The 65,262-nt window shown below is 41.7% G+C and overlaps 1 protein-coding gene and 1 pseudogene across 1 annotated transcript; one reads left to right on the top strand and one right to left on the bottom strand.

Moving 5' to 3' along the window:
* Window positions 1-12,361: 12,361 nt before the first annotated feature.
* LOC118642093 lies at window positions 12,362-14,673 on the bottom strand (annotated as a pseudogene).
* A 17,109-nt stretch (window positions 14,674-31,782) lies between these two features.
* LOC118642092 (iron-sulfur cluster assembly 1 homolog, mitochondrial-like) lies at window positions 31,783-37,321 on the top strand. The gene is made up of 2 exons (XM_036279710.1): window positions 31,783-31,828; window positions 36,843-37,321. Exons 1-2 carry the CDS (start codon window positions 31,783-31,785, stop codon window positions 37,319-37,321), a joined length of 525 nt encoding a protein of 174 aa, XP_036135603.1.
* The last annotated feature ends 27,941 nt before the right edge of the window (window positions 37,322-65,262 follow it).

Genomic DNA, 65,262 nt, shown 5'->3' with positions numbered 1-65,262 from the left:
CAACAGAAAATGAGCATCCATGAAATGTTACAGAAAGTTGAATTAAAACCTTGTCTCCTCTTCTATGGAGGTTAGCCTTTAGAAAAGTACAAGTTCCAAATATTTTGTACAACTCCAACAAATCTTGTATGTAAAAAATAAACCCAGAGGATGAATGAAAGGACTTGTGCTGAAGGACAGCAGAGACATCTGGGCCAGGCCCACATGGGTATTTGGATCCTTCCTCTAGAAATTTGGTTCAGTTGTGTGTACTAACTGTTAAAACCCTAGGTACCCTTGGTTATACCCACCCCAGTTTCTTTCTTTCCCATGGCAACCATGGAAAATCAACCCATTTCTGCTTCTGAACTTTCAGCATGTTACATGAACCCTTAAGTGAGGCCAAGCAATTGAGTGAATGTGTTAGCAACATTGATCCCACTGAATGATCTGCTATAGTGTCTAAATTCACACGGTTCCATAAACTCAAAAGGCAGAGAGTAGGCTAGATAAATTTTTCTTTCCAGCTTCCTCTTCTGGGTAGAGAAATGCTGCTTTGGGTGCACATGAAAGGACTGACATTGCAGCCTATCATTTTTATTGCATTTACCCTGTGTTGCCATAAGAGTGCATTGTCCACTCTACAGCTACTGACTCCAGGCTGTACCAGTGTCTTCTAAGGCTACTGTTGTTTTGCTAGTGGTGACAGTATCTAGTAGAGGACTTACTGCCACAAAGACCACACAGTGTGACTTAGATGGTGTCCCTATCCCAAGGCTTGAAACAGATGAGATGCCTACTCTGCTGCCCTGTGGGCCCAGGCCAAAGGTATATGGGAGATATATTTTCCTATTCCATCCAGACTGCTACCTGGATGCCTCTCTTATGATCACAAGCTCACAATTCCACTATGCTGCTGCACTGTGAGATTAAAATAAGTGGCTGAGCAGTTATATTTAAAAACATATATACAATCCATGTCATAGAAGTATATACTTGTACAATGGACTCACATTCCTGATATTCTAGATGAGTGAGGTTATTTACACACCAAAACTTCTGAACAAAGAGCCCTTTTTTATCCTCCAGAAAAAACATGCCAGAAAGAGTTTTCTCTCACTAAAGAATCTAGTATTCTATTGAACACTATCTATTATATGAAATTAAACACTATCTATTAATTTTTAAATGTCTTTAGGCAGTAAACATGTTGCCACAAAACCGTGTTTATAACATTTTTTCATAGAATTGAAACAAAGTTTATATTTTCTATATTCATGTCATCATGATTCCTACTCTTAGTAAAAGTGAAATTGAAGTAGAGGTAAAATGGGACATAGAGGGGGCCTTCCTTACTCACATTTCTAAAATAACTCCTCTCCAAACCTGTTTTATAATGCCAGGAAATTACACTTGAAAGGAATTCCTCTGCTAGATGGATTGATTCATCCTCCTGTACTGTAACTTGGAAAAATATTTAAATCCAAATTGTTAGCAGAATTCATATTGGGGGAGTCTCTCTATAATGATGCGAACCCTCCCGAAAGACTTGAAGAAAAAGGTGAAAGAAAACAGGACAATTTCAAGATTTCTGCTAAGTTTCTTCTGCTCTAGAGATTTCTCATCTAGGGGCAATAGTTCTAACTATTACAGATGGGAACTGAGTCTTAGGAGAAGAATGTCAGGGGAGAGACACAGACTAGAGAAAAGAGCTAGTGGGAAGAAAAGAGGGGCAGTCTTCTGTCTCTTCTCAAGTCTATGGTGCACCTTGATGCATGGAGTCAATTATGTCAGGCAGGGGGAGGGAGTGGAGCAGGAACAAACATAGTGACACAAGGGCCAATCCTTGCACACATCTCTTGCAGCAGACACAGAACTCAGAAGGCAAGATAATGAGACAAAACCTCAGGCCACTTCCTTTTGCTCCAAGGACCCCTAGAACTGGAAAGAAGATGAGGACCCCCAAGCACAGAAGCCAGTTGTTTTTCATCTGCCTCTGCTGAATTCTGGTTAGTCTAGATCAACTCAAACTGGCATTCAGTCACAAAATCACTCCCAGGAGCTAATAATGTTACCAAAACCCTTGGGTTACAGAAGTTGGGAGTCAGGTGAACACAAGGTAGTTTTTCCTTCAATAGGTCAGGGTAAGATCAATAATAACCCCTTTGGTGTTTGTGCACCCAACACTTAAGCAACCACCCCTTTGTTAACTGTTGGATCTTGAAAATATATGAGGCAAAGGGGGCCTGATGAGCTCCCCAAGCCCAAGACTACAGAGGCCATGAGCCTGGACAGTAACTCACAGATAGAGGAGCACCAGGCTGGTAGCCAGGAGAACCCAGGTTTCTGCCGAAAAGCTTGGGATCAGGTCCATAGCCACTTTCCTTCCAAGATTTTCTCTTCTGAGTTTTTCTTGTAGCAGCGTGTGCTCTACTTAGCAGGCCTGTGCCTGGGGAGTTTCTCTTCCCACTCAGTGGCTCTTCAGTGAGACTGGATGTTTATGCACTGGGAGAGGGGGTGGGGCTTGAGCTTCAGCCAGTGGGAGGGCCATCTGTGCTCAAACTGCTTGTGACCTCTCTACCTTGATAGTTGGCAAAACATCATGGACACTCCCACTTTAATCTCCCTTGAGTTCATATTCTTTGGGAAATCAATAAACAACTCACTCAGTTTTATCAGTAAACCCAAAGGTTATAGAAATCCAAGTAAAGTCACTGGCATTAAATATTTCAACTGCCCTTGACTCCATGGCTGCCTACACTAAAAAATACTTGAGATGCTTCAAACAAGCTAGGTCTACAGATCTTTACCCATGCAGTTTTGTTCCTTCATGCCCCCTACAAGGCCCCTACTCATCCTTCAAAGCTCAGCTTAGACAAAGCCCTTCTGTTGCAGTCTTTCCTAACTAACCTCCTTGAATGGATATAACTGCTTCTCCTCTGGGCAACTTCTATTCTCAGCAGACAATTTTATCATTGTCCTTGTAATCCAAGCCACCACATTTTGAACATTACTTCTGTACTTTATGACTTGTAAATCCACATTTAGCTACAGATAAACAGCCTGTTTGCTTAAAGGAGTCTAGGAGGAAAAGAAGCAGAAACCAGCCTTCAGGCATTTTGTCTCCAGGAGATTTGTTCACCTTTGACCATAAAACCAGGATAACAAAAACAGACCATCACTTGACTGGCTCCTTGATGGTATTGAGCAGACTGTGCTGACTCAAACACAGCACACTCAACAGAGAGCCCTCAACTCCCTCCCTCCCTCCAGTTTCCTTTGTTCTGCCTTCCCCTTCCCCTGCTCATAAAAACACCTGCCTGCACTGAACTGTTAAGATGGTCTTTGCAACATTAGTCCATTGTCTTCTCAGGCTGCTGGCTGTTGAATAAACTGACTTTTCTTGCACCAGCCCTTGCTTCTTAATTATTGACTTTCAGGAGACAGAGAGCCAAACCTGGATTCAGTTTCATCCTCTCTACCACTCAGCAACAATCTTGGTCTCTACATCAAGTTCCCTTACCCAATAAGAGCTTCTCAAGGGCACAGTCTGGGTATTAGTCAACAGTATGTTCCTATTCCCCAGCAGAATACTTTATGCATAGTGGGTATTTAGAAAGGTTGGAGCAGTTGAGTTTGTAGAAGTGATATTGCTGGGTCCCCTGCATGTCTTTTCCCTGTGGCTCTTTGGTGATCACTCCATCTTCCTGGATTGTTAATACAAGAGGGCATGACTATGCCACAGTCATCAATGCTGCACGTTCAGGCTGATCAATCAGGATTTTGTTGACAAGGGGCCCCAGAAGGAGAGGCAGGACATCAACAAGATGGTCATGGCTACATCAAGCTTTTCAATTCATTCTGCTTCCTGTCCCATCTCTCAGAGGGTCCTGCAGTAGCTAGGGAGTTAGATAGATTCATGATCAAAAAATGGCTCCCTCTCTGGAAAGACCAAAAGTCCAAGGACGATGGGTGTGAAGAGGAGAACAGCAGCTGGATGACCATGTGAACCCTGAAAACCTTAGCCAGCACTGATACGGCAAATGGCACTCCCAGCAGCATGCATAGCACACAGGATTCCAGAAACATGACATGAGCTTTTTTCTGGGGCAAATGGGGTTAAATAAGATGGCTTTCTTCTTGTTATTATTATTTTTTTTACCAGTAGAGGATTTTCTAATGGGCTGAGAGGAGCTGGTAGGCAGAAGGCTGCAAACAGTCAGTGTCACCTGTGACCTTTCTGCCACATTCCTGATGGGAGAGATGCAAGTACTGAAGGTCTGGCAATTCCACCAACTCGATATGATCACTCAGACCCATGCTCTGTGTCTGCTTGACTGGCGTAACCATGGGTTATGTCAAAAATGAAACCGTAAATGTTCTTAAAACGCAACGAAACAGGAAGTGCAGTGTTTGTGCACTTTCTTCTCTCTTTATCCTTTTTCACTTTCAGCCCTTCTGCAAAACGTGATACTCACCCTTTGCCAATTCCTTAGGTCTCTCCAGCCAGAAATTATTCAGGGTTGCATGACATTGGACTGAGTAGGTGGGTGTCTCCTTGGTAAAATGCAGAAAGTCCCAACTATCTTACCCACTTCCTTTCATTTACTTGGAAGCTAGTCATGCAGCCTGAAATTTCTACCATCACAGTTTGTCGTATTTGGGTTAAGGTTTTCTTTAGGAGGCACCTGTTAAACTCCATAGTTGCCACTGGAAAGTGTAATACACAAATACATTTATTTATCTGTGCATTGATTCAAGGCCAAGTGTGTGATGATATGTGTAGATATCATGCAGGCTGTGGGCTACAAGCCATACAGTCTCTATCCTCAGAGTAGCCTCCCAGTGGAGAGAGACAAATAACTGTGCCCAGAATGTGGCATAGCTCTGAAAGACCTGGAGCCCTACAGAGAGGTGATTAAGAATGGGCTGCAGCCCTGGCCGGATTGGCTCAGCGGTTAGAGCGTCGGCCTGCGGTCCTGTGAGACCCGGATTCAGTTCCCGCTAAGGGCGCGTGCCTCGGTTGCAGTTTGTCCCCGGCCCTGGTCGGTTGTGCGGGTGGCAGCCACTCGATGTGTTCCTTTCACATCGATGTTTCTCTCTCTCTCTCTGTTCCTCTCTCTCCCTCCCACTCTACCTGAACAAAAAATGGAAAAAAGTCCTCGGGTGAGGATAAAAAAAAAAAAAAGAATGGGCTGCAAACTTGAATACCAACAAAAGACAGGCATGACAGTTAGAAGTTGATCCACAGGAAAAGTAGCATAGAAAGTCCCAGGAATTTCAATTAGTCTACCCTTTTTTGCAGCCCACCCCTGGGCAATGTTAAATAGGGTCATGCTACTATGCCCAGTTGATAGACACAAAAACTGAGGCCCAATAACTGCAAGTGGCTTTCCAAAAGCTATTGATCACAACAATATATTAAAAATAAGCTAATATGAATGAAAACGGAAAAGCCTGCTGCTGCTCCTAAACACCAATATTTAACTTTTGCTGTTCCCTAATGAGAATCACTATGGGAAATAGTGAGACCCAAGGCTGCAATGGCAATTGGTTAAAATTTTGGTTCTCCATGACAACCTCCACAGAAGCACCCCCATGGGTCTTCCAGAAGAAAGGACTCCAACTCATCTCAGTAGGAACAAAGACAGATGCAAGTCATAACTACTAAGGGTATTGTTGGTTAGTATCTTCACTCTATGCTCCCGTCCAGAGAAGTATACAGAATACGTCCAAACAAGGAAAGAGCAGGGTTCATCTGATAACTATTGACAACTTAATTCATTCACCTAAACACAAAGCCTTTATTATTCTTTTTGGAAACAAATCTTCTATAAAAACTAATATGATTTATTCTTCTTCTAAAATCACACTTAGCTGCCTTGATTTCATAACTAAGCCTAATATGACCACCCCTTGGCCCTATTCACCTTAGGGACTGGTCCAGCAGATTGAAATATATCCCAAGAGCCATAGGCTAGTCATTCCTTAGGACTAAAATGTAGCCAGTACCATGTCCCCAACAATGCAAATGGCCTTACTCCTCAAGGGGAAATAATAGAAGGCATGATCTTTGTGTCCCTTCATCCCACAGAAGGAAACACTAACAAGTAAAGACTTACATACTAAGACTTGTGCTAAAGTATAAAAATATACACTGTGCGTGCAGAGAACACCCCACACATCCTGTCTCTCATCTACTCATTCATGTGCTTATCATCTACTTTCAGAACTCTGCTCTAAATGCTTAGGGTACAAATATGACTAAGAGCCAGACAGGTTGATATAGAGAAACATTAACAGATAATTTTAGTACAAGCAAGTTAAAGTAATTATATAGGTATGAGAAACATAATGTCCTCATCAGCAGAGAACAGCTTATCTGTTTTCTCAGTCTCCTTAGCAAATTAAGTTGAATCTCAGATAACACTCAGGGAAGCATTAGGCTCAGACATCAGTATAATAGGGCAGGGTGTCAGGAACTCAGTGATGTGAGGAGCACCACTGTTCTGATACTCTTGTTCTTTTATAATGTTAGCCCAAGTGGCACACTCACTGGAAGAGAATTGCTCACAGTATGAGGAGGCAGAGTTATTCTGAAATGGTTTGTGCATTAGATTCAAATTTCACAGGTTACAGTCTTGAGTATGCAAAAAAATGAAAGCAAGATTATGTGTCTAACTCAACTCTCAAACTCCCATTTTTCTCAGTAGAGTAAAACTTGATCATGCTAATGCACAGTAACCAGGTGGTATCTAAGTTTTGGCGGCTGGGCCTCTGGTTGGTGGAGAAGTGGTGGAAATTGTGGGGGAGGAAACAGCCCAAGTATCCATCAGTAGATGAGTGGATGAACAAGCTGTAGTACATTTCAGCTGTAAGAAAGAAAGATCTCTTACCCTTTGAGATGACACAAAGGGACTTGGAGAGTATTATGCTAAGTAATAAGCCAATCAGAGAAAGATAAATATCACATGATTGCACTTATTTGTGGAATATAATGAACAAAATAAGCTGATGAACAAAATAGACCCAGAGACATGCAAGTAGGGATCAGACTGACAAACTTCAGAAAAAGAGGGTGGGAAGGGTGGGAAGAGATAAACCAAAGAACTTATATGCATAACCAATGGACACAGACAACAATGCTGTAAAGTGGATGGTATGGAAGCAGGGAGGAGGGAGTCAATGGGAGAAAAAGAAGACATATCTGTAGCAAAAATTAATTAATTAATTAATTAATTTTTTAAAAAGTGTGGAGGAAGTGGGCATGTTGATTAGGTTCAGTCCATGTTGATTGGGTTCTATGCCTCTTGTGTTGAGTCCATGTGCCAAGACTGAATATAAGAGTCAGAATCCTTGCCCTCAGGATGCGATGAGGGGTAAAGCCACTAAACAATTAAACACACAAATAAATATCAAATTGAAATCTGGACATATGCTATGAAGTTAGAGTATTTGGCACAGTGGACCTTTCTTTCTTTCCTTAAGCTCTCTTCTCCTTTGAAAGATATGAAGACAACAGAATCCATGGGACTTGATGCATTGGAAGTGCGTGGCCTGGGGCATGTCTGCACTTGTTTCTTCATCTGTCTGTAAGGGAAACTGACCAGAACTGACCTAAAAGGACCTTATCCTAATCACAAGTCCTCTTCACTATCTGTTTCTCTCAGGCTCTGTGTCCCTTTAGGATTTTCTAAACCCTCCCTTCTTTTATTCTTCCCCCTGTCATTTAGGGTCCCTAGGTCCCCCAGCCCAGTCAGGAACCAAGACTACCTGAGGACAAGTTGGAGAATAAAGATGAAAGAGGATGGACCTGGGAGAAGAAATGTCCTTTCAAGTCTGTGCTCTTAATTCTAGGCTGTTTCACAGCTGGGACTTCAGGGAAAGGGACAACACACACACACACACACACACACACACACACACACACACAGCAAAACCTAACTTTAGAAAACAATAGCTAACATTTATTGTTCTGAGTTCTTGGCTGCATTAACTGATTCACTGTACCCCCAAATTCTGTGACATAGGTATTGTTATGATCCCTATTTTATAAATAAGCCCACTGTGGAACAGAAAGTTTAAGTGACCATACAGGTCTCAGCACCAATTACTAGCAGAATTGGGATTCATATTCCAATTGCCTAGCTTTAGAGCCCAAGGTCTTAACTGTAACCAGGGTCAACCTTGCCCAACAATTAGTGGGGCAACTATCACTAGAGCCCAGGCCTTCTGAGAGCATTGTGACCAGCACTCTAACACAACAGAGATGAGGTAAGGAAGGGCAGGGATGGGGCAGGGGTATGTATTTTTTTAAAAAAGCTCACCTGAGGATATTATTTCCATTGATTTCAGAGAGAATGGGAGGGAGGAAAGGAATGAGGGAGGGAGGGAGGAGCACACACACACACAGATGTGAGAGAGAAACATTGATTGGTTGCCTCCCACACACACACTGATTGGGGTCAGGGATCAAACCTGCAACCCAGGTATATGCCCTGAATGGGAACTGAACCTGCAACCTTCAAGTATGTTGGTGGACAATCTAAACACTGAACCACACTGGCTGGGAAGTATATATCTTTTTGAGCCACATGTATTCTTCCTTGCCTCAAAGTAAAAGCACTTCCATAGATTCTACAGTAAAAGAAAGAGGAGGAAGAGGACTCCTCATGGCTGCTCACTTTCTATTTCATCCCAGAGTATCTTTTTCCTCGTTAACAAACCACTAACATCGCTACCTCAAAGTACAGTTAATGAAGCTCTTTCATGTCTCTTTTAATTAACCCTCATAAAAACCCTGTGAAATAAGCAGTATTGTGTTATTTTAATTCCCAATTTGCAGATGTGGAAACAGAAGCTCAGGATTGAGAAGAGTCTTTTCCAAGCAATTAAACCATTAATCCAGGGCATGGAGCCAGATTTTATGATTCCAAATTGTGCCAGCAGCATGCAGGCTTTGATTCTAAGGGGAATCCTGAAAGAACTTGGCAGATTGTCAGCCCCACATGGTATGACCTTTTCCATACCTCCCAGCACACTTCCACTGTAGTTGACAAATGTTATAGAGCTGGTTGTGACCCCAAAACAACATGCACGTCCTTCTACAAATTACTAAATCTTGTATTTACTAAACACGTGGTGTCAGCAGAAAGGGGATATTGCAAACATTCTGACATGTTACAACCAGAATAATTTAGGTTTCCAAGAAAACAGAAAGTACAAGGTGATGAAATCAACCAGTGAAAGAGGAAGCAGAGAATAGTGGGCAAATTGCAGAAGACATCCTGGAAGAAAATTAATAAAACAGGCAGGGTAAAATGAAGGAAAAGATAAGCACCTTATAGTGTATTGCAAAAGAGAGACAACACCTTCACTGTCTAACTTAATTGTTGGTGTAACCTCCTAACATGTTTTGTCTGACTGTAGCTGCCCGAGAATGTGCAGAGAATCCTCTATGGGGCCATCTGCTAAAACGGATCTTGTAACATTTCTCCATTTGTCAAATCCTCCAATAGCTCCCATCATCCACAGGATAAATGCCTTAGGGTACCAACACAAGACCCTTGTCTCCTCTCAGTCCACTTTACATGTTTTAAAAAAAATAGATTTGCCACTCCCCAAGAGCTCCAAATGAGACGCTTGTTCTTCTGCCTGGAATAGGCCAACCCATCTGACATCTGATGAATTCTTAGCCATTTCTTCAGGAGTCAACTAGTGCATCATTCCACTGCCTCACGCACAATCCATGTGCATGAGAGTTTTAAAAGATATGGACACCTGGGCCTATCTGAGAGTAGGAGAAAGGATCAGCATTACAAAACAAAATAACACCAAAATAAAAACCTTCTCCTCTAAGCCACACTAACATGCAGCCAGGGATGAGAGTTGCTAAAGGAGATAAGATATACAGCGCATGGGTTTTCTCCTTCAGAGCAAGAACTTTGACTTCTTGATTCCAAATCCCTGGCCCAGCACACTGCCTGGCACATCACAGACATTTAGTAAATGTTTGTTGAAAGAATAGAAGCCTGATCGATGAAGTTTAATGAGAGTGAGGAGGATAGCAAAGGACGGGCTGGACATCACAAATAAAAAACAGTAGCAAGTGAGACAGTGAGTATCTCCTAACCTGGTAACCAGCCAATAAACTAGTAACCAGGGAGACAAAGTTGGGAAACAGTCAAGTAATGAGAAAAATGACCAAGAAGAATCAGTCTGGTCACCTGGACCAGCCAACCAAGTCAAACACCATTTAGGGAAGCGGTTTATTTAAGGAGGGTGTTCGTTCCAGAAAAGGGAAAAACAAAACACTTTTTGATGTAAAAGACTTGTCTCCACTGTGCTCTGAGAGTTTCTGGAGACCTCTGTTGACACTGCTCTCCAGTAGACCAGATTCAAAGCAGGTATTGAACGTGGTGGGCATGACTGGTTCCAATCCCGGCCACATATCAGAGAAAAGCCAGCAGTTCTAAAGACTCATTAGGGCACAACTGCTTCTAGATGTCATGAGTCTATTTTCATGAAGTAATGATATTTTTCATTCTATTGTACCACCTATGAGATATACTGCTCAGGGGAAAACTTGTACTATATCACTTGGAATATAAAATTATATCTACCAGTACATATGTCTATAAGGAAAAAGGCCATTTCTCAGTTGTTCAGTTAATATTTACTTTGGCAAATACAAGCACTTTCTAGCAGTTAATGATTATTTGTCCTAGTTCTGTGAAATATGTCATTGGTATTTTGATAGGAATTGTATGGACATTTTAATGATGTTAATGCTGCTTATTCATGAACACATATGTGCTTCTATTTATTTGTATCTTCTTTGATTTCTTTCTTCCATGCCTTATAATTTTTCTAATACAGGTCTTTTAGATTCTTGGTTAATTTTATTTCCAAGTATTTTATTTCTCTGATGCAAATGTAAATGTGATTGTTTTCTTAGTTTCCCTTTCTGATAGTTTATTATTGGTGTATGAAAATGCAATCAATTTCTGAATATAAATTTTGTATTCTGCTACTTTAATGAATTTATATATCACATCTAGTAGTTTTAGGGGGGTCTTTAGAGTTCTCTATATATAGTATCATGTCTTCTGCAAATAATGACAGTTTTACCTTTTACTTTCCAATTGGATGCCTTTTATTTCTTCTTGTTGTCTGATTGCCACAGCTAGGATTTCCAGTACTATGTTGGATAGAGTAGTGAAAGCGGACCTCCCTGTCTAATTTCTGATATTAAAGGTAACATTTTAGTTTTTGCCCATTGAGTATGATGTTGGATATAGGCTTTTTGTATATGGCCTTTAATACACGAGGTATGTTCCTTGTATTTTCACCTTGCTTCTATGTTGGTTAAATAAATATTACAACTGTCATATCCTCTGTTTAAAGTGGTCCTTTTATCAATATGTAATGTCCTTCTTTATCTCTTACTGTAGCCTTTGTTGTAAAGTCTCTTTTGCCTGATAAAAGTATTACCACCCCAGCTTTTTTGTTTGTTTCCACTTGTATAAAATATTTCTTTTCATCCCTTTATTTTCAGTCTCTATGTTTCTTTTGTTCTGAGGTGGGTCTCTTGTAGACCACATGTACAAGGGTCTTGATCTCTTATCCATTCAGCTACATTATGTCTTTTGATTGGAGCATTTAATTCATTTACATTTAAAGTGATTATTGATAAGTATGTATTCATTGCTATTTTATTCTTTATAACTATGTTCTCTCTCTCTCCTTCTCCTCCTCCTCCTCCTCTTCCTCCTCCTCCTCCTCCTCCTTCTTCTTCTTCTTTTCTTCTTCAAGAAATGCCTTCACATTTCTTGTGATATTGGTTTGGTAGTAATGCACTTCTTTAGCTGTTTCTTGTCTGGGAAGCTCTTGATTTCACCTTCAAATTTAAATGGTAGCTTTACTAAATAGAGTAGTCTTAATTGTAGGTCCTTGCTTTTCATCACTTTGAATATTGCAAGCCAATCCCTTCTGACCCAAAATGTTTCTGTTGGAAAATAAGCTGAAGCATCATGGGAGCTCCCTTGTAGATAATCAGTTGTCTTTTTCTTGCTGCTTTTAAGATTCTCTTTTTGTCTTTACTCTTTGTCATTTAATTACCATGTATCTTGATGTGGGCCTCTTTAGGTTGATTTGATTTAGGACTCTCTGTGCCTCTAGGACATGTATGTCTTGTTTTTTTCTCTCTCTCTCATTAAACTTTGTTTTAATGGGTCTCAAAATTCTGTGATAGAGTTTTGGTCAAGTTGTTTTCATTTAAAAAAAATACTGATTTTTCAAAACTAATAACTAAAAAACTGCCACTCACACACACAAAAAGCACAAATCGGCCACAAATCATTCTCCTTTCCTTCTGAAGGTTTTACAATGCATTGTAATCATTAATCAGTTTTTTTACTATTAGACTTAAATGGCCAATTGGGACAAACAGTTCTGAGATGGTTCTTCCACTACTGATTAAGACTGGGGTGGCAGGCATTAGAGATAATATTAATTTAGCCTTCTGAGCATTCTGGGAAGACTTGGTGACTTTGCCAGCCCCAGCTGCCTTCTTGTCCACTGCTTTGATGGCACTCACAGCAACTGTCTGTCTTATGTCACTAGCAGCAAAACAGCCCAGAGGAGGGTAGTCAGAGTGCTCTCAACATACATGGGCTTGCTAGGAATCTTAGTGATGATGTCAGCATCACCAGATTTCAAAACCTTTGGACCATCTTCCAGTTTTTTCCCAGAGCAACGATCAATCTTCTCCTTTAGCTCAGCAAATTTGCAAGCAAGTGAACTGTGTGACAATACAGCATAGGTGCGTATCCAGCACTGATTAGGCCTGGATGGTTCAGGATGATCATCTGAGCTGTGAAGCCAACTGCTTCCATTGGTGGATCATTTTTGCTGCCACCAGCCACAATACCACAACAGACATCTTTGGCATACACATTCTTGACACTGAAGCCCACATTGTCCCCAAGAAGAGCTTCACTTAAAGCTTCAAGATGCATTTCAACAAACTCTACTTCAGTTGTAACTTTGAGTGGAGCAAAGGTTACCACCATGCCGGGTCTGAGAACACCAGTCTCCACTCAGCCCACAGGGACAGCACCAAAACCACCAACTTTGTTGACATCCTGGAGGGGCAAACACAGGGGCTTGTCAGTTGGATAACCTGGTGGTAGGATGCAATCCAGAGCTTCAAGTAGTGTAGTTCCACTGACACTGGCACCTTTACAGGTGGCTTTCCATCCCTTGAACCAAGATATATTAGCCCATGGCACTAGCATGTTGTACTATTACAACCAGAAATTGGCACAAATGCTACTGTGTCAGGGTTGCAGCTAATTTTATTAATGTAGGTGCTGACTTCTTTAACAACTTCCTTGAATCTCTTCTGGTTGTAGGGCTGCTCACTGGAATCCATTCTGTTAACACCAACAATCAGTTTTTTTACACCCAGTGTGTCAGGCAGAAGGGCATGCCCACAGGTCTGCTCATTTCTGGAGATACCTGCTTCAAATTCACCAACACCAGCAGCAACGATCAGGACAGCACAATCAGCCTAAGATGTGCCTATAATCATGTTTTTGATGAAGTCTCTGTGTCCTGGGCACCAGTAATGGTCACATAATACTTGCCTGTCTCAAAATGGTAATACCACATTCATGTTCGGCTTTCAGTTTATCCAAGACCTAGGCATGCTTGAAGGAGCCCTTCCCCATCTCAGCAGTCTCCTTCTCAAATTTTTCGATGGTACTTTTGTCAATCCCACCACATTTGTAGATCAGACAACCAGTAGACTTACCAGAATCTACATGTCCAATGATGTTGCTGTTGATATAAGGCTTTTCCTTTCTTATTTTGGGCTTGATTTAGTGGTGCTTTTCACGACACCTGTGTTCTGATGGCAAACCCACTGTGAAAAATAGGACATGTGTGTCTTTTTATTTTACTAGGTTAGGAAATTTTTTAGCCATAATTTTTTTTCAAACAGGTTCTCAATTCCTGCGCGCTCTCTTCTTCTGGTACCCCTATGATGCAGATGTTGTTATGCTTTATATTGTTCCAGATGTCCCTTAGATTCCTCTCATTTAACAAACTTTATCCACTCATCCAGTGTGGCTCAGTGGTTGAGCATCAACCCATGCACTAAGAGGTCGCTGGTTCAATTCCCATTGAGGGCACCTGCCCAGGTTGTGGGCCCAATCGCTAGTGGGGTGCATGCAGGAGTGGCCAATCAATGTTCTCTCTCATTGATGTCTCTATCTCTCTCTCCTTCTCCCTTCTTCTCTCTAAAAAATAAAAAACAAAACAAAAAACACTAAAATCATTTTTTTTTCTATTTGCTGCTCTGATTGGGTGTTTTCTGTTATCTTGTCTTCCAAATCATTAATTCAATCCTCTGCTTTATCTAGCTTGATTTTGATTCCTCTTAGTGTATTCATCATTTTTGACAGGTTCTTTTTATGCTTTGTATGTCTTTTTATCTCTTTGTCGAAGTTTTCACTAAGTTATTGGAAGAACTTTATACCCATTGTTTGAACTCTGTATCTGGTAGCTTGCTTGCCTACATTTCATTTAGTTCTTTTTTTAATTTTATTTTTGTACAGATGTTTCTCCTTTTTACCCCATTGACACCCACCTCCTTATGTCTCCTAACCCATCCCGAGCATTGTTGTCCATGTCCATTGGTTATGTCTACATGAATATAAGTTTTGTGTTATATCTCTTCTCTCGCCCCCCCCACCCTATCTTCTGAGGGTTGTCACTCTGTACTGTACTTCCATGTCTCTGGGTCAACCCTATTCCTCAGACTGTTATGTTCATTATATTCCACAAATAAGTGAGATCACATAATATTTGTCTTTTTCTGCTTGACTTATTTTGCTTAGGAACATACTTTTCAGGTCCCTCCATGTCATCTCAAAGGATAAGAGATCTTTCTTTATTATAATTGCATAGTACTCCATTGTGTATATATACCACAGGTTTGTTATCCATTCATCTAGTGATGGACACCTGGGCTGTTTCCAGATCTTAGCTATTGTAAATAGTGCTGCTACAAACATGGGGGTACATGTATTCTTTCTGATTGGTGTTTCAGTCTTCTTAGGGTATATTCCTAGAAGTGGGATCACTGGGTCAAATGGCAGTTCAATATTTAATTTTTTGAGGTAACACCATATTGTTTTCAATAGTGGCTGCACCAGTCTGCATCCCCACCAGCAGTGTACTTGAGTCCCCTTTTCTCCACACCCTCGCCAATACTTGCTGTTTGATGATTTGTTGATGGTAGCCATTCTGACAGATGTGAGGTGATACCTCATTGTTGTTGTAATTTGCATCTCTCTGATGCTCAGTGAGGTTCACCATTTCTTCATATGTCTGTTAGCCATTTGTATGTTCTGTTTGGAGAGGTATCTATTCAGCTCCTCTGCCCATTTTTTGATTGGGTTTTTTGTCGTCCTTTTGTTGAGTTGTATGAGCACTCTATATATTTTGGAAATTAACCCCTTATCTTATGTATCATTGGCAATGATGCTCTCCCATACAGTGGGTTGTCTTTCCATTTTGATGGTTGTTTCTTTTGCTTTTCAATTTGATGTAGTCCCATGTGTTCATTTTTTTTGTTGTTTCTGTTGCCTTAGATGATGCATCAGTAAAAATTCTGCTGCATATGATGTCTGAAATTTTGTTGCCTACATTTTTTTCTAGGATATTTATGGATTCACAGGTCACATTTAAGTATTTTATCCATTTTGAGTTTATTTTTGTGTATGGTGTAAGTTGATGGTCTAGTTTAATTTTTTTGCACGTAGCCATTTAATTTTCCCAACATCATTTATTAAAGAGGCTGTCTTTATGCCACTGTAAGCTCTTGCCACCTTTGTTAAATATAAATTGAGCGTATTGCCTTGAATCTATTTCTGGGTTCTCTGTTCTGTTCCACTGGTCTATATTCCTGTTGTGCTAGTACCAGGCTATTTTGATTACAGTGGCTTTGTAGTATAACCTGAAATCTGGTAATGTGATCCCTGCAACTTTGTTGTTCTTTTTCAAGATTGCTGTGGCTATTCAAGGTCTTTCATATGAACCTTTCAAGTATTTCTTCTAGTTCTGTGAAGTATGTCGTTGGTATTTTGATGGGGATTGCATTGACTCTATAGATTGCTTTAGGTTCTATGGACATTTTAATGATGTTAATTCTTCTAATCCATGAACAAGGGATGTGCTTCCACTTTTTTATATCTTCCTCTATTTCTTTTTTCAATGACCTGTAGTTTTCTGTGAATAGGTCCTTTATTTCTTTGGTTAAGTTTATTCCTAGGTATCTTAATTTTTTGCCACAATGGTAAATGGGATTGTTTTTTAATTTCACTGTCTGTGAGTTCATCATTGGTGTATAAGAATGCCATAGATTTCTTGACGTTAATTTTGTATCCTGCTACTTTGCCAAATTTATTTATTAACTCTAGTAGGTTTTTGATGGAGTCTTAGTGTTTTCAATGTATAATATCATGTCATCTGCAAATAATGAGTTTCACTTCCTCCTTTTTTATTTGGATCCCTTTTATTTTTTTCTTCCTGTCTGATTGCTGTGGCTAAGACTTCTAGTACTATATTAAATAAGAATGGTGCCCTGGCCGGTTTGGCTCAGCGGTTAGACCATTGGCCTGCAGTCCGGAGAGACCCAGGTTTGGTTCCCGCTAAGGGCATGTACCTCGGTTGCAGTTTGTCCCTGGCCCTGGTTGGTCGTGCGGGTGGCAGCCACTCGATGTGTCCCTTTCACATCGATGTTTCTCTCTCTCTCTCTCTCTCTCTCTCTCGTCTTCTCTCTCCCTCCCACTCTATCTGTGCAAAAAATGGAAAAAAATGTCCTCGGGTGAGGATAAAAAAAAAATAAGAATGGTGAAAGTGGGTATCCCTGTCTTCATCCTGTTCCAAGGAAATGCTTCTAGTGGCTGCCCATTAGTATGATGTTGGCTCTAGGTCTTTCATATATGGCATTTATTATGTCGAGAAATGATCCCTCTATTCCCAGATTGCTGAGCATTTTTATCAAAAATGGGTGCTTGATTTTGTCAAATGCTTTTTCAGTATCTATTGATATGATCGTGTAGTTCGTATCCTTCATTCTGTTTATGTGGTGTATCACATTTATTGATTTGCAAATAGTATACCAGCCTTGCATCCCTGTGATGAATCCAGCTTGGTCATGGTGAATAATTTTTTTGATGTATTGCTGGATTTGATTTGCTAGTATTTTGTTCAGTATTTTGGCATCTATATTCATCATGATATTGACCTGTAGTTTTCTTTCTTTGTAGTGTCTTTCTCTGGTTTTGGAATGAGAATTATTCTGGCCTCATAAAACAAGTTTTGAAGTCGTTTTTCTTCTTGAATTTTTTGAAATAGTTTCAGGAGAATGGGTGTTAGTTCTTTTTTGAATGTTCAGTAAAACTCCCCCGTGACGTCATCCGGGCTTGGGCTTTTGTTTGCTGGGTGAGTCTTGATTACCTCTGCAATTTCCCTAGTTGTTATTGGTCTGTTCAAGTTTTCTATCTCTTCCTGGTCCAGTTTTGGTAGACTATGTGCTTCTGGGAATTTGTCCATTTTGCTTAGATTGTCGAATTTATACAGTACAGTGGTTCAATGTAGTTGTTAATGATCTCATGTATTTCTGTGCTGTCGGTTGTTACTTCTCCTTGTTCATTTCTGATTTTGTGTATTTGGGTTCTCTCTCTTTGTTTCTTGGTGAGTCTGGCTGAGGGTCCATCAATCTTGATTATCTTTTCAAAGAACCTGCTCTTTGTTTTATTGATCCTTTGAATTGTTTTTTTAGACTTCATGTCATTTATTTCTGCTCTGATCTTTACTATTTCTTTCCTTCTACTTGCTCTAGGGTTTTCCTTTTGTTTGCTTTCTAATTCCTTAAGTTGTGAGGTTAGATAGTCTGTCAGAAAATTTTCTTGTTTCTTGAGGTAGGCCTGTAGTGCTATGAACTTCCCTCTCAGAATTGCTTCTGCTGCATCCCATAGATTTTGTGTTGTTGTGTGTTCATTTTCATTGGTTTCCAGGAAGTTTAAATTTGATCTCTTCAGTAACCCATCCATTGTTGAATAACATGTTATTTAGCCTGCATGTGTTGAAATGTCTTTGCATGTTTGTTGTAATTGATTTCTAGTTTCATGCCATTGTGATATGAGAAGATGTTTGATATAGTTTCAATCTTATAGAACGTGTGCCCTAACATATGGTCTATCTTTGATAATGTCCTATGTGCACTTGAGAAGAATGTGTATTCTGTAGTTTTGGGGTGTAATTCTCTGTAGATATCTATTAAATCCATTTGGTCTAGTGCTTCCTTTAGAGTTTCTGTTTTCTTGCTAATTTTTTGTCTAGAGAATCTAGTCAGTGATGTTAGTGGGGTGTTGAAGTCCCCTGCTATGATTGTATTGCTGTTGATTTCTCGTTTGAAATCCTCCAGAAGATTTTTAATATATTTTGGTGCTCCTATATTGGGTGCATATATGTTTATGAAGGTTATATCCTCCTGTTCGATAGATCCTTTCAATATTATGTAGTGGCCTTCTTTGTATCTTGGTATGGCCTTCATTTTGAAATCTATTCTATCAGATATGAGTATTGCTACCCCAGCTTGTTTTTTCTTTTTGTTTGCTTGGAAGATTTTTTTTTTTTTTGTCCCTTCACTTTCAACCTATGTGAGTGTTTTGTTGTGAGGTGGGTCTCTTGTCAATAACGAATATATGAGTCATGCTTTCTTATTCAATCAGCTACTCTATGTCTTTTTATAGGACCATTCAATCCATTTACATTTAAGGTGATTATTGACATGTACATATTTAATGGTATTTTTGTTTAGTTTGGTTCTATTTTTCTTCCTATTTCTTCTACTAATTACAGCAGTCTTTGTAACATTTCTTGCAGTGCTGGTTTGGTGCTAATATATTCCCTTAGACTTTTATTTTTTTGTCTGGGAATCTCTTTATTTGATCTTCTATTTTGAATGATAGCCTTGCTGGATAAAGTAGTCTTTGATTCAGATCCTTGTTTTTTATAACCTTCATTACTTCATGCCACTCCCTTCTGGCCTGTAGTGTTTCTGTTGAGAAGTCATCCTAGAGCCTTATGGGGTTTCCTTTGTAGGTAACCTGTTGCTTATCTCATGCTGCCTTTAGGAATATCTGTTTGTCTTTAATTTTGGCATTTAATTACTGTGTGTTTAGGTGTGGGCCGATTTGTGTTCTTCTTCCTTGGGATGTCTGTGCTTCTTGAACATGAATGCCTTCTTCCTTTACCAAGTTAGGGAAGTTTTCTGTCACTATCTTCAAATATATTCTCTAACCATTGCTCATTTTATTCTTCTTTAGGGATTCCTATGATGTGAATGCTATTGTGTTTCCAGTTGTCCCACAGTTCTCTTAAGCTGTCTTCCTTTTTTTAAATTGTATTATCCTTTTAGTTTTCTGATTGGTTGAGTTTTTTCTACCCTGTCTTCTAATTCACTGATCTGATCCTAAGCTTCCTTTACTCTGCTGTTTAGTCCTTCCAGTGTGTTCTTTATTTCTGCTATGTCATTCTTCATTTTTTCTTGGTGTTTTTAATTTCCAGTTGGTTGATTTTCCATGTTTCTATGTCTTTACTCATGGTGTTGATGTCTTTACACATGCTGTTGAGCTTTCTTAAGATCATGGCTCTGAATTCTAGCTCTGTTTACTTGCTTATCTGCATTTCACTTATGTCATCTTTGGTAGAGGTCTCTTGTTCTTTCATTTGGGATTTGTTTCTTTGTATCACCATTTTGGCTATCTCAGTGGGTTTATAAGCCTGCCAAATTTTCCCTGTGGGTGTTGGTGTTCTGCTGTTTGTGGCTCCCTCTATTGGGTTTGGATGTGCATGGGAGGACCCATGTTTAACACCAGTCAAGTCTTAGTTTTTGGGGTAGATTTGCAAGCCCAGGAAAGGTTCAGTTATCCTCTAGCCTTTTACCTGGAGGCTATTTGTCACAGTTACTTGAAGAGCCCTGGTTTCTCAGTTGAATGAAAAACTCCCTCAGGTGTTGCACAAGAAGATTTCCCAAGGGTGGGGTAGAGGTTGGTTATTAATGAGCCTCAATTTTCATTTCAATGGCCCATTTGAGTGGGGTTGAATTTCTGAGGGTGGGGCCGCCACCTCTCCCCAGAGCCCTGGGAAGGAGCAAGATGGCCACTGTCCTGTGTGGCTAAAACTCAGCAAAAGCTTTAAGTGCTCTCCATATCCCAAGTGTCCTCACACAGTCCCAGTTCTGTCCACCCTCTCTCTGCTGGAGTGAGTGGCTGTGACTATTTTAGTGCTCTGTCCCGGCCCTCTGAGCTGTGGAGCTGGCTTGGTATTTTAACCTCAAGGGTGCTGCTCGCAGCTAAGACCGCTGATGTCTGTGGGCTCCCAGCCCCCCTCTTGTGCTTCTACAATCCTACCAAGATCGATTCAGTGTCCCTGCTTATATGGTCCTCGCAAGCTGCTTTTCTGTTGCTTTTGCCAATGATTTGTCTTTATTTTAGATGTAATTCTAGTTTGGTCCTGGGAGATGGTCTGTGTAGCTTCCATTTACTGTGCTACCATTTTGAAATCTCTCTGTTTTTATTTTTAACTACAGCTAAGTAACTGTGGGAAAACTTGACTTCTTTGAGATGAAGATATTTTCTTCTGACAGAGAGAAATGACGTGGAAAATCAGATGGAGAAAAAGTGCTTCATATGAGAATGAACATCTTTTGGTCAAGAAAACATCTTGCTGTATCAGATTAAATCCCATAGTATGTCACTGTACAATTTCCAATGAGCCTCAAGGGAACACAGGCATAATAATTTCTCTGCTGTATTCCAGATACAGTGGCTAACCGCTTCTTCGCCTCTGCCATGCCTGGGGTGGCGAATCCAGAGACAAGGGCAGAAGAGGCGCAGGGCTGCGGATCCGAGATTCAGGCTGAGGCCACCAGCAGAGCCAGCTGGTGCCCTTTCTAAAATCTCCCTTTCTGTGTGCCACTTGTAGAGCTAACTGGGTTGTGCTGTGATGTTGTCTGAACCACTAGTTGTGTTGGTTGGGGTCACTTGGACGGAGATGCAGTGCTCGTCAATGTTAGGTGCTGCCTGTGACCAGCCCTGAGCCACCTGTTTGAAACAACAAATTGATACACACTTTGAGGTTGCCTCTGTTGGGCTTGGGTATGTGGGGGGGAAATGTAGCTGTATAGCAAGGCCAGTTTTCACCAGCTCTGAGCCTGAGGGAAAATCATCAAAAGGCCCAAGTCTCCCTGAGATCCACCATCTGTTAGCTGCCTGTTAGGCTCAGTCACTGAAAAGCCTCTGGTAGTACTTGAGTTACATGAGAGATGCTCTCAGTGAGTCAGCAGGTAGGGGCAAGTGGTATTCACCAGGTTAATACAGATTCAAACTTGGTGTCAGTGCTGGGCTTGAGGCCATGCAGCAATGGTCTCAGGGTATCCAAAGGTCAACTGGTACCCATTTGGTGCCTTAAAACCTTTGTGGTGGAGGAAGATTTCAGGTATTAATTAAGGTGAGTGAGGCCATCAGTATCCATCAGGCCCAAGCATACAAAGATTTGGCCATATGAAGAAAGGGTTCTGTTTAGGAATGGTAGCATCAATCTTGCATGCAAGAGAAAAATGGCCCCACCCAAGAGCCACACAACTCAGTTTTTTCCAGAATCTGCCCTGACACCCTGGAGAGTCTTCTGTACCAGGGAACCAGGCTGGCCAAAATCTCACTGACAATATTGCTGTGTACAATCTCATGAGGGTGTGGCCACCAGGATTCAAGAGTGTGGAGCTGGTGGTTCTCCTCTGGTGGGGCTTGTGGATCTCTGGAAGGGTGCACTTTTGGCTCATGTGTGCAGCAGCCCTGGCCTGTGGTGGTTGGGGTACAGCTTCTCTGGCACTCTGAGTGCCCACAGTGTAGCTACTCTGGCCCAGAAAGAGGGGTGTTGCACTTGGTGCTGTTGCTCTGGTGTGCTGTGGGGAATGAGGGAAGAAATTTTCTCCACCCTAGGGCCACAAAACTCTTTGATTCTCCCTGAGATCACCCTCAAGATCTTTTTAGAAAAGTCTGTGCCATAGGCTCAGGCAGTCAATTCATCTGCAGGGCATGAGCTCAGTTGGGCGAGGTGACAGGGGGCAGGAAGGTGGGAATTGTTCAGTTCCTCTAGGCCAATGCAGTTTGGAAGGAACTGCTCAATCCAGGAAAGAAGACATTTGTGGGTATCATAGGAGACAGACTCAGCACAGGGACTCTGGTGGCTGTCCCTTCAGCTCTCTCCTCGGAGCCACACAACCCAGTCTGTCCTCACAGGACTCTAGTCTGCTCCTAGCCACCCTTCTGCAAATGAGATTTTTGTGTGTTGGTCCTTTAAGAGAGCCCCAGGGTTTCTAGCAGACTTCTGTCTCTCTGGCACACAGAATCCCTGCTGATTTTCACAGCCAGATGTTATGTGAGGTTCTCTTCCCAGCTCTGTTTCTCTGGGCAGGGGTCCCTGCATGCAGTTGAGACCCATATATCTCTGTATTCTCAGCTGCTGCACCCATGTGGGTGAAGGGTCAGCCCTTTTTGCATCTCTGCCCTTCCTACCAGTCTGAATGGGGTTGCTTCTGAAAATCCTTTATTATAAGGCTCCTTTTCATCTAGTCTTCAGTTAGTTATTTAGGATGATTGTTCTGTGGTTTAGTTGTAATTCCAGTTTGGGCCTGGGAGGAGGTGAGTGTATCTACCTACTCTAATGCCATATTTTTTCTCAAAAAAATAGTAACTTCTTAAATAAAATCCAATTGATTAAATTATTTCTGCTTTTAATGGAAGAACATCATTACTTGTTTTTTGGGCGGGTATTTTGTGTGTGTGTGTGTGTGTGTGTGTGTGAGTGAGAGAGAGAGAGAGAGAGAGAGAGAGAGAAGTCCTGCTTGTGGAATCCACAGTGAACAGTATGAAAATTACTGAAATTTTTAAATATTTTTCTCCTTGTGAAGCTGTGTGACCAGATTTATGGGGCAGCAAGGGGAAGGGAGGAAGGAGAGGGCCAGCAATTCATTCAACTAGGATCACCAAAGTTCACAAGTTGGAGTTCTTGACCTTTAGTCAGAACATGGGCTCCTCTGATAATCAGACTAAATAATTAACAACCTCCCCAGAAAACAAACACACATCGTTTTCTACGCAGTTCCAAGCAGTTCCCAAAGAGACATGTCACCATGGTGCCTACCAAGTTCAGTGAATTTTTCCAGGAGCAATGCCCAGCCATGTTCAGCTCACTCCTAAACTCCAATCCAACAAGATGCCCTATTCCAACCAGTCACAGGGTATCCCCAGGGCCACAATGCCCAGTCCATCAGTGAGAGTTAGGTCTTCACTGTGCCTGGGGCTAAGATGTACATGGAGACAAAGTGTGAACAAGAATGTCACAAGGGGTGTTTATACAGAGAACCGAGGTGGGGTGCTCCCTTGCAGAGAGACACCTCCAAAGGCATTGGAAACTTGGGAAAGGCGGAGATAAGTGGGATATGGAGCTACCTAAGTGGGGAGCTTCCTGAAGGAGGTGACACTCTGCTTCTACTACCATGGACCGAGGAGTATTTAAACAGAAGGAGAGGAGAGAGGGCATCTCAGGCTTTGACAATGGCCTAGCTCACCATTCTTATCATTGTTGAGTGTGTTTACCATTTCTTGGTTGCAAAGTTCAGTGTCTGAATCATGCTAACTTTTATTTCTGCTAATAAGGAAGTGATAATTTCACAGGCAAAGCTGGGGATCTTCTGCTTTTAGAGCCAAGGCTCATCCCCTGGACCAGTCAGCTGGGCAGGTCCTCTGAAATAGCCACTGGGCCTGGAAGTCCCCATGGTGATCTGTATTGACTTATTAGGGTACATTTCTGAGAATTTTAAAAAATTAACTGAGGTAAAATCCACGTAACATAAAATTAGTAATTTTAGAATAAACAATCATCTGTTAGTACATGCACAATATTGCACAACCACCACCTCTATCTAGTTCCAAAACATTTCCATTGCACAACAATGAAATCCTGTGCCCACTGAGCAATGTCTCCCTTTATTTGGCTCTCCCAAGCCCCTGAGTACTACCCCTGGATTTACACCTTCTAGATATTTTATATAAGTGTAATCATGTACATGTGGCCTTTTATACCTGGTTGCTTTCATTTTGAATAAAATTTTCAAGGTTCATTCTAATTGTAGCTTGTGTCAGTACTTCATTTTATTTATGACTGAATGCTATTGTGTTGTATGTATATACCACAGTTTGCTAATCCATTAATCTACTATTTTATGTTGTTTTCACCTTTTGGCTATTGTTAAAAATTCTTCTTTGAACATGTAGGTACATCTATTTGTCTCAGTTATCTTAGGTATATATCCAGGAGTGAAACTGCTGAATTGTATGGCAATTCTCTTCTTAACTTTTTAAGGAACTACTAAACTGTTTTTCTCCATGACTATGCTGATTTACATTCTCACCAGCCATATACAAGGGTTATCAGTATTTCCACATTCTCATTAATACTTTTTTTTTTATAGCCACACTAGTGGTTGTGAAGTCATACTTTTTCTGGGATTTTAACTTTGTGCAACATATTGAGTAAGAATCTGTGAGAACATACCAGATAGAGGAGGACAAGAAAAGAGTATGGGAGGAACCTGGCCTGGATGGCCCCTGAGCTTTCTATGGACTCCAGGGACATGTATGTTCTCTGTTGTGTAGATAGCCAGCTAGTAGGAATCCACAGAATGTGACTGACATACAGACACTATAGAAGTTAAACACCTTAGCCTCAGCTGCTCAATTTATAAAATGAGCATTAATAATTATTTTTTTCCTCCCCAAAGGAGCCCTGACTTGTGAACTGCAGTAGCTTGAGGCCTAGATTTTTAAATCTAGCCCATGATGCTTATGACTAATGAGGATATATGACAATGTTCAGCCAGATATCTGACCCTCTGCAGGGTCATCCAGAAATGTTCACCCATGTGAACTCATAGACAGTTCAACTAGTATCTGAGAGAAGACAAGAGTTATAGAGTAACCCCAAATTGTGTAATGTATTTTCTTTTGTAAGAAGAGGAGACATAAGTTCAAATTTTAATTGAAAAAAATATTGAAAATGTTGGGAGTTTGCTGAGTGTGGACTGTTTTCCTTTTGCCATATCATTGATTGTATTAAAATGTTTTGTTTTTGTTTTTTGGCACAAAATAATGGGTTAGATTAAAAAACAAGACCCAACTGTATACTGCCTCAGGAGACTCATCTCAGATACAAAGACAAAGAAAAGCTTAAAAAGAAGGAGTGGAAGATAATACTCAAAGATAATGGAATCCAGAGAAAAGTGGGTATACCTGTAGTTATAGCAGATGAAATAGATTTTAAGACAAAAAGGTAATAAGAGGCAAAGATGGACATTTTATAATGATAAATGAATGGGACAATTCATCAAAAAGATATTACATTTATCAATTTATATGCACCCAACCAGAGAGCACCAAAATATACAAGACTTTTATTTTATTTTTTTATCCTCACTCAAGGACATTTTTCCATTTTTTGTTCAGAGAGAGTGGGAAGGAGAGAGAGGAAGTGAGGAAGAGAGGAAGAGAGAAAGAGGGAGAGAAACATCGACGTGAAAGGGACACATTGAGTGCTGCAAACATGACCTTAACGGGAACCAAGCCCAGGTCTCTCTGGACTGCAGGTCAATGTGCTAACCGCTGAACCAAACCAGCCATGGCTAGCAGACTTTTTTTTTATCCTCACCCGAGGATATTTTTTGATATTTTGTTCAGATAGAGTGGGAGGTGGAGAGAGAGAGAGAGAAACATCGACGTGAAAGGGACACATCGAGTGGCTGCCACCCGCACGACCCAACGAGGGCCGGGGACAAACTGCAACCAAGGTACATGCCCTTAGCGGGAACCGAACCCGGGTCTCTCCAGACCGCAGGCCGACGCTCTAACCGCTGAGCCAAACCGGCCAGGACAAGGGCTAGCAGACTTTTAACAGACCTAGGGGAGTTCTGAAGATGGCGGCATAGGTAAATGCAGTATCCCGCCCTCTGACAACCACATCAAAAGTACAACAAAACTGCAACACAACCATCATTCAGAACCACCTGAAATCAAGCTGAATGGAAGTCCTACAACTACGAAATTAAAGAAGCTGCCACATCAAGACTGGTAGGAGGGGCAGAGGCATGGACGGGCTGGCCCCACACCCAGGTGTGTCAGATAAAAATCAGGAGGGACACCTTGGCTGGGAAGGTCCTCCCTGAGGACTGAGGGGTCCTTGTCCCACACCAGGTGCCCAGTTCAGTGTCCCAGTGCCAGGGAGAAAATTCCCCATAACTTCTGGCTGTAAAACCAGTGGGAACTGAGCCAGAGAGATGCTGTGCCTGCAGAAGCCCAGAAGTTCCTTTTAAAGGGCCTGCGCACAGACTTACTCAGACCTGCTCCCTCTGAGCTTGGAGGGGAGGCAGCTTGAGGGTTACCAGAGCAAGGGAAGAACTGAGCTGTTTGGCCTCTGAATGAGGGCTGAAAGGGCAGCTTTCTCTTGGACAGAGCTGCTGGTGGAGGCCATTTTTCCTTTGATGAGACCTTCCCCAACAGGGCAGGCAGACGGCCTCCATATCTGGTACCCCAGCAACCTGGCTCACACTGTTGGCCCACCCTAGTGATTCCCTGAGGCCCTGCCCCACACAACTTTTGGGCCCACCCAAGCTGTTTCCAGAGGCTTTACCATAGGTTTTGCCTGTCTTAGATCCTGCTTCAGAGTTTCCTAAAATATCTCAAACTAGCAGCCTCTGGTACCTGAGCCCACCAGTGCACCTGGCACCAATGAAGCAGTGGACATCCTGTGACAACACAGACCAGTACACAGTAGTAGAGCTGTCAAGATGCCGGTTGCAGAAACTGCAATGGCCAGGAGCCCAACACCATCCCCCGCAGTAGCAGCCCAATCAGAGTGGAGATATACCCCCGTGAACAGAGGCTGGGGAGCAGACATCCATCCCCAGGCAACAAAAGCACAGACCTACAGCAGAAAACTATTCCCCTCCCCCCCAAAAAAAACTACAGCAATGGCTAAGCAGGAGCTGAACCCCACTGGGCAGCAGTACTCCCCAGCCATGAGCAGTGGGACTGGGGACTCCTTAGGGCCCTGTGCAACCCAGTGGCCCACAAAAGTTGTATGTAGCCAGGGCTCAAGAGAAATTAGTCTCAGCAAGCCCATACCTCTAGTTATGTGGCCCCAGGCCTTGCACTAGAAGCAGCCAGCCTTGGTTCAGAATTTGGCTTTTCCTCCAAGCCCAGCACAAGAAGCAGCCATCTGCAGATCACTTTGTAGCTTATGCCTGGTGGCCCTGGGTAGAATTACAGGCAGTGGTTGACCTTGCCCCAGAGCTAGCACACTTGGTGGACAGTTTCAGACCACATTGAAACACCACCACCCAACCACCTCCATAAGTGACACACTCAATGAGTGGATTCAGTGGGTACCAGAGCCCTGCTGAAGTAAGTCTTGCTCTGTTTTGTGGACCCCTACACAGCTGATCCTCCAAGGTAGTGGCTAGTGGGCACAGCCAGTCAGTGCAGCTGACCAGACTGAGTAAACCTCTCCCACTGATGTGCCAACAGCAATCAAGACTCAATTACAAGGAAAGGAAAGGGTATACAGTCCACACTAGGGTTGCACTGCAAGGGCCTAGCTGGGGTGATCAGGAAGACTGTGCCACTGGATCCTACAGCACACCTACAACAGTAGGCCACCCTACAAAGCCCAGGAGGCATAGCCACTCTGCCTAATACATAGAAACAATCACAGGGAAGCAGCCAAAGTGAGGAGACAAAGAAACATGTCTCAAATGAAAGAAAAGAATAAAACTCCAAGAAAATAACTAAACAAAATGGAGATAAGCAATCTAACAGATGCAGACTTTAAAACACAGTATATAAGGATGCTCAGGGAACTTGGTTTGACATACAAGAAACTTAGTGAGACCTTCAAGAAACTTAAGAAAATCTCTGAAAAACTTAGTGAGAACATTAACAACATAAAATGGGGCCAGTCAGAAATTAAGGATGCACTAACTGAAATAAAGAATAATTTACAGGGATTCAATAGTAGAGTAGGTAAAGTCAAGAAGCAAACCATCAATTTGGAATAAAAGGAAGCAGAAAACACCCAACTAGAACAGCAAATGAAAAAAGAATCCAAAAAAATGAGGATAGTGTAAGGAGCGTATGGAACAACTTGAAGTGTGCCAACATTCGCATCATAGGGGTCCCTGAAGGAGAAGAGAGAGAGCAGGAAATTGAAAATCTTTGAAACAATAATGACAGAAAATTACCCTAACTTGGTGAAGGAAAGAGACATATAAGTTGAGGAAGCACAGAGAGTCCCAAACAAGTTGAACCCAAAGAGCTCCACACCAAGACACATCATCATCAAATTCCAAAGGTTAAATACAAAGAGAGAATCTTAAACGCAGCGAGAGAAAAGCAGTCTGTTACCTACAAAGGAGCTGCCATAAGACTGTCAGCTGATTTCTCAAAAGAAACTTTGCAGGCCAGAAAGGAGTGGCAAGAGATATTCAAGGTGATGAAAAGCAATGACCTACAACCAAGATTACTCTATCCTGCAAAGCTATCATTCAGAATTGATGGCCATATCAAGAGTTTCCCAGACAAGAAAATACTAAAGAAATTCGTCACAACCAAACCAGTATTATATGAAATGTTGAAGGGTCCTCTTGAAGGCAAAGAAGAACAAAAATATGAACAATAGGGAAAAGATGGTGGCAGGCAGGACCGGAGGGAGGGTGAGTGTGTGAGAGAGTGTGAGTGGACATGAAGGTGGAAGACCAAACTCATGCAGTGCAGAGATGCGGGGCAGAAAGTTCCTATGCTGTGGATGGGAGCAGCCAGCTACCACGGTAGCTCTCTTCAGGGAGCTTCTCCCTGTGCCGCAGGGAGGTCCCACCATTTTGGAAGATCTCAGGTGGTCCCTGGGAGGAGGCAGTGGAAGCAGCTAGGGCCCAGCAATCTGAGCCCACCAGCGCACCTGGCACCATCAGACCAGTGGACACTCTGGGTCAACACAGACCAGTGCACAGTAGTGTTGCTGCCAATGTGCCAGTCATGAAAGCCGCAGAAGTCACAAACAGCTGGGAGCCCAGCATCATCCCCCCATAATAAAAGCCCAATCAGAGTCAATATATACCCCCAGCAACAGAGGTTAGGGAGTAGGTACCTTCCCCAGGCAACAGAAGCACAGACCTGCAACTGAGACCCATCCCCCAAAACTATAGCAAAAGCTGAGCAGGAGTTGAGCCCCATGGGGCAGCAGCACTCCCTAGCCACTAGAGGCGGGACTTGGGACTCACCAGAGGTCTGTGCAATCCAGCAGCTCACAAGAGCAGCTGGAAGCCGGAGCCCTTGAGGGACTGGTGCAATCCAGCTGCCCGTGGGTACTGCAGGGTACTGGGGCACCAGAGAAGCCTCTGTGACCCAGTAGACCACAAGAGTGGAGAAAAGCCAGAGCCCGAGAGGAACTGGTGTAATCCAGCTGCCTGCACACAAAATCTGCAGTGTGCGGGAGCACCAGAGAGGCCTGTGCTACCGAGCAGGGACTGTGCCATTTAGTTACCCGTGGGACCTATGGGGTGCTGAAGCACTAAAGAGATCTATGCAACCAAGCAGCCAATACATAGGCATAGAGCTGGGTCCCCAAAGGGACTGTGCAATCCAGTTACCCGCAAGACCTGCAGGGTACGGGGGCACCAGAGAGGCCTGTGCAACCCAGCTGCCCACAAGATAGGCATAGAGGATGTGAAAATAAAGGAGTGAATGGAAACTACACAGACGATCTTCCAGGACCTAACAAGAATGACAACTAAAGTAAAATCAAATCCTCAGAAAAAAGCAACAGAAAAGCAGCAGGACAAAACCATACAACCAGGAACACTGGTAGGATCTGTGGAGGCACAAGAGGGTGGTAGGCTGGGAGCCCAGGAACAGCAGCAGTCTTATCTGTGAGCAGTGCCCTTGGGGAATAAAGACCAAGCCCGTTCCACAGTGCACAGAGCCAGGAAAGAGTGTTAAAATAGCCACAGCCACTCACCTGAGGGCTACTGCACAGGGAGGGCAGACTGGGCGGGAACCCTGGTTTAAAGGGCACTCAGAATTTATGCTGTGTTGCAGCCACAAAGGACTGTGGCCAGTGTACTTTTTCACAAAGCTGTGGGGTAAAGCAGCAATCCCACACCCCTCAGAGATTCAGCCTTTTTCAGGTGAGGCAAAGAAATGCAAACTGAGGCTCGTTAACAACCAGCATTTATCCCACCCTCTGGAAATTCTCTTAGGTAGAACACCAGGGTTACATTCCAAGGCACTGAGTAACTGACACTACCAGCCACCAGGAATAAGCTAGAGAATAACTGAACCTTTCCTGGGCTTGCAAATCTACCCAGGAAAGTAAGAATTGACAGTGGTGTTTAATGTGAACCTGCCCAGGCCCATCCAAACCCAGAAGAGTGAGCCACAAACATCAGAACACCAACACCAACAGGGAAAATTTGGCAGGCTCTAAAACCCACTGAGATAGCCAAAATGGTGAAACAAAAAAACAAATCCCAAATAAAAGAAAAAGAGAGCTCTATCCAAAATGAGACAAATGAGGGGGGACTGAAAATGGCAGGAGAGTGAATGAAAGCTACACAGACCATCTCCCAGGACCAAACTGGAATTACAATGAAAATAAAGACAAATCATCAGGAAAAGGCAACCAAAAAGCAGCTTGGAGGACCACATAACCAGGGACACTGACTCAGTCCTGGTAGGCTTGCAAAGACGCGAGAGGGAGCCAGGAGCCCACGGTCCGCTGCAGACTGGGCTGGGAGCTGCAGCGGCCTTGGCTGGGACCTGCAGTGACCTCGGCTGGGAGCTGAGGCGGCCTCGGCCTGGTGCAACGGCCATAGCTGGGAGCAGCACCCTTAGCTGGGAGTGGCACCCACAGGTTCCACTCCCAAGTGGCTCCACAGGGCAGAGCCAGGACAGAGGCTAAAATAGCAGCAGCCACCCACCTTGGGCTCTGGCAGAGAGAGGGCAGACTGGACTGGAACTGTGTGGGGACACTCGGGATTTGGAGGATGCTCAGAGCTTTTGCTGAGTAGTAGCCACACAGGACTGTGGTCATATTCCTTCCCAGGCCCTGGGGAGAGGTGGCAGCCCCTCCTTCAGAGATTCAACCCCACCCAGTGGCCATTGAAATGCTAATTGAGGCCCATTAACAACCAGCATCTGCCCCACCCTTGGAAAATCCTCTTATACTGAGCACCTGAGGGAGTTTTTCATTCAACTTAGAAACCAAGGTTCTTCAGGTGACCACAACTAATAGCCTCCAGGGAAAAAAGCTAGAGGATAACTACCATTCCCTGGGCTAGCAACTCTAACCAGGAAAGTAAGACTTGACAGTGGTGATTAACTTGGATCCTCCCTGTTTCATCCAAACCCAGCTGTTTCATCCAAACCCAAGAGACGGAGCCACAAAATGCAGAACACCAACACCCACAAGGAATATTTGGCAGGCTCCAAAGCCCACTGTGATAGCCAAAATAGTGAAACACAGAAACAAAAGCCGAATGAAAGAACAAGAGACCTCTACGGAAGATGAGATAAATGAGTGCAGTTAAGCAAGTTAACAGAACTAGAATTCAGAGCCATGACCTTGAAGAAGCTAAACAGCTGTACGGACATGAGGACCATGAGTAAAGATATAGAAATGTTGAAAATCAACCAGTTGGATATAAAAAACTACCAAGAAAAAATAAAGAATGACATAGCAGAAATAAAGAACACATTGGAAAGTCTAAATAGCAGAGTAAAGAAAGCTGAGGACCAGATCAGTGAATTAGAAGATAGAGTAGAAAAAAATAAACCAATCAGAAAACCAAAAGGAAAAAATAATTAAAAAACAGAAAAACAGATTAAGAAAACTATGGGACAACAGAAAACATAATAACATTCGCATCATAGGAGTCCTCAAAGAAGAAGAAAGTGAGCAAGGGTTAAGAATGTATTTGAAGAAATAGTGACAGACAACTTCCCTAATTTGGGGAAGGAAGAAGGCATTCAAGTTCAAGAAGCACAGAGAGGCCAAAGTAAGAAGAACCCAAACAGGCCCACACCAAGACACATAGTAATTAAAATGCCACAAATCAAAGACAGAGAATCCTAAAGTCAGCAAAAGAAAAGCAACAGGTTACCTACAAAGGAAACTCCATAAGGCTCTGAGCTGACTTCTCACAAGAAACACTGCAGCCCAGAAGGAAATGGAATGAAGTTATCACAATCATGAAAAACAAGGATCTGAATCTAAGACTACTCCATCCAGCAAGGCTATCATTCAAAATAGAAAGTCAAATAAAGAGATTCCCAGACAAAAGAAGGCTAAGGGAATACATTAGCACCAAACCAGCACAGCAAGAAATGTTAAAAGGACTGCTGTAATTAGCAGAAGAAGTAGGAAGAAAAATAGAACCACACTAAACAAAAACGGCAATAAATAAGTACATAAAAATAATTACTTTAAATGTAAATGGATTGAATGCTCCCATAAAAAGACACAGAGTAGCTGATTGGATAAGAAAACATGACTCATCTATATGTTGTTAACAAGAGACCCACCTTACAACAAAACACTCACATAGGTTGTGAAGGAATGGAAAAAAATCTTCCAAGCAAACAGAAAGGAAAAAAAGCTGGGGTAGCAATACTCATATCTGATAAAATAGATTTCAAAATGAAGGCCATAACTAGAGACAAAGAAGGCCACTACATAATATTGAAAATATCTATCCAACAGGAAGATATAACCTTGATAAATATATATGCACCCAATATAGGAGCACCAAAATATATTAAAAATCTTCTAGAGGAGTTCATAGGAGAAATCAATAGCAATACAATCATAGCACAGGACTGCAACACCCCGCTGACATCACTGGACAGATCCTCTAGACAAAAAATTAGCAAGGAAACAGAGACTCCAAATGAAGCACTAGACCAAATCGATTTAATAGATATCTACAGAGAATTACACCCCAAAAGTACAGAATTCACATTCTTCTCAAGTGCACATGGGACATACTCAAAGATAGACCACATGTTAGGACACAAACTAAGTCTCTACAAATTCAAAAGGATTGAGATCATATCAAACATCTTCTCAGATCACAATGGCATAAAATTAGAAATCAATTGCAACAAGAACATGCAAAGACATTTCAACACATGGAAGCTAAATAGCATGTTGTTAAACAATGAATGGGTTACTGAGGAAATCAAGGAAAAAATTAAAAACTTCCTGGAATCCAATGAAAATGAACACACACCACCACAAAATCTATGGGATGCAGTGAAAGCAGTTCTGAGAGGGAAGTTCATAGCACTACAGGCCTACCTCAAAAAACAAGAAAAATCTCTAATGGACTATCTAACCTCACAACTAAAATAACTAGAGAGCAAACAAAAAGAAAACCCCGGAGCAAGTAGAAGGAAGGAAATAGTAAAGATCACAGCAGAAATAAACGACATAGAGACCAAAAAAACAATTTAAAGTATCAATGAAACAAACAGCTGTTTTTTTTGAAAAGATAAACAATGACGGACCCTTAGCTAGACTCACCAAGTAACAAAGAGAGAGAACCCAAATACACAAAATCAGAAATGAAAGAGGAGAAATAACAACTGACACCACAGAAATACAAAACATCGTTAAGAACTACTATGAACAATAATATGGCAACAAATTGAACAATCTAAGCAAAATGAACAAATTTCTAGAAACACATAGTTTCCCAAAACTGGCTCTGGAAGTAATAGAAAACTTCGATGAACAGACCAATAACAACAGAAGAAATTAAAGATGTAATTAAGACTCTTGCAGCAAACAAAAGCCCAGGCCTGGATGGCTTCATGGGGCAGTTTTACTGAACATTTAAAGAAGAACTAATACCCATTCTCCTCAAACTATTTTTAAAAATTCAAGAAGAAGGAAGACTTCCAAATTTGTTCTATGAGGCCAGCATAATTCTAATTCAAAAACCAGAAAAAGACACTACAAAGAAAGAAAACTACAGGCCAATATCCCTGATGAACATAAATGCCAAAATCATGAACAAAATACTAGCAAATCAGATCCAGCAATACACTAAAAACATTATTCACCATGACCAAGTGGAATTCATCCCAGGGATGCAAGGATGGTACAATATTCCCAAATCGATAAACGTGATACACCACATAAATAAAATAAAGAATAAAAACCACATGATCATATCAATTGATGCCGAAAAAGCCTTCGATAAAATCCAGCATCTATATCTGATAAACACGCTCAGCAATGTGGGAATAGAGGGATCATATCTTGACATAATAAAGGCCATATATGAAAGACCTACAGCCAACATCATACTCAATGGGCAAAAATTAAAAGCATTTCCCTTAAGAACAGGAACAAGGCAAGGATGCCCACTTTTACCACTCTTATTTAAAATAGTATTTGAAGTCTTAGGCACAGCTATTAGTCAGGAAGAAAAAATAAAAGCGATCCAAATTGGAAAGGAGGAAGGGAAACTGTCATCATTCGTAGATAACATGATACGATATGTAGAAAACCCCAAACACTCCATCAAAAATGTACCAAACTTAATAAATGAATTTGGCAAAGTAGCAGGATACAAAATTAATGTCAAGAAATCGATGGCATTCTTATACAACAATGATGAACTCACAGAAAGAGAAACTGTAAAAACAATCCCATTTACCACTACGGCAAAAAAATTAAGATACCTAGTAATAAACTTAACCAAAGAAATAAAGGACCTATTCACAGAATACTACAGGTCATTGGAAAAAGAAATAGTGGAAGACATAAAAAAGAGGAAGCACGTACCCTGTTTATGGATTGGAAGAATTAACATAATTAAAATGTCCATACTACCCAAAGCAATCTATAGATTCAATGTAATCCCCATCAAAATGACAACAACATACTTCACAGAATTACAACAAATACTTCAAAAGTTCATATGGAACCATAAAAGACCTTGAATAGCCACAGCAATCTTGAAAAACAAGAATGAAGTTGAAGGGATCACATTACCAGATTTCAAGTTATACTACAAAGCCACTGTAATCAAAACAGCCTGGTACAGGCACAAGAACAGGTATATAGACCAGTGGAACAGAACCCACAACCCAGAAATGGACCCAAGGCAATATGCTCAATTAATATTTGACAAAGGTGGCAAGAGTATATAATGGAGTAAGAAAAGCCTCTTTGATAAATGGTGTTGGGAAAATTAAACAGCTACATGCAAAAAAAAAAAAAAAAATAGGAAACTAGACCATCAACTTACACCATACACAACAATAAACTCAAAATGGATAAAAGAGTTAAATGTCACTCATGAATCCATAAAAATTCTAGAAGAAAATGTAGGCAACAAAATTTCAGACATCATACGCAGCAGAATTTTCACTGATACATCACCTAAGGCGATAGAAACAAAGGAGAAAATGGACACATGGGAGTACATCAAATTCAAAAGCTTCTGCACAGCGAAAGATATAATCATCAAAACGAAAAAGGCTACCCACTGTATGGGAGAGCATAATTGCCAATGATATAGAGTGCTCATACAACTCAACAAAAGGAAGACAAAGAACCCAATTAAAAAATGGGCAGAGGAACTAAATAGACACCTCTCCAAACAGGACATACAAATGGCCAAGAGACATATGAAGAAATGCTCAACATCACAAATCATCAGAGAGATGCAAATTAAAACAACAATGAGGTATCACCTCACACCTGTCAGAATGGCCGCCATCAACAAATCATCAAACAACAATTGTCGGTGAGGGTGTGGAGAAAAGGGGACACTAGTACACTGCTGGTGGGAATGCAGACTGGTGCAGCCGCTGTGGAAAACAATATGGTGTTACCTCAAAAAATTAAAAATTGAACTTCCATTTGACCCAGTGATCCCACTTCTAGGAATATATCCTAAGAAGCCTGAAACATCAATCAGAAAGAATATATGTTCCCCCATGTTTGTAGCAGCACTATTTACAATAGCTAAGATCTGGAAACAGCCCGAGTGTCCATCAGTAGACGAATGGATAAAAAAGCTGTGGTACATACACACAACAGAGTACTATGTAGCTGTAAGAAAGAAAGATCTCTTATCCTTTGAGACTACATGGAGGGACCTGGAAATTATTATCCTAAGTGAAACAAGCCAAACAGAGAAAGACAAGTATCATATGATCTCACTTATATGTGGAATATAATGAACATAACAGTCTGAGGCATGGGATAGTCCCAGAGACGTGGAGGTGGGGCACAGACTGACAATCCCCAGATGGGGGAGAGGTAAACCACAGAGCTTATATGCATGTATGCATGAACAATGGACATGGACAACAAAGCTGGCGACAGGGCTGGGATGGAGGGGGAGGGAGGAATCAGTGGGGGGAAAAGGTGAAACATCTGTAACAAAAATAAATTAATTAATTTTAAAAAATGAGACAAATGAAATGCAGTTAAGGAAATTATCAGAAGTAGAGTTCAGAAGCATTATCTTAAAAAAGTTCAAGAGCATGAGTTAGGACATCAGGATCATGAGTAAAGATATAGAAACATTTAAAAACCAACCAAGTGGAAATGGAGAATGACATAGCAGAAATTAAGAACACATTGGAACTGTGCCATAGCTTGTGGTGTTAATACGCCCCTGTGTCCATGGAGAGAGGTTGAGGCGTCCGAGCTCCGGCCCAAGGCACCAGGGCACCGGGACAGTGAGGATGTAAGCTTCTTTAGTCAGGCCACCGTCCGGGCTGTGAGCAAGAGTAAGCTGCAGCCTACCTGGGTGGCCCTCACCCTGAAACCTTCAGCAGTAAACAAGATAAAACAACTTCTTAAAGATAAGCCTGAACACATAGGTGTGAAAGTTGGTGTCCAAACCAGGGGTTGTAATGGTCTTTCTTATACTCTTGAATATACAAAGACAAAAGGATATTCTGATGAAGAAGTTGTTCAGGATGGAGTCAGAGTGTTCATCAAAAGGAAAGCACAGCTAACACTTTTAGGAACAGAAAAGGACTACGTAGAGGACAAATTATCCAGTGAGTTTGTGTTCAACAAACCAAACATCAAAGGAACATGTGGCTGTGGAGAAAGCTTTAATATTTGACTCCTCAGACTGCTGTGGCTGGGAGCTCCAGGAAAGTGGTGGGAGCCCTGGCTTACTGAAGAAATCATATGACTGTCACATGCTTAAGGTTGATAATGCATGGTTGCCTCAGGAGGAAAATAAACTGATACATTGTGGAAATGAAAAAAAAAAGACACATTGGAAGGACTAACCAGCAGAGGAGAGGAAGCTGAGGACTGAATTAGTGAATAAGAAGACAGGGTAGAAAATATCAACCAATCAGAAAACCAAAAGGAAAAAAACAATTAAAAAACAGGAAGATAGCTTAAGAAAACTGTGGGACAAATGGAAACGTAATAACATTCTCATCATAGGAGTCCCCAGAGAAGTAGAAAAATGGCAATGGTTAGAGAATATATTTCAAAAAATAGTGACAGAGAACTTTTTTTTTTTTTCAAATCTTTATTGTTGGATGTAAAATGTATTACAGATGTTCCACATTTTTCCCCCATTGACCCCCTCCTCCCCCCTCCCGCCCCCCTCCCACCTTTTCCCACACTATTGTCTGTGTCCATTGGTTATGCATATAAGTTCTTTGGTTTATTTCTTCCCTTTCACCCATTCCCCCAACCCCCTTCCCAACTGGAAACCAACAAAATGTTCTCTGTATCTATGAGAATGTTTCTGTTCTTCCTGTTCATTTTGTTTGTAGATTCCATTGTTGGTAGATATGTATTCATTGCCATTTTGTTTGTTCATACATTTTATCTTTTTCTTCAAAAAGACCCTTTATCATTTCATATAATAACGGTTTGGTAGTGATGAACTCCTTTAACTTTTTCTTGTCTGGGAAAGTTTTTATATGTCCATCGATTCTAAATGACAGCTTTGCAGGATAGAGTAATTTTGGTTGTAGGTTCTTGGTTTTCATCACTCTGAATATTTCTTGCCACTCCCTCCTGACCTGCAAAGTTTCTTTTGAGAAATCAGCTGACAGCCTAATGGGAACTCCCTTGTAGGTAACTAGCTGCCTTTCTCTTGCTGCTTTTAAGATTCTCTCTTTGTCTTGAACCTTTTGCATTTTGATGATGATGTGTCTTGGTGTGGGCCTCTTGGGGTTCATCTTATTTGGGACTCTCTGTGCTTCCTGGACTTGTATGTCTGTTTCCTTCACCAAGTTAGGAAAGTTTTCTGCTATTATTGTTTCAAACAGGTTTTTGATTTCTTGTTCTCTCTCTTCTCCTTCTGGCACCCCCAATATGTGAATGTTGGCACGCTTGAAGTTGTCCCAGAGGCTCCTTACACTATCCTCATTTTTTTGGATTCTTTTTTCTTTGTGCTGTTCTGATTGGGGATTTTTTGCTTCCTCATATTCCAAATCGATGGTTTGCTCCTTGGATTTACATACTCTATTATTGAAGCTGTGTAAATTATTCTTTATTTCAATTAATGCCTCCTTCAATTCTAACGGTGTATCCATGATTTCTAACTGGTCCTTTTTTATGCTCTTGAGGCCCTCCCTAAGTTCGCTGAGGTTCTCACTAAGTTCATTGAGCATCCTTATAAGCAGTATTTTGAACTCAGTATCTGTTAGGTTGCTTATCTCCATTTCGCTTAGTTCTTTTATTGGGGTTTTGTTCTGTTCTTTCATTTGGGACCTGTTTCTTTGTCTCCTCATTTTGGCTGCCTCCCTGTGTTTGTTTCAGTGTATTACTTAACGAGAGGTATGGGGCTCGCTGAGACCAGATGCTGCTCGTTTGAAAGAATTTAGGAAAAACCTGAAGCAGGATCCAAGACTAGCCAATCCTATGGTTAAGAAAGTGGCAACATCTTGGGTGGGCCTGAAAGTTGGGTGGGACGGGGCCTCAGGGAATCACCAGGGTGGGGCTACCAGTGTGAGCCACGTTGCTGGAGTCCCAGATATGGAGACTGTCTGCTGCCTCTGGGAAGGGCTCACCAAAGGAACAAAGGCCTCTTACAGCACGTTTGTCCCTGAGGAAGCCCCCTCTCCAGCCCTCGCTCCAGTGCCAAACAGCTCAGTTCTTCCCTGGATGTCTCTGGCACCCCTCGAGCAGGCTCCCCTCCAAGCTTAGAGGGAGTGAGTCTGATAAGTTCATGCATGGGCCCTTTAAGAGGAGTTGCCTGGGGCTCCAGCCGTGTCAGCTTCCCTGAGCCTCAGTTCCCACTGGTTTTTCCAGCCAGAAGTTGTAAAGACTTCTCTTCCTGGCACTGGAACCCTGAGCGGTGCACCTGGTGTGGGATGGGGACCCCTCAGTCCTCAGGAAGGACCTTCCCAGCCACGGGAGCCTCCTGATTTTTATCCACCACACTTGGGTGTGGGACCAGCCCATCACACCGCCGCACCTCCGTGCCACCGCCACCCCTCGGGCCGCCGCCCCTCCTACCAGTCTGGATATAGCTGCTTTTTTAAATTCCGTAGTTGTAGGACTTCCATTCAGCTTGATTTCAGGCAGTTTTGAATGATGGTTGTTCTGTAGTTTAGTTGTAACTTTGATGTGGTTGTGGGAGGACGCGATACCACGTTTACCTACACCGCCATCTTGACCGGAAGTCTTAACAGAAAACTTTTTTAACTTGGTGAAGGAAGAAGACATTCAAGTTCAAAAAGCACAGAGAGCCCCAAGGAAGAAGGACCCAAACAGGCACACATCCAGACACATAGTAATCAAAGTGGCAAAAATTAAAGACAAAGAGAGAATCCTAAAAGCAGCAAAACAGAAGCAACAGGTTACCTACAAAGGTAACCCCATAAAGCTCTCACCTGACTTCTCAACAGGAACACTACAGGCCAGAAGGGAATGGCATAAAGTCATTAATGTCATGAATAACAAGGATCTGAATCCAAGATTACTCTATCCAGCAAGAATATCATTCAAAACAGAAGGTCAAATGAAGAACTTCACAGCCAAAAATGCTAAGGGAATATATTAACACCAAACCAGCACTGCAAGATATGCTAAAATGACTGCTGTGATTAGTAAAAGAAACAGAAAGAGAAATATGACCACACTAAACAAAAATGGCAATAAATAAGTACATATCAATTACCACTTTGAACGTGCATGGGTTGAATACTCTGTTAAAAAGACATAGAGTAGTCTAGTGGATAAGAAAGTATGAGTCACATATATGTTGTTTATAGGAGACCCACCTCAAAACAAAAGACTGACATAAATGAAAGTGAAGAGATGGAAAAAAAATGTTTCAAGCAAAAGAAAAGAAAAAAACCTGGTATAGCAATACTCATATCTAATAAAGTAGATTTCAAAATGAAGACTATAAGTAAAGACAAAGAAGGCCACCACATAATATTGAAAGCATGTATTCAACAGGAAAATATAACCTTGGTAAATATATATGCACCCAATAGAGGAGCACCAACATATATTAAAAATATTCTGGAAGACTTCAAAGGAGAAATCAACAGCAATACATTCATAGCAGGGTACTTCAACACCCTGCTGACATCACTGGATAGATCAACTAAAGAAAAAATAACAAAGAAACACAGACTCCAAGCAAAGTGCTAGACCAAATGAATTTTATAGACATCTACAGAGAATTACACTCCAAAACTGCAGAATTCGCATTCTTCTCAAGTGCACATAGGACATTCTCAAATATAGACCACATGTTAGGACACAAACTAAGTCTCTACAAGTCCATAAAGATTGAAGTCATATCAAACATCTTCTCAGATCACAATGGCATGAAAGTAGAAATCAATGGCAACAAGAACATGAAAAGACATTTGAAAACATGAGGCTAAATAACATGTTAATGAACAATGAATGGGCTACCCTGGAGATCAAGGAAGAAATTAAAAATTTCCTGGAAACCAATTAAATGAACACACAACAACACAAAATCTATTGGATGCCACAAAAGCAATTCTGAGAGGGAAGTTCATAGCACTACAGGCCTACCTCAAGAAGCAAGGAAAATTTCTAATTGATTATCTAACCTCACAATTTAAAGAACTAAAAAGCAAACAAAAAGAAAACCCCAAAGCAAGTAGAAGGAAGAAAATAGTAAATATCAGAGCAAAAACAAATGACAAGGAGACCAAAAAAAAAAAAAAAATTCAAAGCATTGATTAAACAAAGAGCTTGTTCTTTAAAAAGATAAACAAGATTGATGCACCCTTAGCTGGACTAACCAAGAAACAAATAGAGAGAATCCAAATACACATAATCAGAAATGAAAGAGGAGAAATAATAACTGAAATCACAGAAATACAAAGGATTGTAAACAAATATTTTGAGCAATTATACGGCAACAAACTTGACCATCTAAGCGAAATGGACAAATTTCTAGAAACACACAGTCTCCCAAAACTGAACCAAGAGGAGATAGAAAACTTGAACAGACTAATAACAACAAGAGAAATTGAAGATATAATCAAGACTCTCCCAGCAAACAACAGCCCCGGCCCCGACGGCTTCACAGGAGAATTTTACAAAATTTTCAAAAAAGAACTAATACCCATTCTTCTCAAACTATTTCAAAAAATTCAAGAACAAGGAAGACTTCCAAACTCGTTTTATGAGGCCAGCATAATGCTAATTCTAAAACAAACAAACAAACAAACAAAAAACAATACAAAGAAAGAAAACTACAGACCAATATCCCTGATGAAAATAGATGCAATAATCCTGAACAAACTAGTAGTAAATCAAACCCAGCAATACGTGAAAAAAATTATTCACCATGACCAAGTGGGATTCATCCCAGGGATGTAAGGCTGCTACAATACTTGCAAATCAATAAATATGATACATTACATAAAATGAAACATAACAATCATATGATCATATCAATAGATGCTGAAAAACCATATGACAAAATGCAGTATCCATTTCTGATAAAAACCCTCAAGAATCTAAGAATAGAGGGGTCATATGTCGACATAATAAGGCCATATATGAAAGACCTACAGCCAACATCATACTCAATTGGCAAAAATTAAAAGCATTTGCATTAAGAACAGGAACAAGACAAGAATGCCCACATTCACCACTATTATTTAACATAGTGCTGGAACTCTTAGCCACAGCAATCAGACAGAAGAAAAAGTAAAAATGATCCAAATTGGAAAGGAGGAAGTAAAACTGTCATTATTTGCAGATGACATGATACTATACGTAGAAAACCCCAAAGACTCCATCAAAAATCTATTACATTTAAAAAAATGTATTTGGCAAAGTAACAGGATACAAAATTAACGTCAAGAAATCGATGACATTCTTATACACCAATGATATGAGCTCACAGAAAGAGAAACTAAAAAAACAATTCCATTTAAAATCATGCAAAACAAAATTAAGACACCTAGGAATAAAATTAACCAAAGAAATATAGGACCTATTTGCAGAAAACTTCAGATTATTGAAAAAAAGTAGAGGAACATATAAATAAGTGGAAGCACATACCTTATTCATAGATTGGAAGAATTAACATAATTAAAATGTCCATACTACCCAAAGCAATCTATAAATTCAATTCAATCCTCATCAAAATACAAATAACATACTTTACAGAACTAGAACAAATACATCAAAAGTTCATATGGAACCAAAAAAGACCTCGAATAGCCACAGCAATCTTGAAAATAAAGAACGAAGTTGGAGAAATCACATTACCAGATTTTAGGTTATACTACAAAGCCACTGTAATCAAAACAGCCTGATACAGGCTCAAAAACAGGCAGATAGACCAGTAGAACAGAACAGAGATCCAGAAATGGACCCAAGGCAATATGCTCAATTAATATTTGACAAAGGTGGCAAGAACATACAGTGGAGTAAAGACAGCCACTTTAATAAATGGTGTTGGAGAAATTGAACAGCTATATGCAAAAAAAATGAAACTAGACCATCAACTTACACCCTACACAAGAATAAACTCAAAATGGATAAAAGACTTCAATGTGACTCATAAATCCATAAAAATCCTAGAAGAAAAAGTAGGCAATAAAATTTCAGATGTCATACGCAGCAGAATTTTTACTGATACATCACCAAAGGCAACAGAAACAAAGGAGAAAATGGACACATGGGACTACATCAAACTCAAAAGCATCTGCACAGCAAAAGATACAATCCTCAAAATAGAAAGGCAACCCCCTGTACAGGAGGTTATAATTGCCAACGATATATCAGATGAGGAGTGAATTTTTAATATATGTAGAGTACTCATACAACTCAACAAAAAGAAGAAAAAGAACCCAATTAAAAAAATGGGCAGAGGAACTAAATAGACACCTCTCCAAACGGGACAAATCTTCCTGATTGGTGTTTCAGGCTTCTTAGAGTATATTCCTAGAAGCAGGATCACTGGGTCAAATAGAAGTTCAATTTTTAATTTTTTGAGGTAACACCACATTGTTTTCCATAGTGGCTGCACCAGTCTGCATTTCTACCAACAGTGTACCAGAGTCCCCTTTTCTCCACACCCTCACCAACACTTGTTGTTTGATGATTTGTTGATGGCAGCCATTCTGACAGGTGTGAGGTGATACCTCATTGTTGTTTTAATTTTCATCTCTCTGATGACTACTGATGTTGAGCATTTCTACACATGTCTCTTGGCCTTTTGTATGTCCTATTTGGAGAGGTGTCTAATCAGCTCCTCTGCCCATTTTTTAATTAGGTTCTTTGTCTTCCTTTTGTTGAGTTGTATGAGCACTCTATATATATTGGAAATTAACCCCTTATCTGATATATCATTGGCAATGATGTTCTCCCATAGAGTGGGTTGCCTTTTCATTTTGATGATTGTTTCTTTGCTGTGCAGAAGCATTTTAGTTTGATGTACCCCACGTGTTCATTTTTTTCGTTGTTTCTGTTGCTTTAGGTGATGTATCAGTGAAAATTCTGCTGCGTATGATGTCCGAAATTTTGTTGCCTACATTTTCTTCTAGAATTTTTATGGATTCATGGGTCACATTTAGGTCTTTTATCCTTTTGAGTTTATTTTTGTGTTGGTGTAAGTTGATGGTCTAGTTTCATTTTTTTGCATGTAGCTGTCCAATTTTCCCAACACCATTTATTAAAGTGGCTGTCTTTACTCCACTGTATGCTCTTGCCACCTTTGTCAAATATTAATCGAGCGTATTGCCTTGGGTCCCTTTCTGGGTTTTCAGTTCTGTTCCACTGGTCTATATGCCTGTTCTTGTGCCAGTACCAGGCTGTTTTGGTTACAGTCGCTTTGTAGTATAACCTGATATCTGGTATTGTGATCCCACCTACTTTGTTCTTCTTTTTCAAGATTGCTGTGGCTATTCAAGGTCTTTTTTGGTTCCATATGAACTTTTGAAGTATTTGTTCTAGTTCTATGAAATATGTCCTTGGTATTTTGATGGGGATTGCATTGAATCTATAGATTGCTTTGGGTAGTATGGACATTTTAAGGATGTTAAGTCTTCTAATCCATGAACAAGGTATGTGCTTCCACTTTTTTATATCTTCCTCTATTTTTTTCGAAATGTCCAGTAGTTTTCTGTGAATAGGTCCTTTACTTCTGTGGTTAAGTTTATTCCTAGGTATCTCAATTTTTTTGCCACGATGGTAAATGGGATTGTTTTTTCAGTTTCTGTTTCTGTGAGTTCATCATTGTTGTATAAGAATGCCGTCGACTTCTTGACGTTAATTTTGTATCCTGCTACTTTCCCAAATTCATTTATTAAGTCTAGTAGATTTTTGATGGAGTTTTTAGAGTTTTCTATGTATAATATCATGTCACGAGCAAATAATAACAGTTTCCCTCCCTCCTTTCCAATTTGGATCCCTTTTATATTTTTCTTTCTGTCTGACTGCTGTGGCTAAGACTTCCAGTACTATGTTAAATAAGAGTGGCGAAAGTGGGCATCTTTGTCTTCTTCCAGTTCTTAAGAGAAATGTTTTTAGTTTCTCCCCATTGAGTATGATGTTGGATGTGGGTCTTTTATATATGGCCTTTATTATGTCGAGATATGATCCCTCTATTCCCACATTGCTGAGCATTTTTATCAGAAATGGATGCTGGATTTTGTCAAATGCTTTTTCGGCATTTATTGATCATGTGGTTTTTATTCTTCATTTTGTTTATGTGGTGTATCACATTTATTGATTTGTGAATATTGTACCAGCCTTGCATCTCTGGGATGAATCCCACTTGGTCATGGTGAGTAGGTTTTTTTGGATGTGATGCTGGATTCTATTTACTAGTATTTTGTTCAGGGTTTTGGCATCTATGTTCATTAGAGTTATTGGCCTGTAGTTTTCTTTCTTTGTAGTGTCTTTTTCTGGTTTTGGAATTAGAATTATGCTGGTGTCATAAAATGAGTTTGGAAATCTTCCTTCTTCTTAAATTTTTTGAAATAGTTTGAGAAGAATGGGTATTAATTAGTTCTTCTTTAAATGTTCAGTAAAATTTTCTTGTGAAGCCGTCCAGGCCTGGGCTTTGTTTGCTGAGAGAGTCTTGATTACATCTTCAATTCTTTTGTTGGTATTTTTCTATTCTTCCCAGTCAAGTTTTGGGAGACTATGTGTTTCTAGAAATTTGTCCATTTCGCTTAGATTGTTGAATTTGTTGCCGTATTATTGTTCATAATATTTGTTCACAAATCTTTGTATTTCTGTGGTGTCGGTTATTATTTCTTCTTGTTCATTTCTGACTTTGTGTATTTGGGTTCTCTCTCTTTGTTTCTTGGTGAGTCTAGCTAAGGGTCCATCAATCTTGTTTATCTTTTCAAACAACCAGCTCTTTGTTTCATTGATCCTTTGAATTGTTTTTTTTTTTTTCTCCATGTCATTTACTTCTGCTTAGGGTAATGTTTTTGAGGTTCATCCCTATTGAAGTACTTCATTCCTTTTATGGTTTAATACTATTCTGTTGAATATATATATATAATCTCATAATTTGCTTATTCATTAATCCAATGTACGTCATCGTACATTTTGGCTATTGTGAAAAATGCTTTGTACATGCAAGTACATGAGTATGTTTGAGAAATGGTTTTCAGTTCTCTTAGATATATACCCAGGAGTTGAATTTCTGGGTTACATGGTAATTCTATTTTAAACCTTTTGAGAAACTGCCAACTGCTTTCCACAGTGGGTTCACCATTTTACATTACCACCAGCAATGTACAACACTTTCAATTTATTCACATTCTTATCAACTCTTGTTGCTTTTGTTTTTAATAATCATCCTAGTGATCGTGAAGTAGTAATATTTCTGGGATTTTGATTGGCCAAACACAATGGTTAAAAATTTGTGAGAACATGCCAGGGATAGAAGGGGACAAGGAAAGAGTGTGGTTGGGAACCTGTCCCAGGTGACCCCTGAGCTTTCTAAGGACTACAGAGACATCTATGCTCTCTGTTGTATAGACAGCTGGCTAGTGGGGATCCACTAAATGTGACTAATATACAGGCCCTGTATTAATTATTTCAACAGCCTTAGTTTCAGTTATTTAATCTATAAAATGAGTTTTAATAATTATGTCTTTCCTTCCCAAAAGAGCCCAGCCAGACCAGACCAGACTTTGACCTGTGAACTGATGTGGTTTGAAGCCTGCAAGTCTGGCTCACAGTAGCTATGACTAAAGAAAACAGACAACACTGCTTAGCCAGATATCAGACCCATCGGCAGGGTCATCTAGAAATGTTTACTCATGTGAACTCATAAACAGTTCAGCTAGTGGCTGGGAGAGGACAAGAATTATAGAGTAACCCCAAATTGTGTAATGTATTTTCTTTTATCAAGAAGAATGTTTTTTTTCAAAATTTAGTTGAAAAAAATAATTAGAATGTTGGGAGTTTCTTGAGTGTGGATTATTTATCTTTTTCCCCTCTCATTGATGTTTAAATGGCCCTTTTTTTTTAATTTATTTATTTTTTATTGATTAATTTTTGTTACAGATGATTCTCCTTTTTTCCCCCACTGATTCCCCCCTCCCCCTCCCTTCCCTGCCCCTTCCCCAGATTGTTGTCCATGTCCACTGTTCATGCATACATGCGTATAAGTTCTGTGGTTCATCCCTCCCCCACCTCCCCACTCCTTAGGGGATTGTCAGTCTGTACCCCGCTTCCGCGTCTCTAGGACTACCCCATTCCTCAAACTGTTATGTTCATTATATTCCACAAATAAGTGAGATCATATGAAACTTGTCTTTCTCTGTTTGGCTTGTTTCACTTAGGATGATACATTCCAGGTCCCTCCATGTAGTCTCAAAGGATAAGAGATCTTTCTTTCTTACCACTGCATAGTACTCCATTGTGTATATGTACCACTGCTTTTTTATCCATTCGTCTACTGATGGGCACTTGGGCTGTTTCCAGATCTTAGCGATTGTAAATAGTGCTGCTACAAACATGGGGGTACATATATTCTTTCTGATTGGTGTTTTATGCTTCTTAGGGTATATTCCTAGAAGTGGGATCACTGGGTCAAATGGAAGATCAATTTTTAATTTTTTGAGTTGACACCATATTGTTTTCCATAGTGGCTGCACCAGTCTGAATTCCCACCAGCATGTACTAGAGTCCCCTTTTCTCCACACCCTCGCCAACACTTGTTGTTTGATGATTTGTTGATGGCGGCTTAAATGGCCTTTTTTGATACAGAGTAGCCAGATGAATTTAAAAGCAAGAACCAACTATATGATACCTTCAAGGGACTCATCTCAGATCCTAAGACAAATAGACCTTAAGTGAAAGGTTGTAATATGATACTCCAAAAAATAGTATCTAGAGAAAAGTGGGTATAGCAGTATTTATATCAGACAAAATAGATTTAAGACAAAAATATAATAAAAGATAAAGATGGCCCTGGCAGTTTGGCTCAGCGGTTAGAGCGTCAACCTGCGGTCCCGAGAGGCCCGGGTTCGGTTCCCGCTAAGGGCGCGTACCTCGGTTGCAGTTTGTCCCCGGCCCTGGTTGGTCGTGTGGGTGGCAGCCACTCGATGTGTCCCTTTCACATCAATGTTTCTCTCTCTCTCTCTCTCTCTCTCTCTCTCTCTCTCTCTCTGTTCATGTCTCTCCCTCCCACTCTACCAGAACAAAAAAGGAAAAATGTCCTCGGGTGAGGATAAAAAAAAAAAAAAAGACAAAGATGGACATTATATAATGATGAAGGGGACAATTCAAGAAGATATAACATTTATCAATATATAGGCACCCAACCTGAGAACACCAAAATATATAAAGCAATTACTAACAGTCCTAAAGGGAGAAACTGAAAAAAAAAATACAATTATAGTAAAAGACTTGAATACCTCACTCACAGCAATGGATAGATCATCCAGACAGAAAGTCAATAAGGAAATATTGACCTTAAATAACACATTGGACTACATAGCCTTAATTAATACTTACAGAGCTTTCTATCCCAAAATTACAGAATACAATCTTTTCAGGTGCACACAGAACACTCTCAATGATAGACCATGAGTTGCGCATAGAAATAGTCTCAATAAATTTAAGAAGACAGAAATTATACCAAGCATATTTTCTACCATAACAGTATGAAGCAGGAAATTAAGTACAATAAAATAGCTGAGGAAAAATAACAAATATGTGGAGATTTAATGACATGCTACTGAACAACCACTAGGTAAAAAAACAAATAATATAAGATATCAAAGATTTATGGAGACAAATGAAAATACAACATACCAAAAATTTGGGGGATGCAGCAAAAATGGTACTGAAAGAGAAGTTTATAGAATTATAGGGCTACCTCATGAAACAAGAAAAATCTCAAATAAACAACCAACATTACATCTTAAAGAACTAGAAAAAAAAGAATAAATGAAACCCAAAGTCAAAAAAAGAAAGGAAATAATAAAAATCAGAGCAGAAATAAATGAAATAGAGAACAAAAAGACAATAGAAAAAAATAATAAAATTAAAAGCTGGTCAAGAGATAAACAAAATTGACAAACCTCTACCTAGACTCACTAAGGGAAAAAGAGAGAAGACTCAAATAAATAAAATCAGAAATGAAAAAAAAGTTAAAATGGACACCACAGAAATAAAAAGGATGATGTAAGAATATGAAAGGGGGAATTTCCAGACAAGATAGCAGAGTAGGTAATGCTATGCTCACCTCCTCCCATGACTACATCAAAACTATGACTAAATTACAGATCATCATTGAAAACCACCTGAAGATTAGCTGAACATAAGTTCTATGACTAAGGATATAAAGAAGCAGCTACATTGAGACTGGTAGGAGGAGCAAGCCATGGAATGCCAGGTCCCACACCCAAAGTGAAGCAGTTAAGAAAGAAGACGGGGAAAATGGCAGCAGGGTGAACAGAAGCTACACAGACCATCTCCCAGAACCAAACTGGAATTACAACTATAACACAGACAAATCGACGGAAAAACCAATAGAAAAGCAGCTTGCGAGGACCATACAATGAGGGACACTGACTCCATCCCGGTAGGCTTCTGAAGGCGCCAGACGGGGGCTGGGAGCCCACAGTCAGCAGCTCGGCAGCGGCCTTAGCTGGGAGCAGCACCCTCGGGTTACACTCCCAGGCAGCTCCACAGCGCAGAGCCGGGACAGAGGCTAAAAAAGTCACAGCCACTCACCTTGGGCTCCGGCAGAGGGAGGGCAGACTGGACTGGAACTGTGTGGGGACACTCGGGATTTGGAGGGCACTCAGAGCTTTTTGTGAGTTGCAGCCACGCAGGACAGTGGCCATATTGCTCTTCCCAGGGCTCTGAGGAGAGGCAGCAGCCCCTTCCTTGGAGATCCAACCCCACCCAGTGGGCCATTGAAGTGCTAATTGAGGCTCACTAACAACCAGCATCAGGAAATCCCCTTGTGCTGAGCACCTGAGGGAGCTTTTCAATCAACTGACAACACAAAACTCATCAAATAACCTCGACTGCTAGCCTCCAGGCAAAAAGCTAGAGGATAACAGTACCTTTCCTGGGCTGGCAACTTTAACCAGGAAAGTAAGACTTGACAGTGGTGTTCAACGTGGGTCCTCCCTCGGTCATCTAAACACAGGAGAGGGAGCCACAAACAGCAGAACACCAACACCCACAGGGAGAACTTGACAGGCTCCAAAGCCCACAGTGATAGCCAAAATGGTGAAACACAGAGACAGAAGCCAAATGAAAGATCAAGAGACCTCCACTGAAGATGACATCAATGTGGAGCAATTAGGGATGTTAACAGAGCTAGAATTCAGAGCCATGATCTTGAGGAAGCTGAACAGCATGAGTAAGGACATAGAGACACTGAAAATAAGCCAATTGGAAATTAAAAACCATCAAGAAGAGAAAAAAATGACATATCAGAAATGAAAAACACATTGGAAGGTTTAAAAAGCAGAGTAGAGGAAGCTGAGGACCGGATCAGTGAATTAGAAGACAGGGTAGAAAAAATCAACCAATCAGAAAAACAAAAGGAAAAAACGATTAAAAAACAGGAAGACAGCTTAAGATAACTATGGGACAACTGGAAACGTAATAATATTCGCATCATAGGAGTCCCCGAAGAAGAAGAAAATGAGCAAGGGTTAGAGAATATATTCAAAGAAATAGTGACAGAAAACTTCCCTAATTTGGTGAAGGAAGAAGGCATTCAAGTTCAAGAAGCACAGAGAGTCCCAAGTAAGAAGAACCCAAACAGGCCACACCAAGACACATAGTAATTAAAATGCCACAAATTAAAGACAAAGAGAGAATCCTAAAAGCAGCAAGAGATAAGCAACAGGTTACCTACAAAGAAAACCCCATAAGGCTCTCAGCTGACTTCTCACAAGAAACACTACAGGCCAGAAGGGAATGGCATAAAGTAATCAAAGTCATCAAAAACAAGAATCTGAATCCAAGACTACTCTACCCAGCAAGGCTATCATTCAAAATAGAAGGTCAAATAAAGAGCTTCCCAGACAAAAAAAGACTAAGGGAATACATTAGCACCAAACCAGCACTGCAAGAAATGTTAAAAGGACTGCTGTAATTAGCAGTAGAAATGGGAAGAAAAATAGAACCACACTAAACAAAAAATGGCAATAAATAAGTACATATCAATAATCACCTTAAACGTAAATGGATTGAATGCACCCATAAAAAGACACAGAGTAGCTGATTGGATAAGAAAGCATGACTCATCTATGTGTTGTTAACAAGAGACCCACCTTATAACAAAAGACTCACATAGGTTGAAAGTGAAGGGATGGAAAAAAATTTTCCAAGCAAAACGAAGACCATAACTAGAGACAAAGAAGGCCACTACATAATATTGAAAGGATCTATCCAACAGGAAGATATAACCTTGATAAACATATATGCACCCAATATAGGAGCACCAAAATATATTAAAAATCTTCTGGAGGACTTCCAAGGAGAAATCGACAACAATACAATTATAGCAGGGGACTTCAACACCCCGTTGACAGCACTGGATAGATCCTCTAGGCAAAAAATTAGCAAGGAAACAGAGAATCCAAATGAAGCACTAGACCAAATGGATTTAATAGATATCTACAGAGAATTACACCACAAAACTACAGAATACACATTCTTCTCAAGCGCACATGGGACTTCTCAAAGATAGACCACATGACAGGACACAAACTAAATCTCTACAAGTTCAAGAAGATTGAAATCATATCAAGCATCTTCTCAGATAACAATGGTTGAAACTAGAAATCAATTGCAACAAGAACATGCAAAGACATTTCAACACATGGAGGCTAAATAGCATGTTATTAAATAATGTATGGGTCACTGAGGAGATCAAGGAAGAAATTAAAAACTTCCAGGAAACCAATGAAAATGAACACACAACAACACAAAATCTATGGGATGCAGCAAAAGCAGTTCTGAGAGGAAAGTTCATAGCACCTCAAAAAACAAGAAAAATTTCTAATTGACTGTTTAACCTCACAACTTAAAGAATTAGAAAGCAAACAAAAAGAAAACCCCAGAGCAAGTAGAAGAAAGGAAATAGTAAAGATCAGAGCAGAAATAAATGACATAGAGACCAAAAAACAATTCAAAGGATCAATGAAACAAAGAGCTGGTTTTTTGAAAAGATAAACAAGATTGATGGACCCTTAGCTAGACTCACCAAGAAACAAAAAGAGAGAACCCAAATTACACAAAATCAGAAATGAAAGAGGAGAAGGAACAACCAACACCACGGAAATACAAAAGATCGTTAACAACTACTATGAACAACTATATGGCAACAAATTTGACAATCTAAGCGAAATGGACAAATTTCTAGAAACACACAATCTCCCAAAACTAGACCAGGAAGAGATAGAAAACTTGAACAGACCAATAACAACTAAGGAAATTGAAGAGGTAATCAAGACTCTCCCAGCAAACAAAAGCCCAGGCCCAGATGGCTTCACGGGGGAGTTTTACCAAACATTCAAAAAAGAACTAACACCCATTCTCCTCAAACTATTTCAAAAAATTCAAGAAGAAGGAAGACTTCCAAACACGTTCTATGAAGTCAGCATAATTCTAATTCCAAAACCAGAAAAAGACACTGCGAGGAAAGAAATCTACAGGCCAATATCCCTGATGAACATAGACGCCAAAATCCTGAACAAAATATTAGCAAATCGGATCCAGAAATACATCAAAAAAATGATTCACCATGATCAAGTGGGATTCATTCCAGGGATGCAAGGCTGGTACAATATTCGCAAATCAATAAACGTGATACACCACATAAACAAAATGAATAATAAAAACCACATGATCATATCAATAAATGCTGAAAAAGCATTTGACAAAATCCAGCATCCATTTCTGATAAAAACATTCAGCAATGTAGGAATAGAGGGATCCTATCTAGACATAATAAAGGCCATATATGAAAGACCTACAGCCAACATAATACTCAATGGACAGAAACTAAAAACATTTTTATTAAGAACAGGAACAAGTCAGGGATGTCCACTTTCGCCACTCTTATTTAACATAGTACTGGAAGTCTTAGCCACAGCAATCAGACATGAAGAAAAAATAAAAGGGATCCAAATTGGAAAGGAGGAAGTGAAACTGTCATTATTTGCAGATGACATGATATTATACATAGAAAACCCTAAAGACTCCATCAAAAATCTACTAGACTTAATAAACAAATTAGGCAAAGTAGCAGGATAGAAAATTAATGTCAAGAAATCGACGGCATTCTTGTACACCAATGATGAACTCACAGAAAGAGAAACTGAAAAAACAATCCCATTTACCATCGCTCCAAAAAAATTAAGATACCTAGGAATAAACTTAACCAAAGAAGTAAAGGACCTATTTGCAGAAAACTACACGTCATTGAAAAAAGAAATAGAGGAAGATATAAAAAAGTGGAAGCACATACCCTGTTCATAGATTGGGAGAATTAACATCATTAAAATGTCCATACTACCCAAAGCAATCTATAGATTCAATGCAATCCCCATCAAAATACCAACGACATATTTCATAGAACTAGAACAAATACTTCAAAAGTTCATATGGAACCAAAAAAGACCCCGAATAGCCACAGCAATCTTGAAAAAGAAGAACAAAGTAGGTGGGATCACAATACCAGATATCAGGTTATACTACAAAGCGACTGTAACCAAAACAGCCTGGTACTGGCACAAGAACAGGCATATAGACCAGTGGAACAGAACTGAAAACCCAGAAAGGGACCCAAGGCAATACGCTCGATTAATATTTGACAAAGGTGGCAAGAGCATACAGTGGAGTAAAGACAGCCTCTTTAATAAATGGTGTTGGGAAAATTGGACAGCTACATGCAAAAAATGAAACTAGTCCATCAACTTACACCATACACAAAAATAAACTCAAAATGGATAAAAGACTTAAATGTGACCCATGAATCCATAAAAATTCTGGAAGAAAATGTAGGCAACAAAATTTCGGACATCATACGCAGCAGAATTTTCACTGATACATCACCTAAGGCAACAGAAATAAAGGAGAAAATGAACACATGGGACTACATCAAACTAAAAAGCTTCTGCACAGCAAAAGAAACAATCATCAAAATGGAAAGGCAACCCACTGTATGGGAGAACATCATTGCCAATGATGTCTCAGATAAGGGGTTAATTTCCAATATATATAGAGTGCTCATACAACTCAACAAAAGGAAGACAAAGAACCCAATTAAAAAATGGGCAGAGGAGCTGAATAGACACTTCTCCAAACAGGACATACAAATGGCCAAGAGACATATGAAGAAATGCTCAACATCACTAATCATCAGAGAGATGCAAATTAAAACAACAATGAGGTATCACCTCACACCTGTCAGAATGGCCGCCATCAACAAATCATCAAACAACAAGTGTTGGCGAGGGTGTGGAGAAAAGGGGACTCTAGTACACTGCTGGTGGGAATGCAGACTGGTGCAGCCGCTGTGGAAAACAATATGGTGTTACCTCAAAAAATTAAGAATTGAACTTTCATTTGACCCAGTGATCCCACTTTTAGGAATATACCCTAAGAAGCCTGAAACACCAATCAGGAAAAATATATGTACCCCCATGTTCATAGCAACACTATTTACAATAGCTAAGATCTGGAAACAGCCCTAGTGTCCATCAGTAGACGAATGGATAAAAAAGCTGTGGTACATATACACAATGGAGTACTATGCAGTGGTAAGAAAGAAAGATCTCTTATCCTTTGAGATGACATGGAGGGACCTGGAAAGTATAATCCTAAGTGAAATAAGCCAAGCAGAAAAAGACAAATTCCACATGATCTCACTTATATACGGAATATAATGAACATAACAGTCTGAGGAATACAGTAGACCCAGAAACATGGAAGTAGGGCACCTACTGACATCCCTCAGAAGAGGGGGTGGGGGTGGTGGGAAGAGATAAACCACAGAACTTATATGCATGTATGCATTACCAATGGACACGGACAACTAAGCCGGGGACGGGGCGGGGGTGGGGTGGGGTGGTGAGGGGTTGCCAATGGGGTAAAAAATGTAAAATATCTGTAACAAAAGAAGTAAATAAAAAATTTATAAAAAAAAAAAAAAGAAGAGGGATATCTTGGCTATAGAAGTAATTACATACCTACTGCAGGGGTGAACAGTTCTCACTCTTCAACTTACACTAAAATGCATCAAAAGTTAAAATGAGTTGATGGGTGGATAGACTGGATAGATAGGTGATAAACCAAATAAAGAAATGTTAATAATAAAATTTAAGTGATGGGTTACATGAGTTTTTACTATGTAATTTTTTCCATCTTTCTGTTCAAATTTACCGTATTTGAAAATTATCATGATAAAAATTGGGGACAATATTAGTAGCAGTATTTCTAAAGAGTTAAAATGTCTTTCAAACTGTACCCTCCTTGTCACCCCTTCACCTTCACCCTAGTCAAACCCTCTTCATCTCTGACATAAACCATAACCTACTGGCTGATCTCCTTTGAGAGGGCAACCTTTGCACGTTTAATCAGGGTATGCCCAGGATTCACCACCAGTGCCTCATCCAGGTAAGAGGTGATAGTTTCTACTACGCTCCCAGTGCCCCTCCTCAGACCTCACACTGCATCAGAATGGAGTCTTTGCAGGTCCGTGCACATCCACTGTTACCTCACTCCTTCATGATTTTTCTCATGCTGTTCCATCTGCCTATTCTCTCCCAATCACCTCATCTTTAAGATTCCTCTCAGAAACTTGAACATGGTGGATAAACACATACATTTACCCCTGAAGCCTCCAGAAGCTCCATAAAATGCACTAGGGACAAAGGATGCCAGAAGTAAACGTTTGAACCTAGAAGTAGAGTATCCAAGAATCACCACAAGTTTTTTGTGACAGACACCAATCTAAGCACTCCTCTCCTAAACATAACAGTATGCAGTAGGTACTCTTATTATCAACTCCCTTGTACAAATGAGCAAACTGAAGCACAGAAAGTTTAAGTCCCTTGTGCAAGGTTAACATAGCCACAGAGTCAGGATTTGAACCCAGATGATCTTGTCCCAGAGTCTATGCCCATGATGACTGTATATCTGCCATGAAGTCACTCACTAGGAGAACAGAGAAAGTGGAAGCTGAGCCTGCAGGACTAGGGAGACCAAAGCAAGCAGAACCAGGCCATTAGGCCCAGAAAGACTCAGGAACTGAATGCACAAGTATGTCTGAATTCAGGAGGTATGAGACTGAAAACAGAGGATTTTTTAAAGTCTGCATAATAAAGAGTTAGACTTTCAGATTCCTTTCTGTACTGAGTTGAATAGTGTTCCTCCAAAATTCATGTGCAACAACAACCCCAGAATGTGATCCCCTTTGGAAAGAAAAATGTTCAGATGCAATTAGTCAATATGTGGTCATACTTAAGTGTTCAGGCACTAATTAAATGACTGGTGTCCTAATAACAAGAGACACAGAATCACACACGGAAGGAAGGCAGCCATATGAAGATGGAGACAGAGACTGAAATGATGCTACCACAAGCCAAGGAACACCAAGGATTGCCAACCACCACCAGAGCTAGGAACAGGCAGGGAGCAGATTCTCCCTCAGTCTTCCAGTAGGAACCAGCCCTGCCAACTCTGTGATCTCTGACTTCTGGCCTTCAAAACTATAAGAAAATAAATTTGTTTTAAGCCACCCCATTTGTGGCACTTTGTTACAGCCACCTCTCCTACCCTACAGAAGACTGTGTATGATACTCTACCCATGTTAAATGACAGACTCTGGGGACCCACAACACAGAGGAGAAGGAGGATGCTGGACTGAAAACAGAAGGAATTATGAGATTTCCATTACCCTCCACCTCCTGGACAGAAGACCAGAGAATTCCTCCTTGGGAAGCTTAGTAGTCTAAATGAACTACTTATCCAGAGATTTATTGGTCCTCCAGTCAGATGGCCCTACATCAAAGCCCACCACTGACAAATCCCACACACCCTCAAATATAGGCAGACAGACAAAGACTGGCCAGCATTTCAGGGAAAGACCAAAACAAAAAGGGATAAGAGCTCAAAAAAAAAAAGTTGTGTGGTGTTAGGAAGGGAGCTTTGGAAATCAGCTCTAGCAACTTGAGAGCTGTGCTCACATAAAATCAGAACAGAGTAAAAAGGAACTCTTGAAAATAAAAAATATAGCAAAAGATATAATATTTCAGCCCGGCAGGTGTGGCTCAGTGGAATGAGTGTCCTCCCATGGACTGAGGGTCCTGGTTCGATTCCTGGTCAGGGCACATGCCCAGGCTTCAGGCTCAATCCCCAGTAGGGGAAGCAGAGGGGGCAGCCGATTGATGTTTCTCTCTCACATCAATGTTTCTCTCTCTCTAAAAATATCAATAAAAGCATATTTTTTAAAAAAGATATAGCATTCCATAAAAACGTAGAAGAGTGAAGTTAATTTACTCCAAAAGAGAAATAAAGAGATGGAAAATGGAAGACAAAAAAATAAGAAAACTAATCATTCTAGGAGTTTCACCATCTGTCTAATAGGGGTATCAGAACAAAAAAATAGAAAAAAACAAACAAACAAACAAACCACTAATAATTCAAGAAAATATCCCAGAACCAAAGTGTGGGAATCTCCAGATTATAGGCCAATATACAGCACTGTCTGAAATAGTAGCCCCTACTCACATGGCCAGTTAAATTTAAAAATTATTTAAAATTTAATGAAATCATAAATGCATTTCTTCAGTGCTCAATAACCTCATGTGGCTGGTAGCTACCATATTGGACAATACAGATAGAGAACATTTGCATCATTGCAGAAAGGTCAATTAAACAGCTCTGTCCTGTGGGAGACTTTTTGCATGGTGTCAATTTTGTTAAAATCTGCTCTGCCATCACCTGCCCCAAGGCAGGATATCTCTGCATTCTGCATTTCTTTATCTCTGCATTTTACATTTCTTTAAGTAACCATTTACTCAACAAGCCAGTCTTTACTGACCTTTTGTTCCTTTTGTAGTATTTCCTGGAATTGCTTTGGGCAAGCTTGGTGCTTGGCAAAAGGTGCTTCTTGCCCTATATATTGTGTGAATTACCCCTGAATAAATGAGACTTGATCAGAACCCTGTCTTGTCTCCATTTCTCCTGTCTCTTGTCCCTCCTCATCCTCACTCCCCCTCTAGAGTCCTCGTTGCTCGACCTGCGGGACGGGTCACAAAGGTAAGGGGAGCAGAAAACAGGTCCCATAGAAAGGCTCAAAATTTAGAAGGGCATTGAACTTCTCGACAGCAAAGCTAGAAACAAGATTCTATGTCTCCAAATTCAGAAAGAAAAATCTGGTTGGCCTAGAATCTATGCCCAAACTATCAACCTAGCATAAGGATACATATATTAGATGTATTCAGACATGCAAGTTCTTAAAAATAAATTTACTATTATATATTATTTCTCTGAAAGTTATAAGATGATGCCCTGTACCAGATGGATGGAGAAAACCAAGACAGGGAGACAGGTAGGAGATCTGGGAACAGCTCATTCATTACAGCTTAGAGGCCATGAAATGTCTGGGACAAGGCTGTGCAAAAGCCACCAGGAGCAAGCAGCCTAGACCAAAAGCAAAGAGAGCCTCTGGAGGGTCTGAACATGTGGAAAGGAGAGTCACACTTCTGGTGGATGATAAGGACAGAGAAAACTCATCAAATTACATAAAGATACAGTTGATTTCAAGGAAAATAAAAAGTTGTCAAGAACATAACTGGAAGCATAGAAATGTACATAGTTTAACTGTTAATAGTAAGTTCTTAAGTCTAATAGATGCAAACACCGAATAGAAATCAGATTTATTATTATTATTTTTTATCCTCACCCGAGGACATTTTTTGATATTTTGTTCAGATAGAGTGGGAGGGAGGGAGGGAGGGAGAGAGAGAGAGAGAGAGAGAGGGAGACATCAAGGTGAAAGGGACACATTGAGTGGTCGCCACCCACATGACCCAACCAGGGCCGGGGACAAACTGCAACCGAGGTATGTGCTCTTAGCAGAAACTGAACCCGGGTCTTTCCAGACCGCAGGCTGAAGCTCTAACTGCTAAGCCAAACCAGCCAGGGCAGAAATCAGATTTATATTCCTGTTTTGAAAAGATAAGAAGTGGGGATGAAGCAAGGAGGATATTAGAAACCTAAACTCTCATCTTCCAGAGTAATCAAGTAGTAATCTAAGCATGTCATTTGATGACATGGCAGTAAACATCAGAAGAAACTAATAACCAGGTTCAAAATGGACTCTGGAGGGAAAAACTGGAATGGGAATCAAGTAGGGCAAAATGCCACTAGTTTTATTATACACCTTATAGAACTGTTTTACATTTTAAAACATGTATGTCTCTAAATTTTTTTAAATAAAAATTTTAAAGCCTCAGATGAATGTTAGCTTCTTCCAACCTCCTCCAGGCTCCTTCACTCCCAAAGCACCAGGCTAACCTCTTGTCCGATGGCCTGGGGGACTGGCGCCAGGCAAAGTGCTCAACCATTGTCACCTTGCTCAGCCTTGTCTCCCACCCTGAACGGCCTGCCTCGAGCTTATAGATTAACTCCCATCTTGCTCTTATCGATTCACATTCCAGAGGCTCCATGCATAGCCCCCGCAGGGCCAAACCCTAAGGGGCAAATTCCAGCTACAACAGGCAGATATAAAAGACACGAGCCCCTACATTGAGGGCAGCTTCTAGGACTCGACCCCCGGAGTCTGTGAACCCGCGCGGAGTGTACCCAATAAAGCCTGATCCCTCTTTATTTGGCTGATTGGCTCTCCAGTCTCTTCTCTGTTTTATTCAGCGGTGCCCTGATTCCTTACATCTGGTGCCAAACCCGGAAGGAGGGTTTTGTGACCCGCCTGGACTTTTTGGTCGGGACGAGAGTCCCCCTCCTCTCCCTGCACCGCCACCCGTCTTCTGGATTCAGAATCTCCCTCAACCCAGCACCGACTTCGGAGCCAGGCTCCAAAACCGTAAGTCGTTTCACTCTTCCTCTGGGGTTTTCGGAGCCCGTCTCCAAACCCATTAGAGCCAGGCTCCAAAACCGTTTCGCTTTTTTCTGGGGTTTTGATCTGTCGTCCATCCGGGGCTCGGGGCTCCTGTCCAAACCTTGGCCAAGTCGGGACGCCCCCGCCTCTCCGCCGGAGTTCCTGGAACTCCCGGTCTGAAGCTGCTTCTAGGGACGCCTGAGGCTTCTTCACGACCACCCTGTCCATCCAGGACAGACATCCGTCCGGGGATGGGCATTCAAAAGGGACGCCTTTTGTATGTCCGCCTTCCCGACACTCAAAGCCCCTCTAATCTGTCGCCATGGGCAATTCCGAATCCAGACTCGACCGTAAGACCCCCCTCGGGTTTCTCCTCGAAAATTTTTCCAAATTGGGATATTCTCAGAGTCTACACAAGGCACCAGAAAAGATTCTGAAGTCCCTTATATTCAGGCTTTGTTGGGTACACTCTGCCCCGCCCCCCCGATAATCCCCTCAGTTCCCCTGTCGCTGCCCACACCCGGTCCCGCACACCCACGGGGCCACTGTCCTTGCCTCCCACTCCATTTCCCAGTCCGCCCCTGATATCAGAAAGAAGCTCAAGAAGGTTGAGGAGGGCCCCGAAACTCCCATCCAAGACCTGGTAAAATGGCCTTTAAGGTTTTTGATGCCCGGGAGGAGACGGCTGAAGCAGCCCGCCAGGCGAGGCTCCAGCAGAAGGTAAGCCTCCAAACCCAGGCTCTGGTAGCTGCCCTATGGCCGGCAGGGGACCCAAAAAGACACCAGGCCCCAAAAGGGGGACCTCGCTCGCCTCCAGGCGCCTGTTTCAAATGCAGCAAAGAAGGCCACTGGGCCAAAGCCTGCCCACAGTCCAGGCCACCTACCAAGCCCTGCCCCCAATGCAAACAAATGGGACACTGGAAGTCGGACTGCCCGACCCTGGCTCAATCCTCAGCACCTCAATGCGGGGGAAATGAGACCCAGGATTTCCCAGCATTGGAGCTACTAGGGTTCATGGATGACTGAGGCGGCCCTGGTTCTGTGACTCCAGTCACCCTCGCCGAGCCCAGGGTCATGCTCCAGGTAGCGGGTAAGTCTATTTCCTTCTTAATAGACACGGGGGCTACCTACTCTGTCCTCCCCTCCCATTCGGGCCTCACTTTTCCTTCCCAGGTCTCGGTTATGGGAATTGATGGGCTCCCTACAACCCCCAAACGAACGGCCCTACTTAACTGCATCTTCGAAGGCCACCCGTTCTCCCATTCCTTTTTAGTAACGCCTGCCTGCCCAGTTCCACTCTTGGGGAGAGATATCTTATCTAAACTCCATACTACCATCTCTTTCCTCCCCCAGCAGCCGCATCTAATAGCTTTACTCTCTGGCCCTACCCAGGCTACTGCCTCAGCTTCCGCAGTCCAGCTCTTACCGGCAGTCCACCCTGGGGTCTGGGACACAAACACCCCCTCGGTTGCCTCACATCACGCCCCCATCCTTATCAAATTAAAAAAACCCATCATCTTACCCCAATTGCCCCCAATTTCCCATCTCTCAGGCTCACCGACTAGGACTCCACCCCATTATATCTAAACTCAGAAGCCAGGGCCTCCTCATTCCTACCAACTCCCCCTGTAATTCCCCCATTCTGCCTGTTAAGAAACCCTCGGGGCAGTACCGCCTTGTCCAAGACCTTTGCATAATTAATTCATACCCATCTCCCCTGTAGTCCCAAACCCCTACACCCTCCTCTCTCATATTCCCCCCATACTACTCATTTCTCCATTCTTGACCTAAAGGATGCTTTCTTTACCATCCCACTACATTTTGATTCCTATTTTCTCTTTGCTTTCACCTGGGAAGATCCGGTCTCCAATATTTCCCAACAGTTAACATGGACTGTCCTCCCTTAAGGATTCTGAGATAGTCCGCACCTCTTTGTTCAGGCTCTTGCTCAGGACTTAAGGGAATGTGATCTGTCCCCATCCACTCTTCTCCAATATGTAGACAATCTTCTCATCTGCTCCCCCTCTGAAGGAGATAATATCTCAGCCACCACCGCTCTCCTCAATTTTCTTTACACCAAGGGTTACCGGGTGTCTGCACAGAAAGCCCAGATTGTGACTCCCTCGGTGACCTATCTAGGGCTCCCTGTCACTTTGACACACCGGGCAATCACCTCCGACAGGTTGCAGGCCCTGAGGGACTTACAACCCCCGACCTCGGCAATGGAAATTCAGTCCTTTCTTGGGCTTATGGGGTTCTTCGGGCACTGGATCCCCAATTTTGCCCTCCCAGCCAGACCACTCTACCAGGCAGCCAGAGACACCCCCGAAGGACCCCTGACCTCCCCTAAGGAGGTCTGCCAGGCTTTCCAGACCCTCCTTGAGGTTTGTGCTCTGCCTCAGCTCTTGCTCTCCCCAGTCCCCAACGACCTTTTCTCCTCTATACAGACGAAAAACATCACTTAGCCATAGGGGTCCTGGTTCAGCCACTCAGCCCCACCCTGGTCCCTGTTGCTTACCTCTCAAAGCCGCTGGACCCCACTGTTCGTGGATGGCAGCCTTGCCTCCGGGCCCTTGCAGTAGCAGCAGAACTCACCATGGAGGCTCTGAAGGTCAACCTACAACAGCCTCTCCAGGTTTTCTCCCCCACAACCTTACCGACCTCCTCTCGCATCAGGCCCTGGCCCACCTGGGGCCTCTAGACTTCAATTATACCATCTCCTCTTTATAGAAAACCCTTCAATCTCTCTTTCAAGCTGTGGCTCCCTCAACCCAGCAACCCTTCTGCCTGCCTCAGACCAGCAAGTCCCCACACACTCCTGCTTAGAAATCCTGGAACATCATCAGTCTCCCCGCCCTGACCTGGCTGACCATCCCTTGCCTAATGCCCACCACACTCTCTATATTGATGGCATCTCCATCCTGGACCCCTCCGGGACCAGATAGGCGGCCTATGCTGTAGTTACTGACTCTAATGTCATCGAAGCCCGACAGCTCCCCACGGGGACCACCTCACAACAAGCTGAACTGATTGCTTTAACCTGTGCTCTCATATGGGCTAAAGATAAAATAGTCAACATCTACACTGATTCCAAATATTCCTTTCTGATCGCACATTCCCACTGTATGATCTGGAAGGAATGAGGCTTCCTCACCACCAAAGGCACCCCGGTCCTAAATGGAAAACTCATCGAAAAACTCATCCGAGACATCCAGCTCCCCCTGCAGGTAGCTGTTATTCACTGCCGGGGCCACCAGACTTCGAACTCTCCTGTAGCTAAGGGAAATGCTTTCGCTGATAAAACGGCCCGATCCACTGTTTGTCTGGGGCGGGCTCCTGCTATCTGTTTTCTTTCAGGCTCCTATACTCCCCAATACTCAGCCACAGAATTAAAGTCTCTCCAGTCTTCTCCCGGGGTCCACTTCAAGGATGGATGGGCCTTTCAAGACGACCTCCTAATTCTTCCAGACACCCAAAGACTGCAAATACTGTCGGAGATCCACAAGTCCCTCCACATAGGCCCCAACGCCCTTCACCAATTCTTATCCCCAATCCTCCACCCTGACAAACTCCGGCCGGCTATCCAGGCCGCACATGCCTCATGTTCTGTTTGTTCCAGGTCCAACAGCCAAGGAGCTTGCCATGAGCGCAGGCCCCTAAACCAAATGCGGGGTCACCTGCCAGGACAAGACTGGCAGATAGACTTCACTCATATGCCTAAACACAAACAACTAAAATATCTTTTAACCATGGTTGATACTTTTTCAGGTTGGATCGAGGCCCTCCCAACCCCCTCAGAGACTGCAGAAACCGTAGCCACTCACCTACTGAAAGACATCAGCCCTCGCTTCGGGCTGCCAAACTCCATACAATCAGACAACGGGCCAGCTTTCATCTCCAAGGTCACTGAAGCGGTCTCGGTCTCTCTTGGCATCAAATGGAAACTACATGCGGCCTATCACCCCCAGTTCTTGGGTAAGGTTGAGCGGGCCAATGGCCTCATCAAGGAACATCTAACCAAACTCAGCCTGGAACCCCGACAGTCCTGGCCTGACCTGCTACCCCTGGCCCTTACCCGTCTTCAAGCCACGCCTCGGGGACCCTCTCACCTCAGTCCTTTTGAACTTCTATATGGAAGACCCTTCCTCCTTCCTACTCCATCTATAGACTGCCCACCCCCTCTGGCCTCATACCTGCCCTACCTCTCCCTCCTTCGCTCCCTCCTCCGAGAACATGCTAACCGTACCCTTCCCAAACCTGGACCTGACCTGGGATCGGAGCTCTCCCAACCCATTTAACCCGGAGACCGGGTACTAATCAGGACCCTCTCTCCCCGACCCCTACACCCTAAATGGGAGGGACCGTACACCGTTGTTCTGACTACTCCCTCTGCAGTTAAGGTGTTGGGGATCTCCGCCTGGATCCATCTCTCTAGGATAAAGAAAGCCCCGATTCCAGAAGAGCAACCAGTCCTGGAGCCTCGCTTCACCTGCACTCCATTAGGGCCGACGAAAATCAGAATACACAAGACGCCCTAATTGGATCATCCACGATAAGTCATTATGATTCTGCTATACATCTTTCTGACTCTGGGCCTCGCCCCTGGTTGCCCACTCATTCTTGCCGCCTTCTCTCCTTCGCTTCTGTAATCCTCCCATCTGTTCCATACCCTGAATTTGACCCAACGCCTCCTCTATAAGGCAACTCCACATTTGCGCCTGACTGTTGGGTCTGCCTATCCCTGTCCTCCTCAGCCTACTCTGCCATATGTGTGGGTCCACCACATATATGTGTCTTCCACTAACTGGACCGGCACATGCATCTTGGTATATCTCACCCCCAATAATAATATAGTCTCCCAGGATGCCTCCCTGTCTGTTCCCAACGTCACCCTGATTAATACAAGAAGACACAAATGGGCTATACAGCTGGTACCCCTCCTCACTGCCCTAAGCATTACAGGAGCTTTGGGACTTGGGGCAGGTGGGTTAGGAACCTCTCTATCATATTTCCAC

The sequence above is a fragment of the Molossus molossus genome, unplaced genomic scaffold, assembly GCF_014108415.1.
Source record: "Molossus molossus isolate mMolMol1 unplaced genomic scaffold, mMolMol1.p scaffold_m16_p_3, whole genome shotgun sequence".
Lineage (NCBI taxonomy): Eukaryota > Metazoa > Chordata > Mammalia > Chiroptera > Molossidae > Molossus > Molossus molossus.
The sequence above is the reverse complement of the archived record's forward strand: the minus strand, read 5'-3'. Positions and strand labels throughout refer to the sequence as shown.

Bases quoted from the DNA above. Each gene is read 5' to 3' on its own strand.
- LOC118642092 (XM_036279710.1), top strand. From the start codon at position 31,783: ATGACCTTGAAGAAGCTAAACAGCTGTACGGACATGAGGACCATGA. The intron at 31,829-36,842 runs GTAAAGATATAG...ACTGTGCCATAG, and splicing joins TACGGACATGAGGACCATGA to CTTGTGGTGTTAATACGCCC.